Below are 72089 nucleotides of genomic sequence, written 5' to 3'. Positions count from 1 at the left end.
GTCGCTAAGCGGGACATGCTTCCCCCTAACCAGGAAGGAGCAAGAATAGGACCATGCATCGTCAGGTACATGGTTCAATTCCATTTTTCCAGTTATTAAATACGAAGCGGAGTATGAGGGCCTCTTAACTGGAACACGAGCATCACCCACACGTGGAGAAACACCTACTAGTGATGAGGGACTCACTACTAGGTGAAACCCCGTCACCAAGGGGTCTTCAGTGTGCGGATCAGACGATGGCGACATACATCTCCGAAGTGAGAAAGATAGAGCAACGCTCCATTGACTGGGAAGTCACACACTTTCCTTGCAAGGATTTCTTCCCTGGCTGATGGGCTGGCCTGTCTAGCCTCTTCTTGCGAACCTGTCCCGGTCGGAGTCTTTGAGAAAAGACTCACACGGTCACCCGCTGCGGTCTCGGGCTGAAGCGGAAGGGATGCTCCGCTTAGAAGCGGAACACCAGAGGCAACACCTTTGGAGGCAATGCCTCCCTTGGTGCCATCGATCTCGGGTGGTCATTATGTGGTCACCCTGCTCGATTTAGGTACAACCTGGATGGATCAGATCTCGGACTACCTTCAAAATCAAGCAACCCCTGACGACAATGTGTCAGCAGAAAATGTCACGCGGGCTAACCGTGAGAATCTTCCTTGGTAGAGGGACACCTCTATCACCAAGGGAGCAACGACCCTTTACTGAAGTACATCGCTCAGGACGGGGGGAGCATAGCGCTCCCTAACATCCTCGGAGGAAGACGTGGAGGCCGGACCTCCCATCGCCCTCCAGGATGCTCACGAGCAGGTGAAAAGGTGCGAGTCATGCCAGCACCACTACCGGAATACAAACCTACCAGCCCGGGCACTGCAAAACATACCACTCTCTCAGCTTTTCACTGTCTGGGGGCTGGACGTCATGTGACCATTCTCTAAAATCCCCAGGCAGCCATAAATTCCTGACCTCAGGCACGGTCGTGACCACCACACGCGAAACTGATCGCAGGTCACTGACGACCTCTAGTTTCTCAGCCTCACGCAGTCGGGTTGACCAGGGTTGTCAGTTGCAAATCATACAGCTCGCGGTGCACCAGCTTTATGTATGAGGCTGCTCGGAGACAAGCCTGTTTGACTATTTTGCAGGACCTTCCGAACGAGCGTGGACATGACTTGTAAGTTTGTCCAAATTAAAGTAATCAAGCTCTTTATGTTGCAGGACTCCATGGACAAACGAGTTTTCCCACCAAGTTCTGAGATTTGTTTAGCCCGCTTGCTCGTATTGATGGGACGAGATCCGAAGCTAACCTGCTTGCACGATGACATGGTAGGCACCCGAGGGTTAACGACTACATTGCCGGAAGTTCTAAATCGGGTCGAGCGCTGGTCGCCACTGAAAGGCTCGTCGTGCTAAGGGTCCCCCTCAGCACCAGGAATGTTGCTCGTGAGCGGCTTAATGCGATCCTCCCTAAGTGATACAAGCACTTCGAAGACTATTCATCATCAAAACACGGAGAAGATCCACATAAGGGCCAAATGCCTGTCATTACAAAGCCCGGGGGGTGGTTCCAGACAAGCCTACAACATTCCTCCTAGAACCCAAAATACCCCTGAGAGGGTCGAACCGGATGGTCCAAATACAGGAACAAACGGCATACAAAAATGAATCAGCTCGGGCGCCGAGTTCCTCCGCGGTCATCTAAGTACCTTCAAAATCGGCGCCGACTACCGGCAAGAGGTCCAGGTCGGGAAAGTGGTCACTGATGCAGGCAAGGGCCTTGAAAAGGTGGTCTCCGATGGTCTCGCGAATCCTCTGCTCAAGGCCACTTGCCTCCTTAGAGGCCACCAGAAACCACTCGGCATGACCGGTCACAGTGTTCCCTGTGGTCGGACGGACCTGGACGCTGGTGGACCGAAGCAACGAGTCGAAAGGGGTAAAAGCTCGGCTGAGTTGGTTGTATAATGCCACTCACCGCTCATCGCTCTCCTTGGTCAGCCACTCAAGTTGCTTTCGCACCACATAGAAATCTTCCAGGCAGCGGTGAAGGCGATCGTAGAACTCCTCCCTTTGCTGGGCGCTTTCCCTGGTCGCCCGTTCCAGATCCCTCTTCACCCTGAGTAACTCCTCCTGGTAGGCTAGTAAAAAAATAGAGCGTAAGCCACACCTGTGTCAGCCAATCGAACCCTACTGATGTACCCTAGGACCATCACGCGATGCAAGTGGTTGGTGCAACGCACCTTGAAGGTCGCTCGAAGTACTCGCCCGCTCGGCCACAGACCCTCGCACTTGTCTGGCCGCCACCTCCAAGGATTGTCGGTCGGAAGGGTGGTCAACGGATGTGGTCGGGGATTCGATGAGGGCTGGGGGGCCAATCAGCGTGGGCGGCAGGTCGGTTCGGGTGGAAGTCACGGAGAGTCTGGGAACTCTACGACCACAACGACAAAATCTTATCAGGAAACAAAGACGTGGGGGTTCCATTCAAAAAAATGTTACATAACAAAGGTTACAATCGAGTTTTTTACTCCTCGGTGGCCTCCACCTGAAAGATGGACGTCACGTAGTCCACCGCCCCTGGCACTCCCGCTGAAGTCTTTCCTCAGCTTCTGATCTGGCAACCGCGGCCCCTTCCCGTACCAAGTCCAGGTTGAAGATAGGGTCACAGTTATGGTAGCACCGGAAGATATACTCCGCAGTTGCCCTCACCACCTGCGAAACGTCCTCTGCCCCCCTCAACGCCAGGGTGGCAGGGAGCTCAGAGAAGTGCTCCATAAGGACCCAGAGGGCATAGGCCTAGGCTTGGGCAGTGCGGCCATCCTTCGGCTCGATCACCCCCAGCCCGAGGCTACCTAGTGGATCCACCAGCGCTCCGAAGGCTTCGCGGAAGAGCGCTCTTCCTCCTTGAGCTGGGAGCGCTCGGCGACCAGTGTGGCTTTCTCTTGGGAGAATCACCGCACCTCCTTCGCATCTCGGTCAGCTACTTCTCCAGCTCGGCGCATCTGCTAGTCGCTGTCTCCTTCTGTTCGACCAGCTTGCAGACGGCGGCCAGGAAATGGCCAACCACGAGAGCAAGTCAGGAGTCGGAACAGACTCCTCGACCAAACCCGTGGGGCCTGGAGCCGCCGTTGATATGCCGAGGGGCAAAGCCAACGCTGGCAGGGGCGTCGGGGCATTAGGCCAGGGCACCGTCAGGGGGGGTGGTCATGGTGGTCACTGAGGGCCTATGACAAACCAGCAAAGTTGTAGAATCAAGAAGAAAAGAGCAGTTCAAAGTATCTACAACTGCCTAGAAAAGCTTACCTCTGCGACGGAGGACGGAGCACCAGCTTAGACCTCACAAACTCGCCAGATCAACCGGTCGGAGAGGACAACCCTGTGAGTGGGCAACCGGTGCTCAGGGTCACGCAGGGCAACCCTGGTCGGGCCGCAGGATGCTAGGTCGGTTCTGGACCGGCCGCAGGGTGCCTGGTCAGCCTCCTGCTGACCGGCATCACTCACAGGGCCACCACCCTCGACCACCATCGGAACCTACGAAGGTTGGCCACCCCTGGCCCAGTTGGGTGCGAAACGCAACCAGGACGAGGGACATCCAGGGCGGGGGCAGATGCTTCCCGATCGATCTCCCGAAGGGCCTCATCGACATCGTCGATTATTGGCCTCATGGCATCGACCTCGGGAAGATGTTGAAGATAGCGCGAAAAATAAAACTCTGGCCAAGAAAAAAAAACTTGGAAAATGGAATTCAGGGAAAATATCAAACATACCAGCCTAACCCACGCCCTATCCATCGGAGGGAGCTCGCATAGAGGGATGCACGGAGGGCCTCCTTTCCTGGCAATCGTCGCCATCAGCGATCTGACCCGCAGATCGATGACCTCATCAGAAAGATCTGAAAACAATAATCGTAAAACACCACTCGATCAAGCCTCCCGAGGCAAGGAGACAGTTGTAACATTACCTGTGGAACTCTCCCAGGTATCATCGTCGCTCCCAGTATATAGGTAGGCCAGGTGCGCCCTTTGCCATAAGGGGCAGAGCTGGCGCTTGATGAAGTCGTGCACGACATCTGACCCCGATAGAACGGCTTTCGCTAGCCCCCTGACCAGGTCGGCGAGGGATAGTAGCTCGGCGGTCGGCGTGGGAGAGCTCCCCCAACTCTCTGCAAGACGTGCCGGCGCTTCGGGCACACAAAGGTTGTCGAGGGAGTCATCGGTCGTGAGGTAGAACCACTCCTCTCTCCAACCCGACCATGACGATTTTAGGTTCATCTCCAAGTAGGAGCTGGCGACACCGTCTCGGAGATGGTAACCACAGCTCCCGGTGGCCGGCCCTGGCTGCAGCCGGGCCACATAGAAAAATCTGAAGAGATCGAGACATGGCTCGACCCCTATGAAGCTCTTGCATATGTGAGCCAAGATGCTTAGCATGATGATGGAGTTGGGGTTTAGATGAAGATGGCAGATGTCATAGAAGGAGATGATGGTGCAGAAGAACTCGAAGAAAGAGGGGACGAGACCGACCAAGAAAAATGAAGCAAAGATTATGATCTCCCCTTAGCAGGGAGCAGGAACATCGGCCCCAGGGTGGTACCCGGAGGACAAACGGCGTGGAAGCAGATGATTCTCGTACATCTACTTCAGCTTCGCAGCAGTGCACTTGGACTTGGGGAAGTTGGCCTCCTTTCCGGTGCGCGGTGCCATGAGGATGCAGTGGTGGTTGTTTGAAAGGCTCTAGTGGGGGATGGAGGCGAGGGTCTCTAGCGCAAGAGCTCGGGTGGCAGAGAGATTTTTGGGGCTTTCCGTCCTCCCATTTATAGGATCGGCTCGGTTCCGCCGCCCCAGCTCCCGAGAATCCGTCTGGGGAACCAAAATTCCCTCGAAATCCAGCGCCCATTAAGGTTTCTCTCTCCCACTATCCTTTTTTCTATGGACGGTTAACCTCCCCTTGGTATGCGATTTTTTTGGGCGACCATGAGAATGGACCGTATCGCTGATCACCCCCCGGGTGAACTCATGTTCACCTAGGGCCCAAGTGGTTCGACTAAGTCCAGCCACGGTCATCTGACAGACTGTTCCGTCCACCGCATCCACAAAGGAGCTTGGGGGCTACTGTCGATGTAAAGAATAGTGGGGTCCCCTCGCGGGCGGACCCACGCTGGTGAGATATCAGCAGGTACCGCATGCCACGTTTTGTCCGGAACCGCGATCCTCCCACATGACCAGTTAGCAACTGCGTGACCAGCCAGCGACCACGCAACCAGGCTCTCCGACCGAGCTCCGCGACCAGTCCCCAGTCGCAGGAGCAAACCTCGCGACCAGTTTCCTCTGGTCATGGGGCAGGTATGTGTCTAATCAATCTAATCACAATAAATACTTTTTCACTTGAGTAGTTCCCTTCCCCAGGTCCCCTTTCCGGTCATCCACGATGTGGTCAGCGCAGAGCGGCCGTGACCCATCTCGTAGCATTGAACACTATGGGACGGCCTGACAGGCGTGGCAGGAGTTCTTTTGCAGGTGCGCAGGGACGCGTGGGGATGGGACAAGACAGTTCGGGCGTCCGGGATGACACAGGCGGTGGAGCGATGGGACGGGCTCTGTGGCGCCATAGAGCAAATGGGATACGTCCGCTCTTAGTAATGATGGGCCTAGGTAGAAAGCTCTAGCTAGGCTTGGGTCTATGTCTTGACTCACGTGTAAGTCCTCTCTCCCTCTGATATATAAAGGGAGGAGTACCAGGCTCTGAAGAGGGGATCGGAAGAAAGAGAGGTCTAGAGGCGAAGGAGGCCAAGAAGAAGGCTTGGCAAGAACATCATTTGTAACCGGCTTAGACCACAAGAAAAAGAATACACATGATGTAGGGCTATTACCCTGAGGGGGGCCTGAACTTGGATAAACCCCAGTGTTCTTGAGTTGCACATACACAGCCAGATTCAGCAGACGCATTCCGAACAAAGATCACGCACCCACTGTCCAACATACCCCGGAATCACTGTCCGGGATTACCCTCGACAGAGTGGAAGAAGAATAAACCTGGTGACAAGTGTAAGGGTCCAAACACGACTATAGCCGCGATCGATAGGAGCAAGTCACGCAACACTGGAGATAACAAAGGCCTGAGCCAAGGTGACGGGAAAGTGGTGTCCCGCACATCGGACCAACCGACACGAGTTTGACGAATGCCATGTTATTAAAAAGAAGGTCGATGATAACCTGAAGGCTACCATTGCTAGGTATCACAGCAAACAGGACAAGCTAGATGCTAAAGATGTTGAGCCTAAATTCCACGAGGTTGATCAGAGCTTGGTGCACATCTTCAGAGGATGCACCTCGTATGAGTCCAAAAGACAGTCAAAATGAAGATCAATCTAGCATCAACCGGGCCTCTTCGATACCTCAAGTGGTCGAAAGTCAAGATCACCTTCTACTAAGCTGACCATCCAGCCACAATTCCACACCTGAGTTAGTATCCAGTTGTGGTCCAACCGACTATCCTCAACATTAAAGTTTCTCAGACCTTCACTGATGGGGGTAGTTCTCTTAACCTCATCTTCACTAAGATCTTAGATAAGATGGGGATCGAAAGGGTAGAGCTCAAGAAAGGAGTTGAACCCTTCCATTGTATAACTCTAAACTCATCGACCATGCCCCTTGGCCAGATCGAGCTACCGGTCACAATTGGCGAGCCCGAGAACTTTCGCATAGAAAAGTTAACTTTCGATGTCACAGACTTTGGGACGGCTTACAATGTGATCCTAGGCCGCCCAATGCTTGGAAGGTTCATGGCTATAGTACACTACGCATACCAGATGATCAAGATCCTAAGCCCCAAAGGTGTCATAACCATTAAGGAAGACCAACGCGTAGCAGTCAAATGTGACAAGAAGAGATTGGATATGGTCAAACATTTCTGCTGAGCGGCAACCACTTCGAAAGGCGCAGAGTCCAAGCTCCAGAAGCATCAAGCAACCGCCAAGATCAAGGACTCCAAACTCGTGACCCTCACCAAGGCCTCCTAGTCCGACGACACCACCAAAGGAGACAACACCGATGGTGCTAAGGACAAGAAGACAGGTGGTGGTGTCAAGATTGTTCCCTTCGATCCGTCTGAACCAACCAAGACATTCAACATAAGGTTCGACCTTGATCACAAATAGGAACTCGAGCTCATCACTTTCTTTTGGGCAAACCAAGACGTGTTTGCATGACAATCGTCCGATATGCTCGGAGTCCCTAGGGAGGTGATTGATCATCGACTAGCTGTGAAACCTGACGCCAAACCTATGGTGTAGAAATAGCGAAGATTTGTGGAAGACAGAAAGCAAGCCATACAGGAGGAGGTCGGCAAACTCCTATAAGTGGGCTTCATTTGAGAAGTTCATCATCCTACATGGCTCGCAAACCTTATCCTTGTAAAGAAAGCGAACGACAAGTGGAGAATGTGCGTGATTTCAGCAACCTTAATGAAGCTTTTCCTAAGAATCTTTTACCTCTTCCTCGCATCGACCAGATTATTGACTCTACAGCGAGTTGTGAATTGCTATGTTTTCTAGATACCTATTCTATCAGCAAATTAGCATGAAGATAGAGGATGAAGAGAAAATTGTTTTTATTACTCCTTTTGGTGTATTTTGCTATATAAAGATGCCCTTTGGTTTAAAGAGTGTTGGTGCTACTTATCAACGGTGTATTTAGAATTGTTTACAGTCCCAAATCAGGTGCAACGTTGATGCTTCTATTGATGATATTGTAGTTAAGGCTAGAACCAAAGATGAATTGATTGTTGACCTCAAGGAAACATTCAACAACCTCAGAAAATACCGTATGATGCTTAACCCTGAGAAGTGCACGTTTGGTGTTTCGTCTAGCAAGCTTCTCGGCTTCCTAGTGTCAAGTCATGGCATTGAGGCTAATCAGGGAAAAATCGAGGCTCTCGACCAGATGCAGTCACCTTGAACACTAAAGGAAGTTCAAAAATTAGCAGGATGCATAGCATACCTTAGTCGATTCATCTTCAAGATGGGCGAGCGAGGGATGCCCTTATTCATGCTTTTAAAGAAGAAGACCGGTTTGAGTAGACGAAAGAGGTGGAGAAGGCATTTCAAGACTTAAAAAGCTATCCCACAAGTCGTAAGCATGATCTTGGTGGTTAAACAGGAATGCCCCAAGAAGAAGGCCAAGATCTAGAGGCCGATTTACTACGTGAGCGAAGTCCTACATGATGCTAAACTACGATACGCGCAAGTGCAGAAGTTGATGTACGCAGTCCTAATGACTTCTCGAGAGCTACAACACTATTTCCAAGCGCACAAGGTCACTTTCATGACAACGTCCCGTTGAAGGATGTTATACGCAATCGGGATGCTACTAGACAAATCGCCCAATGGGCAGTCAATCTCAATGAGTTCATGGTAAACTATGCACTGCGTACGAGCACCAAGTCAGGACTGTTAGCAAAATTCATTGTCGAATGGACAAATGTTGAGGAAATAAAGTCGAACATGGTCGAGAATCACTGGACGCTCTTCTTCGACGGATCGCTTGCGCTTCAAGGCTCGGGGGCTGGCATCGTACTCAAATCTCCAATGGATGAAAAACTCAGGTACATCACTCAATTAGAATTTAAAGCTTCCAACAGTGTTGCAGAGTACGAAGGACTGGTAAACAGGCTCCGTATAGCTATATCGCTTGGGATCAGATGACTACTCGGGAAAGGGGACTCACAGCTAGTAATAAACCAAGTGCAAAAGGAATACCATTTCTTAGACAACAACATGAAGGCATATCTGAAAGAGGTACGAAAGCTTGAGTAGTGGTTCGAAGGGTTGGAAGTCACGCCCATCCGAAGAAGTGGCAATTCCACTGTTGATGAACTCACTAGGCTCGCTTTGTCATGTTCTCCAACACCTGCAGGAGTCTTCATCGTGAAACTCCTTAAACCATCTGTCTCAATAGTTTTGAGCTCAGATGCTACCCAACTTGACCAGTAGTCTGGTCAGGTCAGTGAGGTAGGATCCACTGATACGATAGCTACACTACTCGAACGTGAACCGATTTGGATGACTCCATTCCGAGCCTATCTCGAAGGTCGAGAGATCCTTGACGATGATGCGTCTATAGAAAAAATTGCTCGTAAGTCCAGGCTATATACTTTGGTAGATGACAAGCTCTATTGAAAGGGGAGTAACAGAATCTTCATAAATTGCATCACTCAGGAAGAGGACAATAAGATATTGCTCGATATCCATGGAGGCATATGTGGTAATCATGCGTCTTATCGCACCTTGGTTGGAAGGGTTTTCTACCAAGGATTATTTTGGCCGACTGCCCTCCAAAAGTGCAAAAGCTACTAATTTTTTAGAAGGCAGACCACTCGACCAGCCCAAATTCTGCAAATAATTACTTTTTCTTGGCTTTTCTCTGTCTAGGGCTTGGATATCCTGGGACCGTTTCCAAGGGCCCAAGGTGGTTTCAATTTTCTATTATTGGCTATCGACACGTTCACTAAGTGGATTGAGGCCAAACCCGTGGAAAAGATAACCGTAGAAGCAATGAAGAAGTTCATAAGGAGCATAATTACTTAATACGATGTTTACATCAAATAATTACAGACAATGGTACCAGTTCAGAAGTAGGACCTTTACTATGTTCTGTGAACAATTTGGCATAAACACTTACTTTGCTTCAGTAGCTCACCCTCAAAGTAACGGTCGGGTTGAGCATGCCAATGGTATAGTCTTGTAGGGTATCAAAACCCGGGTTTTCGATAGGCTTAAACCTTACTCGAAATGCTGGGTGAAAGAGCTTCCCTCGGTGCTATGGTTCGTTCGTACCTCGACTAACAGGGCCACCGGTGAAACTCCTTTCTATTTAGTCTATGGAGCAGAGGTAGTACTTCCGACTGAATTGCAGTTAGGATCGACGCAAGTGGAAAGTTACACGAAAAAAGGCCAAGAGCAGTTATGAGTGGATGATATCAATCTACTCAAGGAGTATCGTGATCAAGCATCCATTAGAATGGCCAAGTATCAACAAGCATTACATAGATATCATAGTCAGAAAATCCAGCCCAGGAAACTAACTGTTGGGAATCTTGTTCTACGAAAGGTGCAAAAACATGCTAGGCACCATAAGTTATCACCTAAGTAGGAAGGACCCTACATAGTAGTCAAAGTTACTCAATTTAGATCAGTACAATTATCTACTCCAAATGGTTAGATACTCGAACGCTTGTGGAACATCGACCAACTCTGACAGTTTCATTCATAGTTAAGGTAACTCGAAGGTAGGTCGATTACATTTTGATCAGACTGACTATCCTATTACATATTTTCTCTTTCTTGCCTGTGTGGCTAGCACAAAGTTGATAGAAAGGATCCGCCTAGTTCTTGCAAATAGTGAAGATCCACCACTTTCAAGAGTTCAGAAGTATGTGGACCCCTACTTACCTTTGAAGGAGTTGAGGAACCTTTTCTGCTCCTCTTTGGGGTGGCAGCTGATCGCCCTGGGAACCGGCCACTGGCTAGCATAAGGGCTAGGGAGAGTGGCTGAGGTGAAGGCCCCGCTGGAGCTGCTAACCTACACCGTTGATGCCAAGTGGTCCTCTGCGGGGTGCGGAGATGATCTGTCGGTTATTGACGAAGAACACAATCGCTCTTTCTTCACCATCGGAGGCTTGGGGGCTCCATTGCAGAAGACCTTGTTGGTGACCTGGTCAATGATCTTATCAGCATCACCACCATTGTCATCTCCCTCCTGCGTGGCATCAAGATCCGATAGCACCAGGCATGATAACAAGGTCTCCTCGTTCGCACGACACGTCTAGCGAAAGTCGAGGCATCGTTGAGGTATTATGACTTGTCTAATCTCTGCAAAGAGGGGTGCGGTGTCATTATGACATGTTAAATCAAAGGTTGCGGTGAAAATGAGCAAAAGCGGGAGTGGGTTTTTAATACTCGCATACCCGATTGATCGGATTCATTCGATGACTACGATAAAATTGCAGCCATATGCTCGGGGGTTGACGCCTTCGAGCATGTGGTTGAGAAGGAGTCGATGCTTATGCTCTACTCTCTGCTCAATTCAGTCATCGAGTGGAGAGTCAGAGGCTATGTCATATATTTTTAAACTTATACTTCATTCTCTATTTAACTATCATGTTAGCTAGAGGGCAGGGAGTTATATTGTTTAATGCTAGTGCTATGCTCTACTTTCTACTCGAACTTAGCTATTGAGCAAAGAGTCAGAGGCCACGTCGGGTATCTTTTGATGCTATAGCTATACTCTCTGTGTTTATTATCACATCAAACAAAGAGTCGGGGCTACATCGTATACTTTCGAGAGTATGACTTTATTCTCCACTCGATTCAGTCATCGAGTAGAGAGTTGGGGGTTACATCATATATTTTCAATGGTACAGATATGTTCTTTCTTACTCCCCGATCAAGCATTTTCCTCCTCGACCTGAGAGTCGGGGGCTACATAGTACTACCATATTTTGTAAATACATATTTTTTTTGGAAAAGTTTATGTTGCTTTGTGTTGACTGCTTTGGATAGAGCCGACGAAGGCATGGTTGTGGAGAATCGTCCAAATAGTACTTGAGCTAATTATTAGGACGATTATTTTTTCATAATCATGCCCATAATGATTAATCAGAATACCACCCCAGTAGTCATGACATGTGTTTACTTCTAGGATCGGAACACACGCCTTTACAACAAGCACATCATTCACAAGACATGATAAAGAGAGAGTAATTAAATTGAGTTACAAGTTTTTAAGTAGATTTAACTTTACATCAAAATATATAACCCGAATATTTGCTAGAGTAGCTACGCAACAGATTAAGTTACATAACGATAAAAGATGGGTAACGCCATTTGAGCTAAGACGCTACCCCAAAATAACAACACATGAGTAGAATGTCATTACTCCTGCCTGTCGCCAACATCGACAGACGTAAAGTAGCCAAAAACTAAATCTTCCTCACCTGAAAAGCAAATAAAGCACGTGAGAACGAAGGTACTTGCAAGACTTAATCCATAATGAGCACTTATAAATAGCCCGACTACAAGGAGAATGCATATGGGTAATTAGCAAGGACTTGACCACAAAGGTTAAGTAACTTCATATGCAAAAATAATTTGGACTCAAGTGTAAGCATTTACACCTAACCAAATACCCTTGTATCTTGAAACCATCAATATAACAAAGTTGTAACTTGTACATATCAACTCTTCATCAACATCACCAGCTATGTTCCAACATTCCATCACAACATCCCAATAATGAAACTCTATGATTGATGTAATTGGATAGAAGCATGCTCATAACCGAGAGCGCAATAATTTGAATTAATCTTACACCCTAAGTGGGTACATCTTTACCCACACAACATGAGGACCATTTGGCTTGTGTCACCCGCTAAAGTGCATACAAGGGGTACCCATGTCAACCTTTTCCAATTGAGCCCCGACCGTTTGAACATGCACCTTTAGGTGCAGAGGTCCACGAGGGCTACTCCCGGAGCACCCTAGTTACGGCTAAAGGTATGGAGGTAGCTAGAACTACTCTCTGAGCAAACTAGATACCTCTACAAACCTATTATACCCACAAGACCTTTACGACGTTACCTCTATAAGCCTACTATGCCCACGACACACTAGACCAACAAGCCATAAGGTCACAACTACAAAAATTATTCATCTTATCTACCATTATATCGACATGTGGTAAGTACGGAAAGTGCTAAACCCAACTATAATAACGGACGGTGCTTAATCGATTCAAGCGAGCCTATAGCATCCGAGACTCCCTTCTTGAGTCATCCCTATTGCCCGCACGAATCTCATTTCATCCTCACTAACTTACACATCCCATCATCATCATTGCATTTTTCAAATAAGAGTAAGCCTTAAGCTCGTGAACAATAGTCGAACCACCGCTCGACTTCTACCGATGACCTAAGCCTTGCTAAGCATGACACATTCATTTTAAGTTAGACCATTGAGTGCTATACTCAGGATTACAATGGATCAAGAGATAACAATATCAAGTAAGGGTAATGCAACAATTAGGATCTACTCCCAAAAATCCAACCTCGACTAACTATCATGTGTGATATACATATAGCATACTTTATCAAATTAAAGACAACATATGATATAAAGTGATAGGTGCAACATGCTTAGATACTTGCCATGGTGCACAGTTGCTTCACACACAAAATCACAATTAGGTTTTACCTCAAGAATACCCCGTCGCTCTCTAGTTCATCGATCTCTAAAAGGAAGAACGATGCATCACAATCAATGTGACGAAATGCTATGAGAAATGCACCAAATGCCATGAAAAATTAATGGGGGATGTGGTACTGAGTAAAGATCAAAATGCAACAAGATTCACTTGGATTGAAGTGCATATGCTCATGGTATAAATGATTTATTTAAGATCTGTCCAAAAAGGACCTTAATTAAGCTAGCTATGAAGATTAAATAAGGTTCAACAATTTAAACAACACTTTCATACCAAAATATATTTTCCTAGATATCGCTTATCATAACATGAATTATCCAAGTGGTTTCAAAATTTAGGACATGATATTAATTAACTGTAATTTAATTAAACTAAAAAACATTTATTTAATTAATTAATTATCATAAAGTATTTTGGGAGTTCCAACATTTTTAACATGTAGTTCATACTCATACACAGCTAATGCAACCAGTTTTCATGATTTTTGGAGTTCGTATGAATTAATTACAAAATATACAAGCTATAAGCAAAGTAAACAAAAAGGAAAATCGTTTGATGAACAGTAACTTCAAAAGTTCCGATCCTCGGGTTGGAACATCAGATGTGGTCGGAACATCCAGTGTTTATGAAAACGGAGTTCTCGGGTTGCAGCTATATTCAATCGGAAGTTTCTGGTATAAAAGTTGGAACTTCCAATCGGGTCGGATATTCCAGACTTATACGAAAATGAGGCTCTCGGTTGGGTTAACTTGAGGTCAACCAAAAGTCCCGATCCAAAATTTGGAACTTCCGATGCTTCCAATTTGCCTAATTTCACGAAGAACCCAAGGTCAATTCGATTGCATGTCTCACTGACTCAAAGAAAAAGGTGGTTTTGCACTAGTACATGGGTTCTAATCTTCATCCAACAAAGAAATACACACGAATCCCTAGCTCTATCTCATCCATTCTCCTCCTACTATCTCCATTTCATCAAAAAACAAAAAGTATTTTGTAACCTCAAGAACACAACTGCAAATCCTATCCAAAGCCAAATGAATTTGTGCATTCCCACCATAGGAGCCTAAGGAACTTACCCAACGTTCCTTGTTGCGATTAGTGACCTTCGGTTGGGGAAGAAATAGAGGAAATGGCTTGGAGAAAAGAAACCAAGGTGCTGAAATTTTAGAAAAAGAGGGGTGACGAAAATTGATTGCAAAACCTCCAAATCTCCATGCATGCAAGAATTTCTTGGATAGATGGAGAGCTAGAGAGGTGGGGAACTCGGTGGTGTGACATGCAAACCTTGCTTTAGCTTCTAGAAGGCAAATTTTTGGGATGGAGAGGGAGAGCTTGGGAGAGAGGAGGAAGAAAGAGTTGCTACCTTGCTTTCTTGGGCAGCTCGGGTGGGAGGGGAGAGAGTGAGAGAGTGAGGGAGGGGTGGGCTGCTGGTGGAGCTGAGTGGGAGAGGGAGACAAGGGGTGGGGCTGGCTAGGGGGTCTCACTCGCTAGAGAGAAGCTAATTTCAGCTCTGAACTTTAACAAAACAAACATGAACAACAATTATAACTTCTAAGCGAGACTTAACTAAGCAAAAATTCTAACATCAGGTATTTTCAAAAATACAAAGTCATTATCAAACCACCATTTTAAGTAACAAGCAAATCCAAAATGCTTAACAATTAAACATGATGCTTACGTTGCTTATTATATATGATTATACTTAATGATATGATTAAGGAATTGAGACGTGACAAACCTCCCCTCCCCCTTAAAAGAATCTCATCCTGAGATTCAGGTGAGCTTAGAGGAGAGTATGGTGAATCAAGGAACTTCACGTTGTGGGAATAGAAACTAAGGCAACACTCACATATTGGAGAAAAACTCAAGATAGTCGGCCCAAAGATAATCTTCATGTTCCCACATCGCTTCATATTCGGTATGATTGCTCCATTGAACCCTGAGAAACTTAAATGAATTTTGTCATGACTTCTGTTCGGCTTCATCAAGAATGCGAATAGGATGCTCACAATAAGAAAGGTCGGGCTAAAGGTCTTGTTCACTCACTATCACAACTTTGGTTGGAACGCGGAGACACTTCTTCAATTGCGAGATATGGAAGACATTGTGCACGGTAGAGAGAGATGGAGGCAGCTCTAGTTGATAAGCCACCTCGCCATGTCGGACAATAATTTGGAAAGGACCGATATAACGTGGTGCCAACTTTCCTTTTATTTGGAAACGCTGCGTTCCTCTGAGGGGAGAGACCTTGAGATAGACGAAACCTCCAATTTTGAACACAAGCTCACATCAACGATGATCAGTATAGCTTTTTTGACGAGATTGAGCCGTAAGAAGGTTCTTGCGAATGGTCAAGACATGCTCTTCTGCTTCTTAACCAAACCCGGGCCTAGAAAGGCTCTTTCGCCGGACTCAGACCAATCCAGAGGTGTTCGACACCCCCTTCCATAAAGCACTTCGAACAGGGACATCTTGATGCTCGATTGGAAACTAGTATTGTAGGAGAATTCAGCAAATGGCAAGCAAATCTCCCATTGCTTTCCATACATGAGAGCACAAGCTCGCAACATATCTTCAAGTATTTGATTCACTCTCTCTGTTTGACTATTGGTTTGGGGATGGTAAATAGTGCTATGAAAAAACTCAATTCTCATAGCTCTATAAAGGCTTTTCCAGAAATGAGATACAAAGATGAAACCATGGTCGGAGACTATCTTCACAGGAACACCATGAAGACAAATAATTCGGGCAAGGTATAGCTCCGCATATTACTTGACAGAGTACGTGGTTTTAACAAGAAGGAAATAGGCTGATTTAGTCAACCGATCTACAATGACCCAAATCGAGTCATACCCTCGAGAGGTCTTAGGCAGCCCGGTAATAAAATCCATACCGATTTCCTCCCACTTCCAAGAGATAATAGATAAGGGTTCGAGCGTACCAATCGACTCGAGATGTTCGCTTTTGACTCTCCTGCAAACATCACACTCGGTGACATAATGAGCGATCTCACGCTTCATGGAGGTCCACCAAAATCTTCGCTTCAGGTCTTAGTACATTTTGTTACTCCTCGGGTGAATGGATAACAAAGAATCATGAGCTTCATCCAAAATTTTCTTTCTTAACTTAGGAACCTTAGGTACTACTAAACGTCTTCTGGACCATAAAGTGCTTTTATCATCCACGGAAAAGCATCTAGCTTGCCCTTTCTCAATCTTGTCACGGATTTTCTTCATGCCAGCGTCTTCCTTTTGTGCTTCTTTGATTTGGTCGATGAGTGGATTTTATATTCAGATTTGCAAGAAATCCTTCTAAGACCATCTTAAGTCATAGCCTCCAAAAATCATCACAAAGTGTGGTATTCCTGAGCTTGACCATAAGACAATTGCACGAGTCTTTCGGCTAAGAACATCGGTAACGACATTTGCTTTGTCGGGATGATCAATTCATAGTCTTTAATAAATTCAAGCTATCTGCTTCCAATTCTGGTTGGTTCAATATCCATGTTAGCTTCCTATACACAGTCATTAAATTACGGGTGCATATCATGTAGAAATGGGTCAATTGTTGAAAAACAGTGCAAATTCACTAGAAAACGTGCGTACAAGTTTAAAAAATTCCGAGAAAAAAAATCACAGTTGTAGGTGAGGGTAGTGATCTACATCCATGCAAAATCTCACGAAAAATTCCAACGCGGTTTGCAAGATAAAAAAAAAGACAAATTCACTTGTAATATCACGACAAAAAGTACTGTTCGCACTATTGCTCCCGAAAACTTGCCAGTTTTGTATCTCGATGTAGATTGCATCCTCACCTATAGCTTTGTTTTCTCTAAGAATTTTTTGTAAACATTCGTTCTCCAGTGAATTTGCACCGTTTTCAGTATTTAACCTATCTCTACCTGATATGCCCCCAAGAATTACATGCATATCCACAAATGGCAAGTGTTAACATGTAGCGGCCAACGCGAAACACGCGGAGCATGGAAACGACCTGGCGAAGGTCTCGGACGGCTGCTGGACCCTGCCACGGTTGGGCTTTTGGAAGGCCATCAATTCTTGGTCTGGCGATCGCCTCTTTAAGAACGTTGTCTGTTTAACAGGTGAAAATAAGATCTTATCCGTTAAATGAGTGAGATTTCTATACTTATGACACCGGACGAATCATTAAAAAGGTTTTATCCGTTGAATGAGTGAGATCTTTTAGTTATGCCAGTCCTGCCGATGCCAGCCACTCATTTCACACGAACACAACCGAAAAGAGAGGAGAGGAGAGGAGGGGAGGGGAGGGGAGAAGGTGAAATTGTGCGGTGAAGACTTGATGGAGGAAAGAGGTATATTTTTTTATTTGATTTTTTTACAAACCCAGTAAGATAGCCACTAGTGTTAGATTTTAACATAGGTTAGATGGTAGATCTAGAATTTTTTTACCACTAAACGTAGATTAGAATGTAGATCTAGTTTTAAATTATGATTAGATATAGTTTAGCGATTAAATCCTTTTTATACGTATTTTGTAGCAATCAGATGTAGTATTTAGATATATATTAGGTAATAGAGTATTATTTGTAATCTCTACCATAGAGTATTATTTGTAATCTCTACCGTAGAGTATTATTTGTTCGAGCAAGGAAGAGTATTGTGGTTTTTTTAGTAATCTCAATTATAGACGTGTAAATGGGGTGTGGAGGCGGTGGATCGATGGTGCCATCGGGAGGATGAGGATATACAATTGTCTCAATTCAATTTAAAGTCAGAAGTTGTGTGAGTATATAATCGATTGTGTGTTGTTTATATACAAGAGGTCATGATGGTAGTGGATGGATGTGGGAGTACTAAAAAGCCTATTGCCGATTGTACCAAAAAGTCTATTCGCTAGACTGCATCAGCCTATTAGGGGTATTACTAACAACTATATAGTTTTTGAAACCTACGCTACATTAAGGTGAAAACCAGCGTCAGCATATAGACGAAAGCATACCAGAGGCAGGGGTCAAGGTAGGGTTGTCGTCCTATCATGCAATTAATCATCGACTTGCAACTTTCCATCAAAATCATTCGCATTACAAACCCTATCACTACTACATTTGGGATATATTGCTTCTAGTCATACTGAATTGACAACACCCTCATAAATTGCAACAACGATAATACGATATACGTAGCATACAACACATGAATATCTTACGTAGAATACATTGGCGGTAACAAACTCAATGGTTTGCACTAGTTGAACCACCCTTCCCGTGAGAGGAAACAATAACTCCTTCCTGAACTTTTGCAGAATAAAATGACCACATCAAGCAGCAGCTTTCATAAGAAATCTCTACCAAACATCAATGACACAAGTTTTCCAGCTTTCACAGTGAATCCCATGCTCCAGCTCCCAGCCATGCCTATGCACTCAGTCCATGCACCAGCCCCTAGCCATCTTAAATAACCTCACCCTCAACTATAGATAGATCACTCATTTCTCAGCTCTCTCAACTGCAATATCTTCCTCAGTATCACCAAACCCACCTGAAATGATCAAATGGCCTAAGAGGGAGGGGGTGAATTGGGCAATTATAAACTTCTACCGAAATCTAGAATAAATAGCAACTTTAGCCTAGATGAAAAGAAATGCGACTATACGAACAAGCTAGGAGAGAACAACAAAACAAGCAAGCAAAGACACTAAGAAAATGCAGAATTTGAAAGTTTGCAAGAATATAAATGCTTAAATTAAATTACCGAATAGCAAAGAGATAGACAAGAGATTATCAGTTTTTTCCCGATGTATCGAGGAGTTGGCACGCCCCCTAGTCCTCGTTGGAGCATCAACTAAGGATATCGCTCACCCTTGAGTCACCAAGACTCAAATGCTTCTTCATGATTGTCATTTCTCCATCTTTGAATTGGCGGGCATCAAACCAAGTACATAACTCTTCCTGAAGCTTCCACAAGAACTTCAAGAGCTCACCGAGAATACCTTCAATCACCAAGATTGGCTAGATGTTGCAACCACCAAGAGTAACAAGCCAATAGCTTCACTTGACCAAGATCAAGCCTATACTACAGCTAGATGCACACTTACTACTCTTCAAGCACTAATGATGTCCTTAATATTCAATTAGGGACTTAGAAATCAATTCAAATGTTCTCTCTTACTTCTTGATGACACACACAGTGTATGAACTCTTCTGAGTCATAAGAGAGCCACATGAGGCCAAGTGAGGGGGTATTTATAGGCTAGAGATTCAAATTTAGCCGTTGTCTAATCATCCACTTTTATGTTAACACCGGATGATTCGGTGAAGTAAAATTTCTTTGAGCTCGTCCAATTTAAACTTTCTTGAGCTTTAGCTTCCCGACATGTCAACCATGGGCTTCTATGAGCTACCTAGTGCTAGAATTTCATAAGTGTGCATCAAACCAAGTCTAGACTCATTAGATCAAGCTACTACTCTTAGCCCCTCTTTATAGGACAGTAAAAAAACTAAGTAAAAATGACCCTAAGTGTCCTTCTTCTCCTTTGCGACACTTAGAACTAGAAAATCCTTAATCTTGATGCACAAGTCCTTTGATCGTCCACATAATCACCTTAGGGACCAAGAATGCTCAATTATTATTGTGAACTAAATTTTTTATTCTCTTCAAAATAAATTATTAGTCACAATGATACGGTTGTAATTAATCACCGAAATACTTACCACTTACCTAGAGGTCTAGATGCTACACCACCTAAGAAACATTGTGAGATTTTCATCCCTATGGGATCGAGCACTGATGTACTTCTGTGACAATCCTTGTAGACTTCGCAAGTCCATGCGTGCTAACTACTAGTACGATCTACCTCGACATGAACCATAGGAGTACCCACCAGTATAGTGATATAGATCACTTAGGTAACACTTTCCATACGATTTCATGCATTGTCTTACTAATATCTCGTCTTGTTTTATTTCTCTAGTCTGCTCTTCCTATCTGTGACTTCATAGGATGGCTATATATGAAGCAAACCGAGGACTAGAAGCAGTGGATTGACATGAGCATGTGGTGGTGGAGGCAAGCTTACGAACGCTGGGTGTACGAGCAACAGAAAAATGAACTACAGAGCATCAAAAAAAGGAGCATATGAGGAAGAAAGCGAAGGAGCACGTCGCGGCTGAGGCACGCGAAGTAGAGAGAAAGGAAGCGGGAGAAGGCCCGTCGCACTAAGGCAGATGACCCCGATGTCCTGCGAAATGGCAAATACCCTAGGTGCACTCAGTAGAGAACATCTATTGTAACCCAACCTATTTTTATTGTCTAAGACATTTTAGGTTTAGCAACGGTACATTATTAGATTAGTCTTTACACGTACCATACATACTAATATTTGTTGTCGTCATCTTTTTATGGTTAAAGTTCATTCGCGCAGCAACGATAAACCTCATGACCTATGTAATATTTATCAGCATATGTAACCTCTGTGCTGAGTTATATAATAATTGTTCTTTACAACTACTATTATTCAACAAATTAGATTTTATATCCTCCTAACTTTACTTCATAAAAAAATTAACCCACACACTTTTATATCAACCAAATAAAGAAATATCGACAAAATGACATTGAACCAAATTTAGATAAAATGAACCACTATGTGATGTTGTTTAAACAATTATTTGCACGACTGGCATTTTTCGTCAAATAATTGTGCAATATTTTTTAAATTGCCGTATACTAATGTTATATTAGAAAAAACAATTATACACCTACCTATTTTGTTGTATATTAACAAGTTCTCGTCCACTGAATGAGCGATATGTTCCTCTCTCCAGTTATTAAATGCACCAAACGCCAAGACTCACAAGTTTTCGCCTGTTCAACGGACGAGATCTTATTCTCATCTATTGAACGAGCGAGATCTTATTCTCATATATTAAATGAGTGATGATAGTCTACGCATATAATTTTTTTAAATGAGCATGTATTGTAGACAATAATTAAAAAAATATATGTATAAAAAAATTCGAGAGAGGGGGGAGACAGAGCGAGGGATTTGAGCTGGGCACGCGGCGCGAAGGCCGAGGGCTACGCGCAACGGCCCTCTTACTCGGCCGAGCCAGCCCAATTTGCCCCTCGTGCCTCCCCATTTCTTCCCTTTTTATGGCCCCCTCGCCTCCTTTCCTCGGACTACAAATGCGGCGCAACCGCGGCGGCCACCACCAGTACGGCGTCGCGCAGTAGACAGGACAGCGCCATAGCGGGGATGCTTTTGCTTTCGCCCTCGCATCGCGCACGGTAGACAGTCAAATCCGAGGCCCGAGGGGGAGGCCGTTGCAACGGCTAGTTGCGGCTGGCGGGTCCGATGGACCCGTACCGCGGCAGCGCCGCCGCCGGAGGAAGCAGAGGCGGCGACGCCCATGGACAAATGTGGGTAAGGGGGGGGGGGGAGCGGGGTTTTTGTCGTTGGTTGTTGCGCGTCTCTAGGGGGAGGGGAGGGAGGGGCTGGTCTCGTGTTTCTCGGAGGTTGGTTGGTTCCGGGGTCCGTGGATGGTTTCGGGCCTCGCGGATTAGGGGGTGTTTCGGTTGGAGCTTTGCACGGGCTTGGTGGTTGATTGAGATCTGCGCGTCGCGTGGTGATTCCGGTGGTTCGCGGCTGGTGCCGGCAATCTAACAGTGGAGTAATCTGGTTTCGGTGGCGATCTGGTGTGCCGGTTTAGTGGATTTGGGATGATCGGCGGGGTGGTTCTTCGCCCGGCGTGCTCTTTCCGTGCTCCTGCCTCGTTGGATTTGATTCCAGTTGCGTATAGGGGGTGCTCTTGTTCTATGATGATTGGCGATCTGGCGTGCCTGTTGAATCTGAATGCATTTTGGATTTTAGAGGGTGGCCACCGTATGCTTTCAGTCGTGTCTTAGATTGGAGGGGAAGATTTTGGGCTCGAAGGGATTGGTGAAAATTAACTTGTTATATAGCTCATGGGCCTTTGAGTGTGTGTTTAAGATTTTCAGTTGTTAAATCTCTCTAAAATGCCCGACTAAAATTTGATGGCAGCTTACGTACAACATAAAAGAGTAACACTATCTATGACTTACCTTCAGTCTGTGTGCGCAGAACTGCAAACTGTCTAAAATTTCCCAACTATTTAGTGTATTACTTCGGTGGAATTTATACCTGATCTCTTAATGCTTACTGCAGTCTGTGGGATTGGCAAGCAGGAGAGCATTGTGAATCTAATGATGCAGGTCATGGTACTCCACTCACACCCATAACCAATATATGTGTCACAAACTCTAGACTAACTTTTTGACTAACTATTTCATTATGTGCTTTTTACAGTAGATGCTACTAAATTCGTGTGGGATTGCCTCAATCAAGATGATGATGAGCTACTGGGATTGCTTGGGAATCAAACTCCGCTGAGAGACTGCTGTGATTTATTCGCTGATATTGGCGGTAGGAAGCTTTTTGTTCTGATAATGATCAATTCCTATCACTCTTGAATGCTTTTCTTAAAGCGTCTGTCACTTGAGTAGATATCACCTGCAAGGAGACTCTGGACCTGGAGGAATCTCGGGAACCAAAGCGGCGGCGCACATTGGAGTACCCTTTGGAGTCTAGTCAGTCAGAATTTGGAAATCATGAAACTAGTTCTACATTGGTCACATCTGAGGTTCTTCACTAGCACCTAGCCATGTTTTAAGTCACTCTCTTGTGCTACTCTTTACATATTGCAATTATGCTTCTTTTTTTGATCCATGTCTCAGGTAACGGAGATTTCATTGTTTTGCACTGATGAACCACAGAGCTTAAATTATGATATGCAGCAAAATGCAAATGACTTAGGTTTGTCTTTTCATCACATATGTTTGAGAACTGCTTACTGCTGTGCGTCTGCTGTTATCTAACTGAAAATTTCACATCAGATACAATGAATTCCTTGTCAAATGGAGCACCCTACCGACCAGAAGATAACCATTTGGAAAATTGCTCCGATAGAACTCCAATGTTCTTCAGGCCTGATCAAACGTTTGTTCCTCTCTGGTTCCATTGAAACTACTTTATTAATTTATCATTACTGGTCAATAATGACATCTTCATCTCGGATTTGTTGTAGGCCTTGTAGCCAGGAGAGTGTTACTTATATTGATGATCAAACTGGTGTTTCAGGTCAGTGCAAAGCACATCTCTGTAGCATTTAGTCAAATTTTTATTTGGTTTTGTACTTTTGTGTCACAGTTTCCAGTTTATGTATTGTACGGGTTTCCAAAAATATTTACCCCTAATTCCCTTGCATGGTATCTGTGAACAACATTTTGTTTCCTATTTTCCTTCTTTATAGTTGCATATCGGTGTATTTGCAGTTACTACAATTTGCTATAATGTTAGGCGGCCATGTAGTTTGAGTTCCTTGCTGAAACCAAGGTTTTGTATCTCGTCTGAGCAACTTATCTGTTCTTTCTATCTAGCCACAGGAACAAGTGAGATTGCACCTGTCACAGAAAGTCTCATAATGCAGGAGACTATGAAGCTTTCTACACTCAAAGTCTCTAAAGGTATTTCAATTTGACAATATCTTATTGTATATCAACATATCTTAATACGAACTTCCAGTTTTATCATTGTTGATCATTTTTCTCTGCTGCCGTACTAGGAGGGAGCTCACTGAGTAAGGTGAAGCAAAATTTAACTACATCTATAGCATACCCTTTTACTCTCATCAAACCATCTTGGGAGGAAGGAGATGTTACTCTGAACGATATAAACCAGCGAATTCGTGCTCCTCTGAAGAAGCCCCCAGAGATCCTAGGAACCTCAGCTTTCTCTGGCAAGCCAGTCATAGGCAAGACAAGAATCAGAACAGAAGGGGGAAAAGGCAGCATCACAATACTAAGAACAAAGGGCTGAGAATGCCATTGATTCTTATTCATTTGCCATTCTCTCGACTGAATCAGAACAGAAGGGGGGAAGACAACATCACAATGTGCCCAAAGAACAAAGGGCTGAGAGCCTGAGGCAACCATTGATTCTTATTTATCTGCCATTCTCTCGATTTTTTGCAGCACCTAGGTCAATTGTGCAGGCCTCTGTAGCTTTCTATTTTTTTGTCTCAATTTTGTGCCATGTCTTTGGTGTTTCTGAATTACTGTAGATGTGTGACTCTTTCTTCAAAGATTCAGCATTCATCTGGTGTATTTAGTGACATGTGGCTAATGATATATACGAAAAATCAAAGTTCAGAATTTGTTTTCTTCTATTGTATTTACTTTTCATTGATGCCATTCAGGTGGTCTACAGCCTTGATAGCTGGCACTTCGATCACGATTAACTCTTGAAAAATGTGTGTTTGGAAATAAAATGTTTCAATTATGGTCCTGGCCCGAGCTACTTGGCTCAGATTGCAACATTTCACATTATAGTAGTGCAGCCAACCCTGATAACTAAGTATTCTATGAGAGCAAGGCCTCTCCCTCCTTTCTACCGTGGCTTGTTCATTGCATATTAGATCCCTGGTATCAGAATATTTGATGAATGCAATGATCCAGGGAAGCGATGTCCAACTAATTGTTAACCAGATATCTCAACTTTTACCTAAAGTTTCAAAAAATTCGGTCGTGGAGCTTAGGAAGAGAAAACCTTGTAGGAAACTTCCACGGTCCCTTCTATAATTTGACCTTTCAGATGGATCTGCAAATTTTAATGAATTCCTTAACATGGGCCGTGTGAAACATTAGGAGAATGTAATCCGGTGTTACATACAACAAGCTAAGATACCTAAGGTTGTATAACTTTGACTATGAAACCCATGGTTTTGTATAATTTACTTTCCATTGTTTAATTTTAGTTTAGCTTTCCATTTTTTCTTGACTGAACTATACATAAAAAGTGCAACAACCTAGAGCTGGAACCGAAAAATGTAACAGAGTATAACAGAAAACAAATGCAACGCATGATGCACAATGCCATCTAAATTCTTTTCTAATAGTTGAAATTAGCAACTTTCGTATTTAAACTTCAGAGTTGAATATATGAATAATCAAATGAGAATTCTAAAGTTAATGTTGACAGTTTAAATCTTTCAGTCGAAATTTCGAAGGTAAAAGTGATATCTTGAGATAATAGTTTGAATGTTGTCTAGGGAATGCTCACATGACCATTGGATATATACTCAGGGGAAAAATAGCAATCACCAGAGTTGAATATAAAGATAATAGTTAGAAAAGCGGCGAAAGTAGGAGAAATAAAAGGGTGAGGTGGCGGACTAATAAAAATGGCAAGGTTGAAAAGAAAAACTCTATGAAAGCCTTTTTATCATAGTCACTGTTGATATTTTTAAAAGAAAACATTTTTTAATGTGTTTAAAAGAGGACGTTGTAGGTTGCCTTGCACCTGAATGGTACATGGTGTTCAAAAATGACTTTGAAGACAAATTACAGGCTGCAACTTGTAGTACAACCAAATACAGAATGAGCCCAATCCCAATGTTGAACCAGTCATTCAAGTCAATAATCCTCAGATCAATGGTGAGCATTTTCATGTTGGTTTCATGATGCATAAAGATGAATAGATTGTTGATCCTATTTCTAACCTTCTTTCCTCAAGGCTTTTCCTCACTAGCTCCTAAGATTCATGATGAGACTTTTCACTTGTGGGCAAAATTCTTCAATTTTGTGGGGATTTCCGAGGCAACAATTTGTATTCCTATTTCTTGGGTTTCTTTATTTACTAAGATGCTCATTTCACCTTATCATTTTGACTAGGCTTCTAACCTCCTAAACTCAAAAGCTTGGAATATTATTTTTTCTGATTCAGGTGACTCTTCCTCCATGATGTTTTTCCTTCCTCCTAAATGCCCAGAAAAGGTCTCAGTCTCCTACATACATGATCTTTCTAAGTCTAAAACCAAAGATGGGGACTCTTTGGAGAAGCTTTCTCATTCACTTTTCACTCCAATGCAACAGACAAAAAAGTCTAAGTCAGGCCTTAGCTCCCCCCCCCCCCCTCTGGTGGAGATAGAGGTTAGGAGAAGTCTAAGAAATAAAGAAAAACTTGAAGGTTTCAAAGCCAGTGCTTGTAAGGACAAGAAATGTTTTGCTTGCTCAACCAAGCCGCCTACTCTCTCTAATAGGGTGATCAAAAGTCTGGGACAATCTTTCTGTCAAATGCAACCAGAAACCCTGTCTGACACAAATTTAGCGGCAAAAAGGATTTCAAAGGGAGTTATCGGCCTTGAGTTGGCCCAAGGACAAATGCAGGTAGCTAAGCCCAAGATTCCATAAAAGCCCAAGCATGATGAAAAGCCTAAGAAGAAAGCCAGGAAGTAGTTTCTCCAGGAATTACATGGGCACCTACCGGTTGCCTATTACTTTTGTTGGACCTTTTCATTTTGTTTCTTTCACTGATGGAGAAATGCATAATGTTCTATGGGTACTTTGGAAGCACCCCTATTTCTCTGTTACTTTTGATAATGATCCCTTAAGTATAAGCTGGAATGTTAATCTAAGTACTTTTGGCATGGTTTTCTGGTGCCTCCTCTTCTATCCCCATATACTATAATTGGGTAGATTACTTTTTTCTCATGTCTTATGGATACACAACACAGCTCTCATTTTAGAGATTGAAAAATTCTATGCTGGAACATTAGAGGCATAAATGCTAACAGAAAGAAACTGGTTGTGATATTATTTTTTTGCAAGAAACCAAGCGAGCTTCTTTTGACTTAAAATTATGTCAGAAATTTCTACCCCTTTCAGTTTGATTCATTTGAATATCTTCCTTCCAATGGGGCTTCTGGGGTCTTCTTACTGCTAGGAAGAATCACAAGTTCTCTGGTTAACTTATCTTTCTTAATGATTTTGCTATTTCAGTAGAGTTTACGTCAGCTTTATCTGGTGATATATGGGTTCTAAAAAATATATACGACCCTTGCTCTATTGATAGAAAATGGGATTTCGTTGATTGGTTCCAAGGGATTGAGATGACACAGAATATTGACTGGATAGTTATGGGAGATTTCAACCTTCTTCGTTCTCCTTCTGATAGAAACAGACCTGGTGTAGATATTTCTAAAATTTAATATTTAATGATGCCATTAGTCACTTAGGCCTTATTGAGATACCCCTGAAAGGTAGATCTTTCACTTGGTCAAATAAACAACAAAATCCTCTACTAGAGAGGCTGGACTATTTTTTTTCACTTCACATATGTGGACAATTAATTTCCCTGGTACTTTGGTCACCCCCTTATCAAGAGATACCTTTGATCATGTTCCTTGCAGCATTTCTATTACAACAGCAATTCCAAAGGCTAATGTTTTTCATTTTGAAAACTACTAATGGAGCTAGATGATTTCACACAGGTAGTGCAGCATGCCTGGTCGGTCCCAACTAATAAAACAAACAAGGCAATGAATATTGTAGCAAAGCTCAAAAACCCGAGGAGAGTTCTTCGAGCTTGGCAAGGCAACTTCTTAAGTTTGTCTAAAATCATAGCAAATACCAAGCTCATTATTTTGTTCCTTGACACTATTGAAGAAGCGAGACATCAGCCTTGATGAATGGGATTCCAGGTTCCTACTTCAGAATCACCTTGAATATCTTCTTCATAAACAAAGAACTTACTAGAAACAAAGAGGGAATATTAAATGGGTAAAATTAGGTGTTGGCAGCACGCACTTCTTTCGTGCCAATGCCGCTTTAAAATTTAGGCAAAATTTAATCACAACCGGCGATGAGTAGTATAAACTACCATATATGACTACTCTATATGTATACGAATCACCTAAGATTTTCTAGATTATTAGGGCATACGATTGTATCTGGGAAAGGAGCCCCTGGATGTATAAAAACTACCCACGGATTCTAAGATATCCCTTAAATAAGAAAGTTTATTCCTAAGTTTAAGAATGGCATAATCTTACTAGAAAAGGAGCCTGGATGCTATACGACAACCCCCATATATATGCGGAGCCAGGGGACCCTACGGAGGAAGGGTAATGCACAAGTCTATAGAAGTCCAACAAACAAGCCCCAAGCCTATAGGAGCCTCAAGCCCTTGAGCCTTCTGCACTTGCAGTGTACATCGACATCTCACCAAGACTATACACAAGGAGCACTCGACTAAGTTCAGATCCATCTAGGGTAGCCAAGATCACTGTTGTAAACAGTCTCGAAGATCAAAACAAGACAAACATGACACAAGACTATTATCCTAAGGGAGACCTGAACTTGCATAAATCTCTGTGTGTGACATGTGATTCAGCTACATGGATTATCTCCTATGATTTCTATAAGTTCATAAGATTGATGGTTTGCCAATCATCGACAACAACTATCTAGGATCAATCAGGGCAACCTCTTGCTTCTCATGAGGAGAAAGCCTCCCTTTTTTTTAAATACCTATAAGCAAAGGTTAGGAACCTCTACCTTTTACCATATGCACTTTGATCTTGAAATGCTGATTAACCCAGTCTCTGATCTTGACTGGCTCCACTCAGACTTTTCTAAAGATGAGGTTGACAAAGTTCTTGCCCAAATGAAAACCCTCAAGTCACCTGGTCTTGATGGTTTCAATACTAACTTTCTAAAGAAGTGTTGGCCTATAATTGCACAATACTTCTATGATCTATGCCAAACTTTTCATGAGGGCAATGTCTGCACGCAGAGCATAAATGGTTCCTATATCACCCTTGTTCCCAAAAAAGGATACTCTAGCTCTGGTAGGTGACTTTAGACCAATTTCCTTGCTCAATTGTACCATCAAGATTATCACCAAAGTTCTTGCAAACATACTACAATTGGTCATCATGAAACTTGTTCAGCAGACCCGATATAGCATTATTAAAGTTAGAATAATTTAAGATTGCCTTGCTTGGTCCTTTGAATATTTACATATATGTCATCAAACAAAAAAAGAATACATCATTATCAAACTAGATTTTGAAAAGGCCTTTGACATGATTGAGCACAAATCAATTCTAAGTATTCTGAGATACAAAGGCTTAAGTTCTAAATGGTTGCATTGGATAAATGATATCGTGAGTTCTGGCACCTTTTCTATCCTGCTCTGGAGTTCCTAGGAAAGTTTTCCACTATCATAGAGGTGTGAGACAAGGAGACCATCTATCTCCTCTTTTATTTATTTTGGCAGCAGATCTTCTTCAATCCATTATAAATAAAGAAAAGGATTTGGGACTCTTGTTCTTATCTATTCTAGGAGTTGACAATAATTTCCCCATTATTCACTATACAGATGACACTTTGATTATTCTAGAAGCTTGCCCTAGACAACTATTTGTACTTAAAGCTCTCTTAAACACCTTTGCTGACTCTACAAGTCTTAGAGTCAACTATAATAAGTCCTTCATTTATCCCATTAATGTGAATGAATCAAAGATGGAACTCATGTCCAGAACTTTCAACTGTCAAATAGGTTCTTTGCTTTTAACCTAACTTGGGCTACCTCTGGGCCTCTCTAAACCAAAAGTGATAGACTTCTTCCCTCTGGTACAGAGATTGGAACATCGACTAATGCACTGCTCTTTGTTTCTCTCCCGAGGGGGTAACTTGAAATGGTCAGCTCCTGTCTATCCTCTCTCCCTACCTTTTACATGTGTACTCTCATGCTACTTGCTACTGTGATTATTCAAATTGATAATTACTGATGCCATTAGAAAACAGTCTGTAGACCCAAGAATGAAGGTGGTCTTAGGGTGCTTCAACTCAATGTGCAAAATGACTCTCTCTTTCTCAAGCATCTGGATAAGTTTTATAATAAGAAACCAATCCCTTGGGTTAATCTTCTATAGGAAAAGTGCTATGCTAATGATCAGTTACCAGGCATGAGACTGAGAGGTTCCTTTTGACAGTGCATAATTCTTAAACTTCTAGACACTTTAAAGGTATAGCAAAAGCTAAGCTTGGCAGTGGAAGGACTATTAACTTCTGGAAAGATATGTGGGATGATGTGATCTTAGTCTAGGGTTTACCTAAATTATGTTCCTTTGCAAAGACTCTAACTCATACACTTGTTTCAGCTTGGAGAGATCATCAGTTATGGGATCTTATGAACTTACCTCTCTCCACGCAAGCTTTCATTCAATTTCAGGTCCACTAAGATAGTGTGAGAAACCGTTCAAATTGTATTTGGATTAATCATTAGGACGATTATTTACATAATCATGACCATAATAATTAACCAGAATTCAATCCTGATAATCCTAGAATGTATTTTATGCCTAAGATCATAATACACGCCTTTATAACAAGCTTTATCACATCAAGACATAGTAAAGAGCGAGTAATGTAAATGTGTTTTAAGTCCTTAAGTTATTATAGTTTTCGATCATTTACAGAAAATGAATGCTAGCAGAACAAAAGAACAATTTCATCTCCTAGCCGGCTAGAGTTACTATGCAACGGGAAAAATATTAATAACAAAAAATAGGTGGAGCCATTGCCCACCCCAAAACAACATCACACGAGTAGCTCATACTACTCTTGTCTGTTACCAACATCGGCGGGCATGAAGTAATTATATACTACTTCTTCCTCACCTGCAAAACTCATCAAAATCAACGTGAGTGCGAATGTACTTGCAAGACTTAATCCAATGGGTACATATAATAACCCAACTCTAAGGTTTATGCATTCGAGGATACGTAGCAAGGAATAGGCTAAAAGGGGTAAATAAATTTATATGCAAAAGCCTTTTTTGTTGACTCAAGATTATGAGCATCTACAACCTAACAACTTGTACCTCATAACATAAGATCATAACAATAAACATATCCATCACCTAATCATACTTTTTCCAACACAACCAACACTAATCACTTCCCAACAAAATCACCTACAACCAAATATCATAAACTCTACAATTGATGCCGATGGACATAAGCATGCTCATAACTAATAGCACAACAATCGAATTGATCTTACACCCTGCAGAGGGTACATATTTACCCACACAACTCAAGTCCCGTCCTCTTAGCTCCCGAGATAACTTTGCTCATACCTGAAACTACCCACTTGCATATGCCCCTATGGCACCAGGGTTACCGCGGGTATGTCCCAGACACCTCTAGCTCCCCACCACCTTGTTTATTCTCATTATTTTTCTATTACGCGTCATAGGGCCACAAGTCATGTGTTAACACGGCGTATGATAATCGGCTTGTTCGTATATTTATTGAATATGTGAAAGTACAAAATGTGCTTAAGCCAATGGCGAACAATGATCGTTGCATAATCGATGCAAACGGTCTATGACATTCGGGTTCCTCTCCTGACCTACCCCTAGTACCGCCCACATCTCGTCTCATCCTCACAACTCATACATCCCAACATCATTTTTATTGTGAAACAGTAATTAAGTCTTATAGCCCAGAATGATGGTTGAACCACCGCTTGACTTCTACTGATGACATATACATTGCTAAACATCTCGTATAACATTTAGTTTAGACATCAACATTGTTATACCCAGGTGACAAAGATATGGATCATCAAAGGTCCAAGGTAGAAACAATGCATCAACATAGGTTCTACCCATAATTTCCGACATTGACTCACTAACATGCACAACATACCTAAATTGATAATTTATCAAATTAGATATCACACGATCCAAAGCATAATGTGAAATATACTTAGATGCTTGTCTTGTTGCTCTGGTGCTTCGCCCACGTACAAATTCAATTCGATGTCGGCCTCTATTGCTTGAACCGTCGATGCATCACTCACTAGACAATTCAAGAATGTATCGAATAAACAAGCGAACGTCGAAAATGTATGCTTATGATGCATGATAGTGAACGACATGAAAGGCGCTATGTTTCGGAAGCATTTGCAAAAGAACACTAATCAATTGGGTAAGAAAAGGTTTGAACCTCGTATAACTTAAGGTTATAGGGTACTGAGTAGCTAGCAGTCAGACCGTGGGGGTCAGCCAAAGAAGAAAATAGTATTGAATAGGTCTGGCGATCAGACCGACCCTATGACAGTCTGACTTCTAACTATGGAGTTTGAGTAAAGGTTTGACCGGCCAAGTCCTGGTGGTCAGATCGGTCTTAGCGACAGTCAGACCGCTGGCCTGGTCGACACCATCTTGGTGAGGTCACCGGAGAAGGCTCCGATGATGTCTTCGACCATGAATGCTACCAAACACTCTACAAAACTAGGGATGTGTTTCTTAGGTGATATAGGCAATATGCATGGGGCCAAACTCAAGGACCGGTTAGAGCTTGAGAACAATGGGAAAAAGGTAAGGGAAGTCTCACTTTAGCGTGGGGAAGCTTTCTATTGGTTTATCCAACTCCAAGGAAGCTTCGATTTGTAGATCGGGCTCAAGGTAGAAGAACTCGCGTGGAAGGGTCTCCGATGAAGAATATGATAGGAATGAGCTCGAGGAAGCCTTTGGGGATCTTAGGGAAGTCTTCTTCGTCAATCTCCAACTGTCAAGGTTGTCGAGGTGATTCTCTCCCTCTCCCTCTCGGTTTGGGTGAAGGGGAGTGAGTGAGGAGTGAAATGAGCAAGAGAGACGAGCGAGCATTAGTTGGTGGCTTTAAATGATGCTCTGAGTTTTGACGGTTAGACCACGGGAGTTTCCGGTCAAACCGCGGGAAGTATCTTTTCCGCGTTTCATCCTTTTCTTTTTCTTCTCCTTCTCAAATGACTTAAGGGTTCTTCTAACTACCTCTAAACGGACTTTTTAATATTAGTTTTTTGTACGAAAATTACAAAAATAATACAGAAAATAAAAAAATCCAAAAATATTAAAAATGTTCGCTCACCTTTTTTCGCCATACAGTTTGGCAAAAATATGTTTTCGCCCTACCATAGGGCAAAAACCCTATTCTTGCCAAACCGTTTGACGACTAGGTAATATTTTTGAAATTTTTTCATTTTCTGTATTATTTTTGTAATGTTTGTAAAAAAACTAATATTAGAAAATTCCCTCTAAACCATTTTCACTATAAATATAAATATACGTATATGGTGGAAATGCACATTGATTAATAGCGTATCATTTTTAAATGGGTTTAACCTTTAAATTAAAATCAACCACATAAAACATGATATGATGATGATTATGCATGCTCAATGACTAGATTAGCATTTTAGAGTGTGATAGATAGACTGACGAGATTAAACCTTTCTGAAAAATCTGATTGCTAGACTTATATCTCAGGCACATCTTACTCTTCCAAACGAGCATACAAAGCACTAATTAGGCACACTTAGATTCTCCCTGCTTTTAGATGGTTGTAGAGATCATCATGTCAGAAAAAACACAATATTTTCTTCTAGCTATTTCTAAAGGATAGATTAAACACTAGAAATCATGTCAGAAAAAACACAATGTTTTCTTCTAGCTATTTCTAAAGGATAGATTAAACACTAGAAACTTGTTGCGAAGGAAAAAAAATGATCTTACAAGATTATAATTGTGAACTATGCATCCTCCAACGAGAAGAAACCAGCCTCCATCTCTTTCTATGATGCAATTTTGCAGTGGCATGCTGGGACCTAATTGGAGTTTCAGTTCTTCATCGCATGCATAAAAAAGAATTTTGGGTCACATATGACAGCAACTCAATGTGCCTTTCTTTGTGTAGATTATTATATAGATGTGCTGGAGCATATGGACAGTTCAAAATGACTGACTTTTCATTAATTTGGAATTTGGATCCCTCAGTTCAGCGATGCAAGTTGAGATTTACTCATGAATTCACCTTGATGGTGCATAGAGAAAAGAAGACATATTTCCCCCTACATTATTCAATGGCTAGAATTGAGATTGTAACCTCTTGGCTTTACTCTATTTTCTTCCCTCCTTAGCCTCTCTTCATGTACTCTTGTTCTTTTTTCATAATCTAATATAATCTGAAGGGACTCGATCCCTCCTGTTTACTAAAAAGAAACTTGTAGTACAACTGACGTTGCAAGTATGGTTATGTTTTTTTAAGTTACCAAGGGGATTGTTTGGAAAGTAAATCTGAAAACTTTAATCTCTCCTACTTAAAAAGTCAGTAGTTTTCCTTCCTCCCGCATCAAACTTTTTCTTCCACTCCACTAAATTCTTCCGCCCCCTCACATGCGCGCCTCCATGTGGGCCCACGCTCATCCTGTCTATCCTCCTCTAATGATCTAGCGATCCACACGCCTATAACCTGGCCTTGCCCCATGCTCCTCATTGACCTCAGCTCCACCCGCCCTCTCTCTCGTCTCCTCCCTTCCCCTAGAGCTAAAATTCCAAACCCCACGTCAATAGGGATGAGATCCCGTCGCCCGAGCCCATGCTTCCCTACCGCCTGAGCACATGTCGTGCGCTCGCTCACTGGCGAGGAGGCTCACCGCTCGCTGATCCTCGATCTCTCTCGCCCGCTAACGGGGATGAGATCCTGTTGGCTGAGACCGTGCTTCCCCGCTACCGGGGCACGCGTCGTGCTCTCTCTCTCGCTAGCGGAGGAGGCTGTCACCCGCTCGCTAGAAGAGGACATGAGGCCCACACCGTAAACCCGTCATTGTTGGGGGAGCCCCACACTACAGCATGGACCTGCGGTGCTCTCACTCACCTAAGCCTGTGCTTCCCTGCCACCGAAGCACGTGTGGTGCGCTTGCTCTCCGGTGAAGGAGGCTCGCCGCCCGCTGATCCTTGATCTCTCTCGCCTGCCGACGGGGATGAGATCCCATTGGCCAAGCCCGTCCACTTCATCCACTCTGCACTCCCTCTCCTCTGTCGTCGCCTGTCCACTTTACCCATCTTTCTCCGCCGTCGCGGTCTCCTCCCGATCCAAAGAGCCTTCGATTTCTATGGCCAACCGCTGGGTCCAACTTGAGGTGAGCTTTTACGGCCTCTCTCTCTCTCTCTCTCTCTCTCTCTCTCTCTCTCTCTCTCTCTCTCTCTCTCTCTCTCTCTCTCTCTCTTATACATATTTTGCTTACGGGATATTGCGGCCATGTAGGTGTACCTGCTGTTCGCGACGATGGGCGTGGTCGTCAGCACCTGCAGAATGCAGCTCTACCAGAACATCATCGGTAACCCGGAAGTCAGGTCCGGATCTAGACTATAACCTCTTTGTCATCTATGCAAGAGTTGTGCCATCCGTACTAAAGCAAAGTAGATCTGCTGGTTTTGGGTGTGTTCATGAGGTGGTCTATGTGTAGTTCGAGTTTGATATCCTTTGTTTCTTCGTTGTTTTGACCTTCGAGTAGGCGTTGACTAGCAGTATCAATCAGCAAAATAGGTGAAACTTTGTGGTCGTGGCTTTTCGGGGTTGGGATTAGTTCGTTTTAGTTAGCAAGGTTGATAGCTACTTGACCTTTGGTAGGAGTAATTTCAGTTAAGAGAAATGGTGGAAAGTCAAAAGGGATAGTAATACCTGTAGTTCGGTATTACTATTTGTAATCTTATCTGTTTCCTAGGCAATTCATGTTTACCACTACAGATAATATTATTAATTTCAATAATAGCTATTCTAAATCTCTAACAGACTGATTGTTTCCTGTTTATGCCATGCAACATGCTTCTCGTCTCTTTGGCAGTTTCAGTTTTTGCCTGTTTGGTGCATAAGCAACTTTATTTTATTTTGCTATGTATATGGTCAATATCTCATGCAGCTTATTTTTTTGTTTCTTATTACCCGATAATAACTTGAGTTTTGTTACTTCATCAGGTATAAGTGTCAGGATCATATGAACCCTGTTGAGTTTTTGGCTGATCTCATTTCTGTTGATTATAGCTCAGCTGAAAAGTGTACAGTCATCTCAGAAAAGGATTGAGAACTTCATTGAGGCATTTGCTAATAAATCTCTGGTTACTGAATGCAACAACTCATTTACAAAATTGGAGGGAACTGAATTTTCTGCCAAACTTGTTCAGAAGTGCACTGTTAAGCAAAGACGTGGTTGGTGGAGTCAATTTTGTTTGTTGTTTAAGCAAGCATGGATGCAGGTTCATCTCATTAAATCTATCTTATTTCATTATGTTTCCAAGCTTCACCTTCTACACTGATTTTTATAATGTTGCTTTGAAACAAGTGGATAGTTCTGTCGTCTTTTTTTTTGTGTGTGTTTAAGTGTGAAGTTTGTCAGATACTTATAAGGCTACTTGCTGAAAATATTATTACTTTTCCAGCAGTTTCTTATAGCCTAATTAATTCAGGTTTACATAGTACCAGATGCAGGACATTCAGATTTAGCATATTACCTAAGTTGACCACAAGGCCATATTTGATCTTGACAAGGTCTGTATGACTGTACCTCATACTCTAATAGATGTAACATCCACCTAACACAAAATTATGAAAAATCTGATCTTTATTGAATATACAGTTTAATGTTCATATGAACTACAAAATGTAAATAAGAAAGAAAATTCATAGTACGGAATTTTTTAAGATTAGAAGTGTACTAATGTTCAATACTTTTACTTAAGCCGAAGATCGACTATCTCTTGCCATAGGTTGCTTCTAATAATAAGTAGAACCTATTGTGTTCAGGCTTTTCGTGATGGACCAACAAATAAAGTGAGAGCACGGATGCCTGTTGCTCCAATGTGAGGGACTTCGACCTGGCCACCAATGGCGAGGGGGAGGTGCCGAATGCGGATGCCGCGGTCGACATGACCTAGCATATTCTGCTTATAGATGCTGGTGGATGATATCGGTGATGTTACAATCGCAAACGATGGAGCAACTATACTGAAGATGTTGGAAGTCAAGCACCCATCTGTAAAGGTGGTGCCTGTTAACAAATGTCAAAATTTACCATTTTTTTGTCTTGATTGCTTTTTTGTGCTTATGTATTTCTTTTGTGCCCATCAATTACTGGGCTCATGTTGAGTTGGCTGAGCTCAAGACTGGGAGGTAGGAGATGGAACAACATCTGTTGTCATCATCGCTGCAGAGTTACTCAAGGTAGTGAATGCGTTGTGCTTTCTCGCCAATGAATTTCCTACTAGTTGGCTAACACATTTACAACGTTTTGTTTCTTTTTGTCAGAGAAGCAATAATCTTGTGAAAAATAAAATACATCTCACCTCTATTATTAGTGGCTACAGGGTGAGTTCTATAGTTTTTATTGTAGCTGTAGTAGCACATTAATTAGTAGTACATTGAAGCTTTGCCAAAACGACTGTCATTCTCATGAAAAGTGGAAAAATTTCTTATCCTTCAAGGATATTATGGAGACCAGAAAGACTTTTAGTAAAATTTTCAAATTGGGGGGTGTGTGCTGCGGATAGGTAAAGAAAGTTTATTTACTTTTGTGTCCTGTATAGCTGTATCAAATTCATACTTTGTGCCTACTTTATCATAACTTGCAGGTGTATATGAGTCGTTTGATACAATCTACATATACCTGGAGAGTGATCAGTCATCTAGGTGTGATGCTGATAAGAACTTTTGGATACGCTATAAGATGGCTATAGTTAACTAGAAGAATTCAACAAATACTGTGTGCAAGGAATCTTCAATCTGCACAAAAATGTGGAACAATTCAGCTCTCCAGTTTATGAAGGTTTTATACATGCTGGATATTGATGCCGGCTTTCTTGTCTGAGAAACTATTGTTTTTGTTTGTGAAATCTGCCAATTTTTTTGTCTTGATTGTTTTTTTTTTTTTTTGCTTATGTATTTCTTTGATGTTGAGGTGAGGTTTGATTCACTTTTTTTTTATGGCCTGTTTATTTGTTCTTGTAATGTATCGGTGTGGAGGGAAGTTTGATGAGACTGTTGATAAGTAGAATTTGTTGATTTGCTACATCATATGCCAACGAAAAGAATTGTAATTTTTATTATAATTGAGCATAAAAACTGTACACCAATCAGATTACAGTTTAAGATACCGATTTTGTCAATGTTAAAGAGTCATATAAACTCATATAATTTTTTTAAGCATGTGAATATTCTGCATGAACGAATTGCAATGTCTGATGAAATTCCTGTACAGTTGCACCGATCTATGTTGAAGCGGACATTTCTTGGCCTTTTTGTTTAATGTTTTAATGATAGTTTGTTTTGGATGCAACCGAAGACTTTACTTTTATAGTGGCCTAACTATGGATCATAACATGCCTCGTTAACTATAGCATTGATGTCTGCATTTATCTGTGTACTTTTTTTCTCACTTAGTGACAACTAAGTAGAATGTTACAAAACATCATTACTGGTTTATTTCTAATTATTTACTCAATAGAAAAAATTCCAAGGATTTGATTTTTATATGGTAGACATAATAAAGTCTTCTGAATATCACTGCTGATTGCAAAGTTGGGCAAACAAGTGCAACATTTGATTTCTATATGGTTTAGATCTCTAATCGTAGACATATTAGATAATTATTAGATAACTATAGTCACTATTAAGATAATAATAATAATATATATTATAGTATGAAAATATTTAACTCTTGTTGCAACCCACAGATAGTAACTAGTTCGGTGAAAAAAATTGAAAGTTGTTAATCTTCAATCGAGTGAAAATAAGGATATGTTTCACTTGATAACATCAAGTATTGGATGAAGATCTAATAGCTGGAAAAAAAAAACTGATTCATAAATAAACAATATTTTTTTATAGTAGAGACATATACAATTTTTTTATGCATATCAGATAAAAATCTCTGATTAAATACAGATCAAAAGACGATTGAAGGATAGAATGTATAACAACAAAGCTACTATTTCAGTCGATAGAAATATAGTAAATCCAAAAAAATTAGAGTTACTAGAGGCTGGAGCACATCCGCGCCGCACATCAAGAAAACCCTAGCCCCCCTCCGCTCTTCTTCCACCCCTGCCTCGCGCCGGCTTGCAAGAGCGCACGCATCCTCCTGCCTGCGCGCACGCCGCCGCCGCCGCCGTCGAGCATCCAGCACCGAGTAGCCATGGCGAATCGTAAGTGACGGGCGGCTCTATCCTCTCGCCTGCTCTTTTGCTTCGCATCCTGTCCCGTGATCTATCCTAACCCTGGGCTGTCGGTTCGGTTGTATGGTTTGCTGCAGCAGCGGCGCCGGGAGGAATGAGGTCGTTCCTGCAGGCCGTGTCGACGGTCACCGAGGAGGCGCCGACGCCGCTCCGCATCGTCCAGATGGAAGGCCTGGTGATTGCTTCCGAACCCCCTCCGTCTACTGTTTGCTCGTTCGATTTGGTAGTTGGAGAGAAGAGGGAAAGCTCAGGGCGTTTGGATGGATCTGTTTGTGTGACGAAGAGAGTGCTACTTAGGGGATGTAAATCAGGGGGAAATCACGCTCTTTTTTTGTTGTAAATGTGGTGCTACGTTTGTTTATGAATGCTATTCTCGAAGGTCGTATGGAAATGAAACCCAGAAGATTGTTGTTGTTCTCAAGGTCTGCATGTATTGATGGGTGATTACTAGATTGCCTTGTTTATTTTGTGGTGAATTTTATTTTATGAAGGTAGTAAAAACAAGTTGTAGACATACAGTGAAATTCTTGTTTGATTTGTAGTGCGCTAGGGGAGTACTGTAATTGTAGAACCATAACCCATCATGGCCTTGCTGTTTGTTTTGCATACTCTTTCACACAATCGATGCAACTTAGTTGACACTACTTCAAGATTTTATTCATCTTGATGCATATTTTCGAATCAGTAGCATTATGACTTTCTGAAAATCAATATGTTTCGGCACTACTATTTGCACATATAAAAAGGTAAATTGCTGCTACATTATCTGATATGAATATGGTGACAGAACACACTGATCTGATGAACGTCATTATCTGGGTGCCCAGTATGATGGGCAAAGATATTTCCAAGGTTATTCAAACTGATGAACCAAACATATTGATCCGGTGAAAAGAAAGTGTATTCTGGGTTGACAGTGGACACCAAATAAATCTTTCACCCGGTTTTTGTGAGTTACATCAGTTAGAGTATCCTAGATGAATTCTGCACCTCAGTGGATTTGAAAGCTTCCCATGGCTACAAGCATTTTCCTTTCTAATCCTAATTTCAGAAACAACAGCTTTGCTAGGGTAATTTGTACTTACAATCATTCATTTTTGCTCTATTGTGCAGGCCGTCCTGAAGATCATTAAGCACTGTGAGGAGTTTGCGCCTGCTCTGGTTACAGGTCAACTGCTTGGTTTGGACGTTGGAAGTGTTCTGGAAGTGACCAACTGTTTTCCTTTCCCTGTGAGTCTTTAACATTCTTAGCAGTTGCTTCTGTGTTCAGGTTTTGCTAGGACACAAGCACCTCCAGGTTACTTGTGGTTTATGCATTTAGGCTAATGGATACCTGACTATTTTACTGCAGATCAGAGAAGATGACGACGAAGCAGATGCAGATGGCGCGAATTACCAGCTTGAGATGATGAGATGCTTGAGGGAAGTTAATGTTGACAACAACACTATTGGATGGTATGTTAAGCTATTTCATTTTCATCTAATACCATATTGATATCTAATTCATTAAGAAATAGTCAGTGTGTATTGAGATCTCTGACATGTCACATGTGCATTGAGAAAAAAATGCATCCTCTGCAAAAAATTATGTATTATGTTCGATGTGGGTGCAGCATCCAAGCTGCTGCAAATGCTTATATTTTGGTGATCGGTATTGGTTGCTTGATCTGCCAATTGGCATTGATGGTTTGTGTATTCAGTGGTCAGTGCACATGCACTATATTTTACCCTATTGATATATGAGCCAATAATGCCTGCCCTGTGTTTACGAATATGGATGCTTGATCACAATTGCTTGTTATACAAGTGTGGTGTTGTTACTGCTTGTCCAATATTTTAGGAGCTTTGCTATTATGTTTTGTATTACTAATGTGGTGGCTTCTAGTGCCATTCATGTTTCACTTTCGTAATCTTGTTCTATATTTATGTTTTGACCTTATTTGCATTTAATTGTGTTTGCCAATGCTTGCAGGTATCAATCCTGCTTGCTTGGATCTTTTCAAACTGTGGAACTGATTGAAACATTTATGAACTATCAGGTATGGGGCAGATAAATTAGCTTTGTTAGTCATCCAACCTTTTCACTAATATTGGATTATCCTCTCCCTGCTTGAAAAAAATTCTATTTTCACCCCTCCTTTTCATTAACATTTTTTCTTAACCAGTTTCATCATGCCCGCATTAGTCGTCTAATCTGTGACTGAAGTGTAAATTAGCAACCTGTAACATAGTCCTATGGTCCAGAAAAGAAAGCTATAGTTCGAGTCCACTGACAAGTGACAACATATCTACACTTACAAGTCAGAAGCCCCTATGTTGTTTTAATCTACCATAGAGGACCACTTTAGTGATTTAAAATATGATGTATGTGCAAGAAGCAATTTTATAGGTAGTTTTATCTTAAGGAGTTTATTGGGACCTGGGAATTCCTTAGGAAGCTCTTCTTTCTTGTTTTATAAGCTGCTCTCTGTTCGTGGGGGTTGATTCTATGGTTTTTTCTTTCTGTCATGGCCGGTGGAGGCGGGCTCATGTACTGACGTATCTGCTACGCTGCATGAAATTTCTAAGACAGATCTGTGCATTTGCCCCTCCCAGTTTTGATGGGGTTTGAGGTATCAGGCTCTAGGTTTAAACCAGTTTTAGGTTCCATGTTCAGCGGGTTTCAGGTAGGTATCAACTATCAAATTTGAATATATTTCAGGTATTGGAATTCGTGTTCTAAATAATTTTCAAGAATAAGAATCAATGCAATATAAGAGAGGGAAAGAGTTGAAAGCAGTTGTAAGAAGGGATAAGGTTGAAGTTGCGAAAGAGTTGTAAGCAGTTGTAAGAAGGGATAAGGTTGAAGTCGTGTGAAAACTCTACGACTAAAAGTGGATGGGGGTGTGTATAAGACATTGCCGTGCTATCCTGTTAAAATAGGATTCAATGGGAACATCTTCAAGAGTAAATCTATATTTGTCTAATTGAAATCATTCTTTATGGTTGATTGCAATATAGCTGACGTAGATGAAGATGTCTGATCCTACTCACTGTGATCCAACCATAGCTAACATTACGTAATTGAATAATTGTATCTGTATTCTGCTGCTTCTCTTGATAATAGCCAGGTTGCACATGCATCTTGTTCAATTTTAGCTTTGATTGATTTTTTTCATTGTTCAGTTTTGACTCAGAAGGTTTTCCACTATCTGATTATCAGATGTCATCCTAACATCATCATGGTTCTTGTTATATCTTCGCCTATTTTGTATGCTGCACATAACATTTGCATGTTGCAGGAGAATATCAGGAGATGCGTGTGCATCGTTTATGACCCATCTAGGTCAAGGCAAGGAGTTCTAGCTCTCAAAGCCCTGAAACTCACTGACTCATTTATGGATCTTTACCGGAACAATGGTTTAACTGGAGAGAAGTACAGCTTTTCTATAGCTCAATCATTGTAATTGTTTATGCAAACATGGTGTATACCAATGACTTTTTACTTTTACAGGTTAAGAGAAAAGAAATTGTCATGGGTTGATATTTTTGAAGAGATACCGGTATGCACTCATATATATTTTTATTTTGGTTGTAAGGACTAATTTGATCTCCTCATGTGTTCTGTCTTATTTGTATCACAGATTAAAGTTTCCAACTCAGCGCTTGTCAGTGCCTTCATGAAGGAGCTGGAGCCTGAGTCACCTGTTTCACAGGTTCAGATTTTTACCTCAAAAAACTCTTGTATAGCGTTTTTGTGCCCCCATTTTTTTAACAGCTATTTGAGTTGCATTTATGTCTTCCTTTTGTGTTTCAGTGTGACTTTGACAGACTTAAATTGTCAACTGCTCCATTTATGGAAAGGAACCTGGAATTTCTGATTGGGTGCATGGATGATCTTTCATCAGATCAGAACAAGGTTTTGTTTTGTTTTTTCAAAAAATAACTTCTCCAGAATTTATGTGAGGTTGACTTGATAACCTATTTCTTTGATTGGTTGCCTTCCTTTCAATTCAGTTCCAATATTATTACCGCAATCTCTCAAGACAACAGTCACAGCAGCAGGCATGGCTTCAAAAGAGAAGGTGGGAAACTACATACTTCGTAGTTATTATATACTTCGTTAGCTCATGTCTTTCTTTCATATCCTTCATGGTTCTACCGTTCTACCTTAGCAGTCATTTAAAGGAATGCGCTTTTTCACTCAGAAACCAGTAGAGCTAGTGTATGTCTATTGTTCATTCTCCTTGCTATTTGTGCTGGTACAGGCAAGAGAACATGGCGAGAAAAGCTGCTGGCGAGGAGCCATTGCCAGAAGAAGATCCGTCCAATCCTATCTTTAAGCCAATTCCTGAGCCATCACGATTGGAGGGTTATCTTGTAACCAATCAGATCTCCAGTTACTGCAACCATATTAATGGGTATAGATTCTGCAACATATTTATACCTATCTCTAGTGAGTTTCAACACTTGCATGATTCTATTTTGGGGAAACGACCATTAGATGTAGGAGTTTTCTGGTTGATTAAGATTACACAACCCAATCTTTCTTCCAGGTGCAGTCATGTTAGCCGTGTTAAGTTTTTGAGGTGTTTGATCCTCATGATAGGATTATCTTCCAATCAGTTGAACTTATAACAGAACTTGATTGGCTTATCGTCAATTACAAATGCCACCTGCTTTTCCTGCCCAAGTGGTCCCCACTAGTTGCAATCAGTGTTTCATCACAAAATAGTTTGACCATTTCGTCCACAATTGATGGAATGAGCTAAACATACTATGCTTGGTAGTACGGAGAGATGTGGGTTGGTTGACCCAAAAGCCAAAACCCACTCCACTGAATGGGTGGTCTACACATGGTTGTAAATTGGAAAAAAAAAACTAGAATGAGTCAATGGGTTCCTCTACTTGTCGTTTAAAACATATTTTCCTTCTTGTGCTTGTTGGTTCCTCTACTTGTTTAAAACATTGTTTCTTTCTTGTGCTTCATAGTGTACTAGGGTTTAGGGTACACTCATATTGATGTAATTTGCATCACAAATCGCAGGGTTGCTGGTCAGAATTTCGACAGGCTATACTTGATGAAGGCGTTTCATGAGGATTAGATGATTGGGTTAAGAGTGGAAGCTGTTGTTAGTTAACACTGTTTTAAAGTCTCAATTTTGCGATGTACCTTGTATGAGTGTGCCGATCGGCTACTTTTGCATTCTTCTAAGAACACCAGATAGTTACATTGCAGTGGAATGTGCACCATAACATTATACCATTTGTATCCGCACTGATTTTATATTGCTAGTTCGTATTATTGCATCTGAACGTGATAACATGTTATGCCAGTCTTCTCCATAGTAATTCTGGAATGGGGAGTCTCATATATCGTAGTTTGGTTCCGGCGTGCTTTGCACTGTGACCCTTCGCCGTAACTATTATTTACTTACATTCACTCTGGGAGATGATGACCAGAAGAAGCATATGCATTGGTTTGCTTGGTGAAAAATGTGCATTCCTAAGAAAAAAAGTGGTTTGGGTTTCAGGACCTCCATTGTTTTAATCTGCCAATGCTTGCTCGTCAATGCTGGCGGCTACTTTCTGAACCGAATTCTCTATGTGCTCTAGTTCTTAAGCCTAAGCACTAACCGTCAGGTGACTTATTGTCCATTCCTTTGATGAAGGGAGCTTCATATACATGGCAAAGTATTTGGGAGAGAGTCCAAACTTTTACGAAGGGTTGCATTTGGAGAGTAGGAGATGACACACAAATTAATATTTGGAATGATTCATGGATCCCAGACAGTCCATCTCGAAAAGTTGTAATAAGGAGGGGGTCAGTGGTTCTTACAAACGTATCAGAATTAATTGATCTATAATCGAGATAATGGGATGAGGACCTGGTTCGTTGGATTATTTTTGCCAATAGATGCAAATCGTATCCTCAATATACCATTGGCAATGGGAATGATGAAAGATTTTGTTTCTTGGAATTTTACAAAGAATGGCTTATTCTCAGTGCAATCGGCTTATCATACCGAATGGGACCATCAACATGGTAGAGAATTGGTGAGAACTAATATCATAGGATCATCCAACAATAATCCAGTATGGAAGAATTTGTGGGCTCTTAAAGTACCTGCAAAGGTGAAAATCCATTACTGGAAGGTCTTTCTCGGGGCTATCCGATGCTATGAGGTCCTTGCGAATAGGCACATGAGGCAGTTGAGTCAATGTCCTCTGTGCCAAATTCAGTGTGAAAACATCCGAAATGTTTTTTTGGCTGCGAACGTGTGAAGGTGTAGCATCTAGGCTACAAGATAAGTGATAAGTATTTCGGTGATTAATGACAACTATATTATTATGATTAACAAGTTTATTTTAAATAAAAATTAAAAGATTAGTTCATAATATTGTTGGGTGATCTTAGTCCCTTATTTGAATGGTTGAGCGATCAAAAGATGTTAACGTCAAGTTTAATGACCTTCTAATTTTAAGTATCACATGAAGATGAAGGATACTTAAAGTAGTATAGGCTCTCTTTTGTTCTTTAACCGTACTATAAAGAGGGACTAAAAATAGTAGTTTAACATAATTAAGTCTAGATTTGGTTGAATACACACTTGTAAAATTCTAGCACTAAGTAGCTCAGAGAAGTTTATGGATGAGTTGAAAAGAAGATAGAACTTAAAGAAGTTTGAATTGGACAAGTTCTGAGAAAACTCTATACACCGGATGGTCCGACGCTAAGGAGCTTGTACACGTTGGAATATTTTTTCAGAAGTGGGCCTTAATGCTTGTACGTGCCGAATGATCCGATGAGGTTAAGTTGGCTACGCCGGAGTAATTTTCAGAAGAAGGATTTCAAGTTGTACATACCGGATGGTCCGGCGTACACATCGAAGACATCACCGGAGCAAATTCCAGAGGGATTTCCTTCAGTTCAGTGGAAGATGATCTTACACACGTCGGATGGTCCGGCATATGTGTCGGAGGATTTAGTGGCTGTAACGGCTATCCTGGGTGGACGATTCACATCGGATGGTCCAGTGTATGGAGCCTATGCACGACGGATCATCTGGTGTTCACAAAAAATATGGGTGGCTATGCAACAACTAGTTTTAGACCTCTATCCTATAAATATCCCCTCATTTTGTCTCGGTGGTATCTCCTGCGAGCCAAAAGAGCTGAAACACTTAGTGTGTGATCAAGAGACAAGAGAATGAACTAAAGTGATTTGTAAAATTCTTAATTTAAGATTAAGAACATCATTAGTGTAAGGAGAATAGCAAATATGTATCTACCTGTAGTCTAGGCTTGATTTGGGTCAAGTGAAGCTATTGAATTGTTACTCTTGGTGTTTGGCAATACCTAATCAGTCTTGATGATTAGAGATGTCTTGATGAGCTTTTGGAGTTCTTGTGGGAGCCTCAAGAGGAAGCTTTGTACTTGGTTTGAACCCTACCAATCCGAAGATGGAGAAGTGGTTATCTCTAGGGAGCACTTGAGTCTTGGTGACTCAAGGGAGAGTGATATCTTTAGTTGATATTTCAATAAGGATTATAGGGGAGTGTCAACTCCTCAGTACCTTGGAAAAAAATTTGATGTCTTCTTACCTATCTCTTTATTTTCCCGCATTTACTTTGAATATTTACTTTATTGTAAGCTAATGTTCCATAATTCTCTTCTTATTATAGCTTGCATGTTTTATTGTTTAGCATTCTATCTATTTTGATCGTTGTAGTTACTTTACTATTTATCTAGGATAATGTTGTTTACTTGTTTTAGAGTTCAGTTGAAATAGTTTTAGTTAGGACCCAATTCACCCTCCCTCTTAGACCATTCAATCCTTTCAAAAGCAAATATGGGATCACCTAAGGCTAATAAATGTGATTGATAACGCTGCAACTATTGATAGGGCTGGGTTGGCGGAATCCGAGGATATTTTGCGATCCCGGCCCTTTCTGCTCCATTGCTATCTCAGGTCGGTTTAAAAGAACTGATTGCTACGGTGTGTTGCTACGTGTGGTGGGAATGTCATCAAGTCACATATGGCAAGCAGATCTCACGACCCATCATATTATCCTTAGCGATAGCAACACTCGCAGATAATTATGGGAAAGCGTTGAAAAATAATTGAGAAATTGTGAGGCATGGTTGTACTAGATCAAAGGAAGGGTGCATCAAGCTTAACATTGATGCTTTTTTTTTGTCTTGAACAATGCATAGGGACGATGGGAGCAGTGTTGCGGGACGAGCATGACATGTTCTTAGGGGTAAATAACAGTAAGATATTATATGTCGATGCGGCTGTAACAGCTGAAGCTCGTGCCCTTTGTGATGGACTCCTTCTCGCAGGCCCGGTGGGGTGTAACAAGGTGATTATCAATTCAGATTGTATGGAGGTGGTGTAGACTATGTTAGATGCTGCGAATTTGGTGAGGCAAAAGATAGCGATTTATGAGGAATGCTTATTTATAGCTTCCAGATTCGATCATGTAATAGTCGAACATTATCTTATAGAAAACAATTATATTGCTCGTAACTTAACTTGTTGAGTGGAGGGTTCCCAATATTATATTTGGATTGAGGAACATCCATCTTTTATTTTATCAGAATTGATGAATGATATAATGTTTATTTGCTATCAATAAAAGTGTCTCGATGGCTTCCGTTAAAAAAATCGAGCCGCGTTGCACGAGTATGGGCAGGCAGGTAGAGAACAAACCTGGAGTAAATTCCAGAGCAGCACATTTTTTTAACCTGAATAAATGTTAGAACTCTACACTTGGAAGCAATTCCAGAAGAACTCTACTCTCTTACACAAATATTCACCTCCAAAGCTGTCTCGCACGTATACTATTTCACATGGTAAAATTCTTTTGGAAAACTGTCGTCAGGGGGGCAGCGGCGGCGGCCTTAATAACTTGGGCACCCGGCCTCTTCCTCGAGTTGGGCGGTGGGCACCGAGGCATGGTGGCAGGGTTCCGTGGGTTCCCTGTTCCGCTGCGCAGCAGGACACGGTCTCTGACTGACTGACTGACTGACGGAGATGCATGCATGCGTTTCACTCACGTTCAGATGCGTTGCAGTCTGAGCGGCCTTGGGTCGGCCTCGCAGCCTCACAGGCGCGGATAGAGAGCAGCTCCAGGTTTATACCACCAGACGTACGTGCAGCTCGAATTACAGTGTGCAGATGGCACTCTGATCGGCAAATGGCTTTGTTTACGCACAGTTGGTTGGGCTTTGGCTCGGAGCAGGTACAGAGTAGGTGTGCTGCTTGAATTAGTAGTTTACTCCTCAGTTACTTCAGTTTTACATCTTCGAGTGCAGGTTCAGTGATCTTTATTGGTTCAGTTACGAATAAGATCCTGTGGAGCTTGCTCTCAAGTTGGTGCTACCTCAAGTGTCAAGGCCCTGATTTTTTAAGCAAAGTGGAGCTGAAACTGAAACCTGAAAGTCCTGACTTACTCGGTACATCTCTCTCTTGAGTTTTTGAGTGCCAAGTTAAATCACTGTTACTTCTCTTTGGCTGAATCATAAAAGGTTGAGTCATTGTTCGCGTGGTGCAAAACGCTTTTACTTGGGACCCGTCGTGGAGCCAAGAACGGCCGGGGGACCTCGGTCGGTACAGTTGGTCACGAGAACGATCGTTTCCAAATGAAGCAGACAACCATTGACACAGTCCCCTTATCATTACCAGTACTATTTTCCACTTACTGCTACAGTCGCATGTGAAGTCTGATCCCCAGAAACAACCTGCACATGTAAATTCCACTGGTAACTTGTTCAATTCAGTTTAACCCCTCTCTTGCTCCACATTACTATTCACCATGTCGGATTGAGGGGCTGACAAAGATCATGTAGTCACCTTTGCTGATTAGTTGAGCTTAGCAATCTCCAAAATTTCCAAAGTGCGAGAATCAAACACCTGCACAACGACGCAAGCAAGATTCCCTCACTTTCCCTCCAATGACATCAACACAAAAACAAGCGACAGCGCACTCCCACCGCCCTCCTACGACCTCGCGGGCAATGGCATCGCCCGCCGCCACCAAGAACAACACCCTCCTCGTCCTCGCCATTGCCGTGGCGCTCTCTTTCTCACTCGCTGCTTCGGCTCCTGCGCCTCCGGACACACGAGAAACAGCACCTGTGTCGTCGTCCACGGTGCGCGCGGGCTACTACCTCGCCGCGGGTGCCCGCCTCCGCCCGCTCGCCGAGCTCGACGCCTCGCTCTACACGCACCTCTACTATTCAGTGCTTGCCGTGCACCCCACCCTCCGCACGCTCGTGCTCCCCACGGACCCGGACCAGGCGCGCCTCCTCTCCACCTTCTCCCGGGAGCTCAAGGCCAAGAACCGCGCGCTCAGGACCCTACTCCGTCGGCACTGCCGGCATTGCGGGTGGAGCAGCGACCGAGACCAACCCCGCGTTCGCCCCGATGGCCGCGGACCCGGCGTCCCGCGCGGCGTTCATCGCCGCGGCCGTCAAGCTGGCCCGCGAGAACGAGTTCGACGGGCTCGACGTCACGTGGCGGTTCCTGGCGTCGGCGGTGGAGATGGCCAACTTCCGGTTCCTCGTCTCCGAGTGGCGCGCCGCAGCTCCACCCGGGTTCCTGCTCACGGCCACGGTCTACTTCTCCAACCACGTCTTCGACGCGCCGTCCGCTGGCGTGGACTAACCGTCGGAGGCCGTGGCGAGGGGCCTCGACTGGGTCAACGTGGTGGCGTTCGGGCTCCGGCCGCCGGGGGCCTCCAACGCCACGGCCTTCGACGCGCCGCTCTACGACAGGGCGTCCCACTTCTCGGCCAGCTACGGCGTCGTGTCGTGGATCGACGCGGGCGTGCCCGCGAGCAAGGTGGTCATGGGCCTCCCGCTGTACGGCCGCTCGTGGTTCCTGCGCAACAAGGCAAACAGCGGCGTGGGCGCGCCGCGGGGCCGAAGCAGCGCGGGAGCAACGCCACCGGCGTCATGTCCTACGCCGAGGTCCAGAGACTCGCCGCGGCCGGCGCGGGCCGGCGCGCGGTGACCACGACGTACGACAACGCGTCCGTGTCGTCCTACCTGTCTGTGGGTGACGTCTGGATCGCCTTCGACGGCGCGGCCGTCGTGGCCGAGAAGCTTGCATTCGACGCGTGCCGCGGGTTCCTTGGCTACTTCCTGTGGCCGGTGAACTACGACGATGCCAACCTCACGGTGTCTACAAGAGGTTAGTCAGTGAGTGACAGTGTGACACTGTTCCATTCCATGTCCGTGCTGATACAGTGATACTTACATGTGCCGAGTTACTGTAGCAACCACAACTGTAGTAGTGCTGTTTACAGAGGTTGACTGTAGGTTCGGATGAAGGAGAAAAGTAGTAGAAAGTAGAAAATAGGATAGCTGTTGGAGATTAAAAAAAATAAAAGATACTGTAATAGTGTTAGGGGATGCTATAATAATATTATAAAGGATGAAATTTTAAAGTATCTACTGAAGATGATCTTACACCCTGTTGCAGCATCGAAGGTTTGGATGCAGAGCGAAATTTCGTTGAATTTGAAGAATGGCACCGGTGTCAGACAGAGGCAGGGACCGGTTCAGCTGCCGCCGGCTCTCCGGTCACCTGCGCTAACGCCAGGACCGGTGCCGGCGCCGACGTCTGGGTCCGTCTCATGGTTGCCTTGGAGGAAGCAAATTGTGTTCCTGCATTTGGGATTGCTAATTCTTGTGTGGTGTTAGTGTAGGGCTACTCCTGGAATTGTAGCGATTCTGACACTGGAGGTGATCAGCATTGCAGAAATTGTGCTGTATTTCATCGCGTTCTAATTTTGTAGGTGCAGCGTAGCAGCAATTCCAACCTTTTAAATACTGTTATTGTTTGAAAACGAATGCATCAACAATGGTGTAAATCGGTGTAATTTTACTGAATTATAGAAGTGTTCTACCCATTCGATTCGATGCTCTTCGAGATATCCTAAGCAGGTTACCAAAACACACAGGAGAAATGTTTCCAAACTGAAGCAAAGAAAGCCTATTAATGTTCTGGAATTGAATTAAAAAATGCCAATGTTAAGCCACAACATGCATTTAGCCTTCTAGGCCAGTGTTCAGCCACAGTATGTTTAGGAACCCCTATGCATTTAACCTCCATCAGAATGACATGGGCTAATTCCAGAGAGGAAATAAAGGCCTGGAACCCAGCGTGCAGAATAAACAGGCCTAGAGTTATGGGCTGCCGTGAATCCTCTCCCCGAGATGAGTAAATGGCGAGCTTTTTATATTTTTTTATTTTTTCAGTTAAAAAATTAAATAAATAAACTTTTGATAAAATAAATTACAAAATTAGACGCTTACCGTCCTCTCAGTGAACAGTAAGAACCCTGTGGGCGTTAACGGCATGAACAGTAATTCGCGATGAACAGTTATCTGAAATTTAATTTTCTCTTATATCTTCTCTATTCAAAACAATGATGTTCTGTTGCTCCAAAAATTCTAAAATTTTTTGTACGTGTTTCATAATTCATGTGCAACTCATTTTAATTGAATTTATCAAAAAATTTGTGTAGAATTTAAACTAAAATTCTCCAAAAAAGGCTACTTTTATAACTTCTAGCAATTGTTAGAGCTCAAATAAATTTTTAAAAATCTGGTAAAATTCACTAATATTCTTCTTGGATGATTTGATAATTTCTAAAATTGTTTTCAGCCCTATATTATATGGTAAAAAAGTGGATTCCTTTCTAATGCACCATTTATATGTATTTTTATAATTTCATGTGATGTTCTTCTTTTAACTTAATTTGAATTAAAACATATATAAACCTACTACTAAAAATAATTTTATAAATTATCTCGTCACATAAGAAGAATATTAGTGAATTTTACCAGATTTTTAAAAATTTATTTGAGCTCTAACAATTGCTAGAAGTTATAAAAGTAGCCTTTTTTGGAGAATTTTAGTTTAAATTCTACACAGTATTTTTTGTTAAATTTAATTAAAATGGGTTGCACATGAATTATGGAACACATACAAAAAATTTTAGAATTTTTGGAGCAACAGAACATCATTGTTTTGAATAGAGAAGATATGAGAGAAAATTGAATTTCACAGAACAGTTCATCGCGAATTACTGTTTATGCCGTGCTCTAGTTTTACAATTTATTTTATTAGGAGTCTATTTATTTAATTTTTAACCGAAAAAATATATAAATAAAAAAAACTCAGTAAATGGCTGCTCAGTGAACACTGAAGACCAGTGTGGCCCAGATGGAAGTGGTAGGAGAGTAGGCCTCCATTCGAGCCCAAACACAACAAATTCAGGCCTGTCCACCTTTTCTTTTTCTTCTTTGCCCAACATACCATGTCATCGAAAGCCTATGCTTGATCTAAAAAGGAAGAAAACCTACGCTGTATACGCTCCTTTTCTGTATGATCTTGGTACTTCGTTGCGACTATTTTGTTAGAATATACTGCCTGCAGTCACAAAATAAGTTACGTTTCAGCATTTACGTAGCCAAGCTATTTTGAATTTGATCTAGAGTAATTTCGTATGTAGTTCTTGGCTTATGCCCCAATAGAAATCAACAGCCAAATTACAGTCCTTTCAGGAAACTGTCTTGCTTCTGGTGCATACCGGGTCAGCTGAGTGAACTTAGTGATATACTCACTCACAGTCATTCCTTCTTGCTTGAGTGCTAGAAATTCCTTTTTTTTGATCTTGATAGCTCCTTGTAGTATATGGTGGGCATAGAAGGCATTCCTGAGCTTCTACTAGTTGATGCTATCAAGTTCTTCATGTGAAAAGATATAGACATTCCACCAGTCTACGACAGGTCCCATCAGCTGGTGTGAAGCAAATAGGACATTCTCCCTGTTGTTACACTAAGTGACCAGAAGCTTCTTCTCGATAAACTTGAGCTAGTCATCGGCGTCCATAGGTTCAGCAACATAAGAAAAAGTAGGTGGCTTAGTCCTATGGAACTCTCTGAGCTTGTCTCGGGGTTGCTGTGACAGTGCACGAGCAGCGACAAAGGGATTTTGTTACATTTGGGCCATTGTCTAGGCCACTCTTTGTAGAATCTAGGTTTGCACTGCCAAAAGTTGCTCAAAGGAAGGCTGCAGCGAAGGAGGTGGATTGACATTAGTGTTGGCATTGGCACGAGCAGCATAGTTTGCAATCCTTTGGCTCACCATCTGACGTAGATGAGAGAAGATGAGGAAACGAGGAGATAGGTGGAACAACAGTAACAAGAACGAGCAAGGATACGCAGAGATAGATTCCCAAACTAACTAATATAATAATATTATTAAAGGATGCATTCGTGGATGAGCTCTTCACAATACATCACACACTCAAACAAAGATCCAAATCATTACATAGCACACTACCAAACACAACCAACTCACTAACTAGCACACAATTATAATGACTTGTAACAACTAAAGGATGACCTCCTAAACGAACATACTACTCTGCAAATGCCTCAGGGTGCTAATGCTGGGAAGCGATATGCCAGGTGGTGGGGCAAAGAACACGGAGTCTGCACCTCAGACTCAGAGTCAGAAGAAGAAAATTCTCAAATCTCCGGGTTGTGGCGCTTCTTGTTGATAGCTCACTCTGTGTCTGAGCTAGCTTGCCTCTGACATACTACAACTCCTCCATGGTACGGTCCAGCACACGACTCAGCTCTAAGGTTAGGACAGTATGCTCTCCAAGCCTGGTAGTGCCTTCTGCAATGACGGGAAAAACGGTGATGACGGTGAATCCACTGATATACTGAGGGTAGTAGATGAACTGGGTGAAGATCAGGTCGTCGCGGTGGCAGTGGCAGAGGACCAGAAGGGCTTGGCGTGCGGCATCGTAGATTCTAGCCTTAAAGGTAGCTCTTGGTGAGATAGCGTGGTGGATGCTCGTCACCTCGTAGGCTCCACGCTCTAGTAGCAAATTGCAGATCCTTACTTCGACTTTTCACTCAGGAGGAGCGTTGGCGTACTTGGTCTTTAATCCTACATACTCACGTGCCTTCTCGCCTCCCAGACTGTGAAGTATCTTCCAAAGCTTGGCGGGGAACCATCCTGCATGCCGTCCATCGGAGTGGTAGACGTGGATCCAATGCTGAACAGTCAAATAGGGTGATGACTAGCAGTGCTCTTACGTGCAGTTTGTCGGGTATGGGCCATCTACAAAATTTTAAATGGGACAGGAAGAAGTTAGTAACAGGGTTTAAATAGAATTAGCCAAGGAAAGCACAAAAAAGCCAAGGTAGAGTTTTCAAAAATAGTTTTCTTTGATCAAAATAATCCTTAAGACCCAACCATTTTAAATAGGCTCACATCCTACAGTTGACACGGCTCTGACACCACCTCTGTCACACCTGATTTTATAAAGTAACAAAATCAGATGTAAACTACATGTATGCCAGGATTAAGTTTCATACATATAGCGACTTTATCAGTGTATCACATACAGTGCCATTATTATAATGTTTAATTTAAATAAATAGAAATGACCTCAATGGTATTAAGTAAAACACACTAGTAAAACATAGCGAAGCTCCCATCTTCCACAAACAATCAACCGGGGGTCCACCAGCCTAGCAGTCTTCATATTCGTTTGAGAAGTAGTTTGGTTCTCCTTCATTGTCTGAGCAACGTTTCGATGTACATTTGTATAGCAATAGCTAGAGTGAATACATACCGTACTCCGCAAGTGTGAGAAATAAATGACATGCAAGCTTAAATAAAAGAACAGGCTATAACATGTACAATTTGTATAAATACCAACTATGCTAACGTAGGAGTTATAAAAACATTCTATTTAATTATGTGAATCATCATTAAACTTTCAACTTCTAGAAACATCTCTACAAGTTTCCCCAACTACCTGAAATCCGCATCAGGTTCCCAAACCAACCGACTTGATACCAATCGCATGTAACCAATAACCACCCACCATTGTACATCACAGGTAACAAACCCACCAACCAAACAAAACCGAACTAAACCAAACTAATCATATGAAGGGAACACACCGCTCTTAACCGTGAGCATAACTGATATACCAGTTTACACTCTGCATATGTCATCCAATTTTACCCATGAGTCATGATTCATGTATGCACGTGGTATCATAGCACTTACACACTTCCCAGGTGTGCGGCTAGGTTTCACTACAAGATCGTTACAAAGCATTCTTCTAATAATAATAAGCTCACTGAGGTTTCACCACCGTCAAAGTGTCATCGCACCACCCAGAAGCCCACCCCCTCTTGCATCTTGTAGCTACAGAAAGAATCACTCTTTCCTTCCTACACCACCATTGTCTTATACTATATTGAGGATCTGCTAATTAATTAGTCAGACCATACATATATATGCCTCGTGGTTGAACTGTTAATCAGGGTTACCCATTCCATGAACCGGTCCTTAGGATACCGAGCAGACACTAACACCAACCATTGTGCTTCCATGCACTTGTGCATTCCCGTACCATCATCATCTAATCCTTCTGCTCGACATCTGTTCCCAGTTGCTACAACAATTACCATAATTCCCGACCCACTGTTGCATAGACCATTAATCATGTTTAGCCAACAACCCAACCATACCCTTGTGCAAAGCTAAGCATAAGCTACCCAACATAACCACTATTGACCACTAGGGCGATAAGGACAATATGGAGCAGGGTACTATAAGTAAATGGGATTCAGAAAGCATGCATATTTGAAATAAAGAACGCATTTGAAAAGCTGGGATCAGAATATTCAAGGACACTTGCCTCTACCAACTTGCTGCTTTGACTCTTCAAACACTTGGTCCTGAAAATTCTTGAATTGCTCCTCGTCTACTCACAATACACAATAGAAAATATACAACAAAACCAACTAAGAACAGTATACCAAACAATAGCTAACATCTATGAAAAAGGTACTAGAAGATAGTTTACGGTTAAACTGAATCGGAGCAAGAACGAGAAAGTTACACTAAAAACAAGTTTGGGTTAAACCTGAAAAAGAAAAAGACCTATTTTGAATAAAACAAAAAGGGGTAGGGACCTATTTGTAAAAATAGAGGGACCTTTTTGAAAATATAGAAAAGTTTAGGGACTAAGCTATAAAAAGATAGGGGATTTAGGTATATAAAAAAAGTTCAGGGGCTTAAGTGCAAAATAGCCAATTTTCCCAAATTAAAAATAAATCTCATTGATGGGAAAGGGCTTGCTGACGTGGCTGCTTACTAGGGCGATGATGTGGCGGTCAGGTGATGGCTTACTAGGATTATGTAGACACGTGGTGGCTCTGGATTTGCTGGCGAAAGGGTATTTCTCCACTCTAATCTAGCCGAGAGTTAAGGGAGGGTTTAGTCAGTTGACTGCTAGAACCGAGATGACGTAGGGGCTCAGGCACGGTGGCGCGCGGTCGAGATCTCGTTGAACTTGAGCTCCAGCTCCCCGGCGACGATGGTGAACGGCAAAAGGACATTAGGAGCGGACCATGATCTCACCTGGGAGTTCTTGATGGCCAGAGAGGCGGTGGGTTAGCCTAGCGATGGCGAACAGAACAGCGGTGGCGGCTCACAGGCGGAGGTGGAGAGGGTGTTCCGATTGTCAGGAGGCAAGGGCAAGGGCAAGGGCACGGGAATGTTCAACGATTATCGACGAAGCTCAGGGGTGGACTAGCGACGGCAAAGCGCGGCGGATTTGGTACGATGGCAACTAGGGTTTGCGTTAGGGTGCAAAAAAAATAGGGTGTCTCGACCTCTATTTATAAGGGTGGCTCGGCTTGGGGATCACACTAGTGCGACGACATCTCGTGCTCAACACAGACTCTGACGGTGGCGCGATTTGAGTCCAAGCCGGACTCCCGGTGGTGCTCCAAGCTCAGGCCAGGGATGGACCTAACAGGTGGGGCCCGGACATCCACGGCGCAAAGGGGTGACATGCGCGCGCTAGGCTGTCTTGCGGCCTAGGTGGAGAAGCGAGCGACAAGCGGCTAGGTCGAGGGACGGCCTGTGAGGGAGGGGAGACCGGCTTAGCCCAAGAAGAGGAAGGAGATGTGGGCCACAGTGACGAGGAAGAAAAAGGAAAAGGAAAGGAGATTTGGCCCAGGAAGGAAAAATAGAAAATTTCTTTTATAGAAGCATTTTCAAACTTTTTCTAGAATTTAAACAGTGCGCCTCTTGATTTTTCTAAAAAAAATAATTTCCACACAATGAAACACTAATGCTACTACTCCAGTATGGATGCAACGAATTAAAATAAATAATAACCTAAATTAATTATTTAATTTAGAAATTAGGCCTTTCTCTTAGGGTTTTCAATGAAACTAAAATAACACCCCTAATTCTAACAAGAAAATAATTTTATTACTATTTTAAAAATTGGAAATTTATGGTACACTCTCCCATGTTTTTTCTCCCTCTCTGCACGTTTAACCTCATTCATGATATGATTTCCTGCGTCGATCATTAATGTGGGTTGTGTCGACGACCACTCCGTGGGCAAATTTACGATCACCTAGGGCCCAGGTGGTTGGACCGGACCTGTCCATGACCACGTGGCGTGCAGCGACTACGGACCTCCGTAGCGAACCACTCAATCCACCATATCCGCGAGAGGGCTTAGGAGCTATTGTGGGTGTAATAGTAAGGGGATGCCCACGTGGCAGGTCCTGCACCGCAAGTATTATCAAGACTACGGTCACACCATATGACCAGGGCGAAGCTCGCACGACTAGCCCCTAGTTGGGCAGCGAGGTCCTGCGGCCAACCCTCACTGGTCGCATAGTGGGTACTCATTTACTCGAGCAAGTCTTATTTAATACTGCTTACTTAAGTGTTTTTCCCTTCCCCAGACACTTGCTTTTGGCGTGGCATGGTCATGGGGCGGTGTGGGGTAGCAGTGACCAGTCTCATAGTATTTAATGTTGTGGGATGGTCTGACGGGTGAGCGTGACAGTGTTTGATGATGGTATATGATGCATAGGATGACTAGAGCAGGTCAGGCATACCTATCCGACGTCATAATGGGTTAGGGGTAGTTGGCTCTATCGTTGGTATGTCTGCTACAGAGTTTGGCACGGTCTGTTTGTTTATGCATCTTTTCACCTGGTATATGAAGGAGTCAAGACTGTGTTTGTATAGGTAAAGAGGATATTCTGTAACAAATTCATCCAATTCATAAGATAATATATAGGACGTAGGGCTATTATCCCACGGAATATCTGAACCTATATAAATATTGATGTTCTCGAGTCTAGGTTGATATGCACATATAGTAAACATGGATCAACGTGCCCGTCATTCGATATACTCTGGATTATTATCAGGGATTATCCCCCGATAGGCTATGAGCGATGTGCGGGGGCAATGGTTTTCTTGTGTGAATCTTCTTTGAGTTTTTTCGAGCAATTTTGTAGGACAACTATTTTCTAGCGATGCTAGTGGGAGGGGAGGGAAGGGGTGATGCACGACCACATTCGTGCTTTATATTATTAGAGATAAAACTATTCCCATCTATGCAAAATAGCCGGCTAAATTTTTCTAATTTCTTGCATATGCATATTTATACACTATAAATTATGTCCTTCCATACAGAGGTTGACTCATCTTTTACGTGCATGCAACAGCACTATGGCATTCAATGTAGTATTTTCTTGGTGGTCTATATACAATAATTATTGATTCCACAAAACAGGAGATAAGTAACTAAGCTTTGTAAATGTTGGGGTCCAGCTATCGATTTCAGCTGTAGAATCAAAGCGTGTGGATGGTAAAGATTGTCCAAATTTGTCACAACTCGTCTACTCCATCCGTTCAAAAATAGTATATGTATTTTTTTTTAAAAGTCAAACTTAGCATATTTTAACTTTAATTAAATTATAAGAATGTCTAGTGTATAAAAATTATATAACTATGTTCACAATTCAAAATTATTTCATATTTATAGGTTTTGTAGCTATAAATGATATATTTTATGAGAAAATCTTGATTAAAATCTTACTTCAAAGACAAAGCTAAAAAAATATGCATACTATTTATAAACGGATGGATTATTTTATAAGAGTACATATAGATTAAGAACGCAATCAGGTGATTCTTTAATCACTGCTTAACAAATCATCGCATCATCACGGTGTGTGCGTAAAATGTTCTTGACGACTTCTGAAAAAAAAAATTAATAGGCCAACTGTCCGTATACAAAATATTAGCCCATGTGTGGATCTCGTCCTCCATTTTCCGGTTCAGTACGGCTCTTAAGTCAACTTAAAAGATTATCTCTCTCGTACTGATCGATTTCACATGCATCTATAAGATCATCACCAAGGACGACATCGATTTCCACAGCCTCGAAGACTTTTGGTTTCAAGTGAACATGGCTCAAGTAGCGGTTCTTGATCAGTTTGCCGACGGCTTGCCGGCGGCGAAAGCATTTCTCCCGCTGCTCTTCGCTCTCCTACTCTTCGTGATGCTGCGCTACTTCACTGGTGCAGCAGCCAAAGGAATAAAGAGTAAGCTGCCTCCCTTCCCTCCGGCGCTGCCGCTGATCGGGCACCTCCACCTCGTCGGCGCGCTGCCGCACGTCTCGCTGCGGCGCCTCGCCGTTCGTCACGGCAGGGAGGACCTAATGATGCTCTGCCTCGGCGCTGTCCCGACGCTGGTGGCCTCGTCCCCGCGCGTCGCACAGGCTGTGCTGCGCACGCACGACCAGTCGTTCGCCTCGTGGCCACAGTCCATATTCGGCGACGTCCTCGCGTACGGGCCGTCGGACGTCGGGTTCGCGCCCTACGGCGAGCGGTGGCGGCAGGCCAAGAAGCTGGTCGCTATGCACCTGCTCAGCGGCAAGAAGGTGTAGTCCTACCGTGCTGCCCGCGAGGAGGTATTTTTAATCACGGCGGCCATGATCAATCTAAGCATATTAATAAAAAAAGATAAAGATTAAGACCACTTATTACTATGAATATCTAAAGTCTAAATTAAGACAAAAAGTTAAAATCAAATACGATTAATAAATAATAAATTCAGAATATAAAAATTACTCCCTCTTCACCGGTCAGCTATGTGCTCAGCGTTCGGAGGTGGGCTTAACGGGCACCTATCTGGTTGGTGTCGCCGATGCTTCGTGCCTGCTTAGCTTCTCCTCCCCCTACTGGCACCCCTCGGTCTGGGTTGGCACCATTTTTTCCCTCTTACGTCGGGCCAATTGCAACAACCTGGGGACTTCTTTGAGGTGGGGGAGGGGTGTGATATTGCGGGGATGAGACCTCGGCGTTTGCTTCAGGCCAGCCATGGCCTCGATGAGGGTTGCATGGCCTGTACCACATTTTGTGCAGGTTTCTAGGGTGGGGAGCTATGAGCGAATGCTCTACCCGGCTTACTAGTGTCAATACCGTTGACGCTCTCAGGCACCATTCCCTCCCTAGAGACGACATTATCATATTTCCTCCACCCTAGATGCTTCTCCGGGTGTCCGGATGGGTGATGGTGGTATTGATATCGTTACCTTTTGAAGGCGTCGCTTCGAGAAGCCATTGCAATCTTCATTTGATCCATCGGCTTCTTCTGTAGATTTACCCCTATATCCTTGCTTCATGTTGGCTCTTCATTCTAGATTGACGCTTTACGGCAGCGATTTGATCCAATATGTGTTCCTCTAAAGCGATGCGCTGCTGACTTGTGTATCAGAGAGGTGCAGCATGGGAACAGGGCTCCGCCGACCGAGTTTTGAGGGTGACAGTTGGTTGGTTGGTTAGCGCATGAGTTGAGTTGGGTTGCTCTTATCTGGTTGTACCAGTTGGTGTGAGCGTCATCTTTCAAGTTGAGGTTGTGTCGTCGTTTTGGGGTTTAGGTGTCGGTTTCTCTCTCTGAAACTGTACGTTTGTTAAGGTTTTTGAGCCCAATTTTTCTTATAAATTGGATCAATTCTCTTCTTTTTATATAGGCTGGAACTCTAGCTCGTCATGATCTTTCAAAAAAATATTATGAAAAATTAATAGTACGATTTCCATACGGTTTGAGAAGCAAAATATCTAAATAAATAGTCCAAATAAAATAAATAAATAATAATGAAAATTAGGATTAGAATAGAAAAAAAGATCCATATCAAATATAGTCTTATAAAAAATTATTATAAAAATTAAATATATAAATAAAGAGTCCATGCAAAATATAATTAAGCAATAGCTAAAATTCATAATAAAAATAATGATTTTTTTTCAAAATTCTTATTAAGATAATATATTAAGATACACCGTGTAGTTTAAAGTCATCTTATCAAGCCAGCAACAGGCAAGGCACAGTACAGAGGTAAGACAAACCTATTTTGATTTTGGTTGGGTTACCTGCACTTGACGTATAATTTTGATAGTTGATTAAAACGTATACAAATCGAACTAATACATTTATACGATTCGGTTTAAATTTGGAGGATACATAATTTTCTCTTCCGCTAACATATTTTTTATCTCTTCTTCTAATTTTATACGTTTTTTAATTAAATGACACTAACCTTGTAAAAACTCAAAAAAACTAATTTTTTTTATCAAAGGTTACCGTAATATATTACGGTGATACTAGCTATGCTATTAGTGTGAACCAGCCTACTCTAGCTAGTTAACATTGATTCACTAGCTGATCGCTCGTAGTTTACATTTTTTACTTTTGAGTCCCATGCGTGTCCATGCAGGTGGGCATTCTGATCACCAAGATCCGCGCCGCGGCGGCAACACGCGCGGTGGTGGACATGAGCGAGCTCCTGAGCACGTTCACGAACGACATGGTGTGCCGCGCCGTGGCGGGGCGGTCCTTCAGAGTGGAGGGTCGAGACAGGGAGTTCCGGGAGCTTATCAACGCCGGCATGGCCCTTTTGGGGGTTTCAACTTGGAGAACTTCTACCCTGGCCTGGCCAAGGTGGCAGGCGGCGTGCCTGATGTGGCCGGCGCGTCGCAAGGCCGAGAGGTTAAGGGACCGGTGGGACGAACTCCTTGACACGCTGATCGACGAGCACATGAGCGAGGTATCCGGTGGTGTGGCGACGACCAGAAGGCGGGAGAGTGAGTTTATACATGTGTTGATATATGTGTGTGTGTGTGTGGAGTTTGTACTCTTCATGAGATTAAGGAGCAAATGAAAATTGGTGAACTCACAGCAAGATAGCCTTGATGCTGTCTCTGGTGAGGCCATACTCCGCTTGTACAGATATCAACACATTAATCTCATGAATCCAAGGGTGTCCTAGGTACTACCGTCATATATTCCCACACTTCTCATGTTATGTTGTAGCTTGGCCATAACATCTTGGTTCAGCATGAGCTCAGCCATGGCGAATTCTAGGACCAGGTAACAGATATCCGTGCCTGCTGCAAACATTCCCACACGTTTTGTCTCATTAAACTTAAAAATGTCATATATTCCCACACTTCTCACCTCATGTTGTAGTGCATCCGGGCTGGTTGGCAAGGACGGCGCTAGCGCTCGAGCCAGTCCGTGTTCGAGCCCGAACGCTCGCACGGACATGCATGGAGCGGACACGCACAGAGCGGTCTCGTTCGACCCTGCCTCCAAAGAAGAATGTGAAAATAGGTTCCACTGTTTAAAAAATATTGTAGCTTGGCCTGAACATCTTGGTTCAGCATGAGCTCATCCATGGCGAATTCTAGGACCAGGTAAAGATGTCTAAATAGGCCGTGCCTACTGGACCGACCCGAGACACAACACTATAGGTGTGGCCCAGGCACGGCACGGCTCGAGCTGAGATAGGCCGGGCCGACACGGCATGAGGACACAGGTCATGCCTAGGCCGAGCGTGCGGCACGGCACGGCCCGGCCGAGTCGGGTTGGCACTAGCACGGCCCAGCCCAAGTCGGCACGGGCACGGCACGGCTAGGTACGATCCGACCCGGTACACATGGGTCCGACTATTTTCTATTTTCTATATATTTTTTAATTTTGTAGCTATTTTCTATATTTTTAATCTTATTTTCATCTATTTTCTATATATTTTTTAGTTTTGTAGCTATTTTTTATTTTTATTGGGCCGCCCGTGTGCCGTTGGGCCGCCTATAGCGTCGTGCCCGCCGTGCCTATCATGCCCACCAAGCCGGCCATGCTGCTGGGCCGCAGTCGTGCCCACTGGGCTGGTCGTGCCGCCGGGCCGTGCCGGTGGATCAAGGGGGAGGCATGCGGACCAGCACGGCATGGCCTGTTACAGTAGCTGGACAGTTCAGGCCGGGCCATGCTGAGCCGAGCGCGTGTCGGGCCAGCTCGAGTGGCCCATTTGGTCATCTCTGGGAGCAGGTACCCCATGTCCGTGCATGCCGCAAATGGATTCATTAACGGACTTTTCTATGTGTCACTTTCTCTACCAAGTCGTCGCTTTTAGAATATATATATATATATATATATATATATATATATATATATATATATATATATATATATATATTATGCGACCAGAAAGGAAATTGAAAGCTTAATTTAATCCATAAATAACTCAGGAGGGTAAACTGATAAACTAATATATTCATATTATCAAAGTATAATCTAGTCATTTGTATAAAAGCATTATATACACCTAGATCTATTATACTTAAAATTAGGAACCGTGGAAAATAAAGTACAAGTAACGTGATTTTTGCGTACTGGTCCTGTGCTATGAATGCTACTGAAGATGTTGGTTGCACCGTGTTGACGGTACGATCAATTTTGCTGATGACACGTCGAATTTGTTGACGATGACAGCAGGCAGCACCTAAGCGACCAGTAAGATGAGCCGTGGCGAAGAATTTTAGCGCGGAGCACTTTCTAAAAACCTTATTTGTTCTCTCCCGATATAGGATCTCAAGAGCAAGGGTTTCGAAGACCTGCTCTCTTGATTGTCAGTACATGCCGACGCCATGATGAAGTAGACTACAATGCCAACACAAAAAAAAGAGAAAGAGGTAAAACCCTTACTCTTATACACTCACATAATAAGAGGTTTCTCAGTTTAAAGGCTACTATCAATTAGCAGTCTATTTATTTTCCATCTAATGAGGTAAGGTCCTTGCATACATATAGGGAGAAAATCCACACCTCTACCTCCATTAGCAATATAGTATTAATAGAGGGTGGACCTCATCATAGGCCGCTTCTCCATAATATGGACATTTGAGATTTATTAAGAATTATTATACGGGCTCTGTTCCTATAATTATAACAATCCTCCACCAGATCTTATAGTTCCATAGAGAATTGTCAATTTTCCACCGTTGTTTGACATACCATATTTTCTGTGGAGACTGTTAAGTTAAGCATCCACCTATAACATCAAGCTACACTCATTCACAACTTGAACAATAGACTACGCCTTCAATTGCAAGTTTTGTGCAAACAAATTTCACTTAAAATAATAACTGATACTTGCTGTCGGTAGGCTACTCTGCGGGTGGAGCATATAAGTCGTACTTCATGGGCTCTTCATGAGTTTATTAGAAATCACCTAAGTCTCATAGACTGCGACCAACAATCAGGCTCATATAGGCGTGTTCTTTCAAATATGCCCTATAGGTTAGAATCTTCGCTACTTAAAGCTAAAAGAACATATTAAGACAATAGCCAACCTACCTTACAGATATATGAGAGTATTGCATCTTCACTCGAGTGGATCAAAAACAAAGGTACTCTCCTCAAGTTAGACCAATAGCTTGTTCTTTCCAGGTCCTAATTGACAGGATCTCCGATCATATATGTTGGGTTACCACTCGAGTGAATGGATATGTCAGGTTCTCAAACCCATCTCCTTTGATGCATTTCCTATCACATTTCATAGTAGTCCCTTTGTAAATGGATATGTCAGGTTCTTAGCTATTTGGATATAATCTAAGGTTATCACTCCAGAATTTCTCAATTTCATGATAGACTTTAATCTTCTCTTTACATGCCTTGTGGACTTGTCATTATCCTTAGAACTGTTTACTTTGATAATAATCGTCCAATTATAATTGTTCGTAAGGATACCCGGTACTGCTTTCTCAACCACATGCAAGTCCATCAACAACTCAGGCAGCCATTCTGCCTCAACAGTTGCTGTATCTAACACAGTGAGTTCTACTTCCATAGTTAACCTCATCAAGATGGTCTGTTTGCAAGACCTCCATGAGACAGCAACACCACCTAGAGTGAGTACATATCCACTTGTGGTATAAATCTCATCGGGATCAAATATCCAGTTTGAATCACTATACCCCTCAAGTATCGATAGGTACCCAAAATAGTGAAGACCATAACTTATAGTACCAAGCAAATATCGTATGACTCGCTCAAGCGCACATCGCCTGGGTTAGAAGTAAACCGGCTCAATTTGCTTACAACAAATAAGATGTCAGACCTTGTAGCACCAGCTAAGTACATGAGTAATTCAATAATCTAAAAATATCTCAGTTGATCCCTGCCACTTTTTTTATTCTTTTGAAGTATCATACTAGGATCATAAGGTGTTAGATAAGGCTTATTATCCTAATAGCCAAAGCGTCTCAAGACCTTTTCAACATAAGAGATTGTGTAAGAGTAATCTCATTCTTTCCTTTGATTAACTTGATGTTTAAGATTACATCAGCCTCACCCAGATCTTTCATATCAAAGCTTTGAGATAAGAAAGACTTGACCTCATTAATCACGTCAAGGTTTGTCCCAAATATTAGTATGTCATCAACATACAAGCACATTATAACTCTCTCACCCCTACCATGGCGATAGTACACACATTTACCTTCTCATTGACCGAAAAGCTTGCAGATGTTAAAGTTCTATTGAACTTCTCATGACATTGCTTAGGAGCTTATTTAAGACCATACAAGGACTTCAACAACTTACACACAATGCCTTTTTGACCTTTTACTACAAACTCATCAGACTATTCCATATAAATTTCCTCGTCCAACTCTCTATTAAGGAAAGTTATCTTAACGTCTATCTGATGAACGATAAGGCCATGTGAAGCAGCTAAGGAAAGTAGCACTCGGATAGTAGTCAATCTCGCAACAGGTGAATAAGTGTCAAAGAAGTCTTCTGCTTCCTTTTGGGTATAACCCTTGGTCATAAGCTGAGCCTTGTACTTTTAATAGTACTGTCGGGCCTAAGCTTCTTCTTGAACACCCATTTGCAACCCACATGTTTGCAACCATAGGGTCGTTCTGTGATCACCCAAGTCTCATTTGTGAGGATAGAATCCATTTCGCTCTGAATAGCCTCCTTCCAGTAGTCTGTATCTGGAGATACAAATGCTTCTGAAATAGACTTGGAAGTGTCATCAACAAGGTACACAGTAAAATTATCACCAAAAGACTTTACAGTCCTTTGTCTCTTACTCCTCCTAGTAGCATCGCTGTCATCCTTCTCAGGATCTTACTCATGTATTTGTTCAATAATCTCAAGAGGTGGAGTGGGTTCAAAAATCATCTCAGAAGATAGTCTAGACATACTATGTAAATCTTTCATAGGAAATATGTGCTCAAAAAATATTGCATCACGAGACTCCATCATTGTATCGATATGCACATTAGGTACCTTAGATTTAACCACTAAAAAAATATAAGCAATGCTCCGATAAGCATATCCCAGAAAGACAAAATCCACTTTTTATGTCTGAATTTGCGCATTTTAGTTATTGGTACATTAACATTCACCAAACATCTCCAAGTGCGCAAATAATAAAGTGATGGCTTTCTCCCTTCTTATTCTTCATATGGGGTTTTCTCCTTATCCTTGAAAGAAACTCTATTCAGGACATGACACGAAGTTTACAGAGTCTCCCCTCACCATGATCCGACCTAATTCTTTTGATATTTCTCTCTAGTTGATTCTCAACTTCTGCTTTATAGATTTTAAAGTGATCTAGAGCCTCATTTTTTGTTTGCAACAAGTATACATAGCAAAATCTAGTCGCATCATCAATTAACGTCATGAAGTACTTCTTTTCACCCTTTGTCAACACACCATTCATTTGATACAGATCTAAATGTATGACTTCCTAGAGGTGCCAAATTTCTCTCCTTGGCTACCTTGTGAGGCTTACGAGGTTGTTTTGGTTGTACGCAACTATGGCACTTAGAACTTTTGACTATGGAAAAATTCGGAATTAAACTCATGCTGAAAAGTTGAGCCATAGAACCAAAATTTAAATGACATAACCACGAATGTCAAACACTAGCATCATCATTAACATTGCTACAAATATGGTTCATAGACTTATTGATGAAATCAAAAAGAGAAAAATGGAACAAACCTCCGCACTCATAGCATTTACTAATAAATTGTCCATACTTTAACGCTACTACTTTATTAGACTCGAACACCACCTTAAACCCATCTCTACAGAGAATGGAGTCACTAACTAGATTCTTGTTCATTGTAGGGATATGCTGCACGTTCATCAGCTGCACGATCTTTCCCGAAGTAAACTTCAGATCTACCGTACCAACACCACGAACGGAAGCATATGACTCATTCCCCATTAGGACGAAGGAATCCTGGGTGACCTGATAAGAAGATTACATTGAGATATCAGCACACACATGAATATTGACCCCTGTATCAATCCACCAATTAGTAGACTGAAATACTAAAAACACTGAAGATAAATTTCCATACCTTGCAGCTCTGTTTCCAGCTTCGCCAATGGTCACCACATTAGCCGTCTTTGAGTTCTGCTTTTGTGGAGTCTTTCTTCTTCTACGGTCTAGATAATCCTTGGCAAAGTGCTCAATCTCACCGCACACAAAGCAAGATAATTTTTTTGTGTTCTTCTTCTTCTTCTTGAAGGTGGTAGTTTTGTTTGGCTTATTATCTTTCCCTTTGTTCTGGTTGTGGAAGAGCTTTTGCACCATATTAGCGTTAGTCTGTCCCTCACCTACTTTTAGACTCACATTCTTAGCATGAGCTTTCTCCTCAACATCAAGAGACGCAATCAAACTCTTAACAATAATCTCTTATCTCTTATGCTTTAGAGCAGTGGCAAAGTTTCTCCACAAATGAGATAACTTGACAACAATGCCTCCAGCCACAAACTTGCCGAATGTATTGATCTTTTGAGGAGTTCAAGTTCCTCGACGATGCACTGAACCTTATGAGCCTACTCAACTACAGAGTGATTTTTAACCATCTTGTAATCATAATACTGCTCCATGGTATACAGTTCATTTACTGCATCTGATGCACCGAATTTAGCATTCAGTGTATCCCACAACTCCTTCGTACTATGTATGTGCATGTATACATCACAAAGACGGTCATCAAGAACGCTAAGAATGCATCCTATAAATAGTGTATTGGTATCCGTGAACGCTTTTTCCTGCTTAGTAGTAAAGACTCCTTCTAGCTTGCCATTAGCCACCCGGTAGACATTCATAGCCGTCAGCCATAGAGTGACATTGACTTGTCATCTCTTAAAGTGCACATTAGAAAACTTATTTGGCATTAGTGCATCGACAAATCCAGCCGTTGATAAACCTAAGTGACTAAAATAAGGTGTTTGGTTTGTTGAAATATATGACACTTTTAGGTTTAATTTAATCCATAAATAACTCATTAGCGTAATCTAATAAACTAACATGTTCATATTACCATAGTATAATCTAGTCATGTGTATAAAAATACTACATACGTCTAGATCTACTATACTCGAAATTAGAAACCATAGGAAATAAAGTACGAGTAACATGGTTTTTATGTACTTGTCATGCGCTGTGAAGATTGCTGAAAATACTGGTTGCATCGTGTTGATGGCATAATCGATCCTAATGATGATGCACCGAATTTGTTGACGATGACAGTGGGCGATGCCCAAGTGACCAGGAAGATGAGTTGTGGTGAAAAACTTGAATAGTCGCATGGAGCGCTTCCAAAAACCTTATTCGTCCTCCCAGTGTAGGATCTCAAGAGCGAAAGTTTTGAAAACCCGCTCTCTCGATTGCTAGTGCACGCTGACGCCGGAATGAAATAGACTATAGCGGCAACGCAACAGAAAAAGAAAAGAGACAAAACCCTAACTCTTATACAGATTCACATAATAAGAGTGTTCCTAATTTAAAGGCTACTCTCAATTAGCGGTCTATTTATTTTTCACCCAATAAAATATGAAATATAGGTCCTTGCATATATATATATAGACACACACACGAATAAAAGGTAAATTATATCATAGATCAGCTCCCTATAATATAAGCTTTTGAAATTTATTAAGAATTATTATATAGACTCCGCCCTTATAATTCTAACCGGAAGCAGCACACCCAAGGGCCAAAGAGCCATCTATGAACGCAACCTCACCTGAATGTCCTACCTGAAAGCTGTTATCAAAGAAACACTCCGTCTACACCCACCGTCACCACTACTCCCGCATCTCTCCCAAGATGATTGTGATGTCGATGGCCACACAGTTCCTGCTGGCGCGACCGTGTTCGCTAATATTTGGGCAATCGGCCGAGACCCCAGGATCTGGGATGCTGCAGGGCAATTTATGCCGGATAGGTTCATTCACAAAAGGAGACACTGGGGGTGTCGACTTCAGAGGGAAAGACTTTCAGTTGTTGCCTTTTGGGTCGGGACGAAGGATGTGCCCAGGAATGAACTTTGCATTGGCCTCCGTTGAGACCACGTTAGCAAACCTTATGTACCACTTCGACTGGGAGCTGCCCAATGTACCACTTCGACTGGGAGCTGCCCAATGGAGGGAATAACATTGATATGACCGAGGTGTTCGGGTTGACGCTTGACGGTGTGTCAGAAAGAGAAGCTCCTCCTCGCCCCAATGTCACGTGGCATTGATCAGAAGAAACCAGATTTTTAATTATGCACTAGAAAAGGGGCGTGTCTTTGCCGCGCATGTTGACCCTCGTCTGTTGTGTCATCTTCTTCATGTGGCACATGAGAAGGCTAATGAAATGAAGATAATCACATGCAGCTAGGAGAAAACAAACAAACTATATGTATTTGCTTTGTAATGGAATACAAGCCTGGTAGATAATCTTAAACAACTTAAATTTGAACTGTGCACATGATTATACAGTAAACCAAATTTACAAAAACTACAAAAATCCAAGGGAGGCCCTGAGCCGTATAACGGCCTGATAACCTCTGTGTACGGTAGCGCAGATGATCTTCTGAGAGTATTGTTACTGCTGCTTCAACTCAAAATGACAGGTTCCTCTTTACCTAGGAAAAAAGAAAAAATATAAAATGCAGGTTATCCTGCAGTAAAAAGAGGGATGTTTTTTCACTATTTCTGGTTGATAAGGATAGGGTATTTCTATATGTGATAGATAATGTAATAGCTCTTGGGTAGGATGAGTAGGGTGATTATACACCTAAACCTTTATGAGCTAACAATTCAAGCGAACACTCTTGAAGAGTTTTGACATAAACACCACGAACAAAGTGATTGGATAGCACCAGGTAATTCAGAATAGAGTGATTTATTTAAACTTATATTGCAATGCAACTATTTTTTTTCTTATGCGACACACCTATATATGAAAGATAAATGTCAGAAAGACTAAATACAAGCATGACGATCCTGCAAGAGAAGGAATACAATGTTAGTTAACTGAGTATCAACAAGATATTAAAAAAAGAGAATTTTATACAATGTATACAAGCAAACTTGAATATAGTCATTAGCAGAATAGAGAGCAGAGAATCGATAGTAGTAACTGATTCCATAAACCTTCTAGGATCATAAAATCTTTATGTGAATATATGCATGCTTGGCCTTCAATACAAAACTTTTAGGAGTGCAATTTGTTGAACTGCTCGGTTATACAAGTAGTGGAATACGTGGTAGTTAAATATATCGATGTGAGAAATCTTAAACATTGTCGTGTAACCTGGATTCAAACATATTGGTCCATGGGTTATTATCAGAATATACCAACTCATGGTCAAACTAACATAGACCTACATTCACATTTTGTATTCAGGGTCAAACCAACTTCTGCCAAGTTGGCTTTCTTCGTTTCGAAGTAACTTGAAACAAAGTTCATGTAGCTACAATCTGAAGCATCTTCCAAATAAGTTGGTGTGGTATGTGGCCAGGGTGTGCATGTCCTTTCACTATTTCAGAGCAAAAGCTCCGATCTCTCTCATTTCAACAGACTCAGATCCACTGTAAATTAACATTCTGTTTTGAATGAAAACTTTTAGACCAGAAAAACTTTTTTCTGATGCACTGCTTAGATAGAAAGCAACTGATGTACCAAAGTTAAGCCAACTCGACAAAAGGGTTTGGAATTCAGAGATACGTGTACTAAATATAAGCATAAAGTCTTCATAACAGCAACACAACAGTAGGTTTACCAATTGAAGGCACCAAACATAGCAGTAGATAGCATAGTGAAGGACGAAAGAATTTACCCATGCCGAGGGCCGAGAGCTCCACATCCTCGTTCTGTTGCATGTACATCTGCAATCATCACAGCAGATGAATCTCAAGTAATTGGCCAAACAAAATATCATGAGCTAAATAGATATCGGCTATATTTTCCAAGAAAAAAGGAAGTTGAAATTGGATTTCTAGGGTTCTAGACAAAAACCCATAGCAGACCTAGTACCAATCGGTCAAAAAGACGAAGCCACGTCCGCGCCATTGGCTTAGTAACTCGCAAAAGCCCCATTACAAATCAAAGAGCAAAAGCAGCAGCCAGAATAATAATTATTATTATTACAAAAAGAATCCTCACCTTGGTGAGGTTCACGTAGAAGAATAGAGGCTTCTTGGTGTTGGAGACCTGGATTCGGTTCTTCTTGTGCGGCTCCGTAATCACCAGGTTGTTCACCCCTTCCATCACCTTCTTCATCTCCACCGCCGCCTCCTGCTACCCGGGGAACAGATCGGGACGACGGATTGGAGATGGAAGTACTTCCTTGACGAGGATCTAGTCCCAGATCACCGTGTCCAGCACCAGCTCCTCCGTCATCGCCTCCGAGAATGGGGGCGCTACCTGCGCGGCGGCCGGCTTCCCCTTCTCAAG

The 72089-nt window shown here is 42.4% G+C and overlaps 2 protein-coding genes and 2 pseudogenes across 10 annotated transcripts; all 4 read left to right on the top strand.

Annotated features, from left to right (window-relative positions):
- Positions 1-21357: 21357 nt before the first annotated feature.
- LOC133887651 (protein XRI1-like) lies at positions 21358-24451 on the top strand. 8 transcript variants are annotated; one of them, XM_062327605.1, is made up of 9 exons: positions 21358-21640; positions 22407-22459; positions 22551-22664; positions 22745-22881; positions 22976-23054; positions 23135-23237; positions 23326-23378; positions 23684-23764; positions 23863-24451. In XM_062327605.1, the coding sequence occupies exons 1-9, from the start codon at positions 21576-21578 to the stop codon at positions 24114-24116; spliced, it is 939 nt and encodes a 312-aa protein (XP_062183589.1). In that variant the 5' UTR covers positions 21358-21575; the 3' UTR covers positions 24117-24451. The 8 variants fall into 8 exon arrangements, with proteins under 8 accessions (XP_062183589.1, XP_062183587.1, XP_062183586.1 ...); XM_062327603.1 differs by having other exon boundaries at positions 21359-21640; positions 22548-22664; XM_062327602.1 differs by having other exon boundaries at positions 21360-21640; positions 23678-23764.
- A 14494-nt stretch (positions 24452-38945) lies between these two features.
- On the top strand, positions 38946-44426 carry LOC133888684 (eukaryotic translation initiation factor 3 subunit H-like). Of its 2 annotated transcripts, none has more exons than XM_062329015.1 (12): positions 38946-39107; positions 39215-39312; positions 40251-40367; positions 40489-40592; positions 41110-41176; positions 42419-42552; positions 42631-42679; positions 42761-42832; positions 42934-43035; positions 43134-43201; positions 43385-43537; positions 44164-44426. In XM_062329015.1, exons 1-12 carry the CDS (start codon positions 39098-39100, stop codon positions 44219-44221), a joined length of 1032 nt encoding a protein of 343 aa, XP_062184999.1. In that variant the 5' UTR covers positions 38946-39097; the 3' UTR covers positions 44222-44426. The 2 variants fall into 2 exon arrangements, with proteins under 2 accessions (XP_062184999.1, XP_062185000.1); XM_062329016.1 differs by having other exon boundaries at positions 38957-39107; positions 39218-39312.
- A 4575-nt stretch (positions 44427-49001) lies between these two features.
- Positions 49002-50905, top strand: LOC133889738 (class V chitinase-like; annotated as a pseudogene).
- An 8556-nt stretch (positions 50906-59461) lies between these two features.
- Positions 59462-62073, top strand: LOC133889426 (indole-2-monooxygenase-like; annotated as a pseudogene).
- The last annotated feature ends 10016 nt before the right edge of the window (positions 62074-72089 follow it).

This window comes from Phragmites australis, chromosome 13 (genome assembly GCF_958298935.1).
Source record: "Phragmites australis chromosome 13, lpPhrAust1.1, whole genome shotgun sequence".
NCBI classification, from domain to species: domain Eukaryota; kingdom Viridiplantae; phylum Streptophyta; class Magnoliopsida; order Poales; family Poaceae; genus Phragmites; species Phragmites australis.
Note: the sequence above shows the minus strand (reverse complement) of the source record. Positions and strands in the feature narration are given on the sequence as shown.

Excerpts from the sequence above, each read along its gene's own strand:
- LOC133887651 (XM_062327601.1), top strand. The coding sequence starts at position 21,576 with ATGGACCCGTACCGCGGCAGCGCCGCCGCCGGAGGAAGCAGAGGCGGC. Across the intron at positions 22,882-22,975 it reads CTACATTGGTCACATCTGAG|GTAACGGAGATTTCATTGTT; the intron begins GTTCTTCACTAG and ends TCCATGTCTCAG. Across the intron at positions 23,238-23,325 it reads TTCTTCAGGCCTGATCAAAC|GCCTTGTAGCCAGGAGAGTG; the intron begins GTTTGTTCCTCT and ends GATTTGTTGTAG.
- LOC133888684 (XM_062329015.1), top strand. Across the intron at positions 39,313-40,250 it reads TCGTCCAGATGGAAGGCCTG|GCCGTCCTGAAGATCATTAA; the intron begins GTGATTGCTTCC and ends TCTATTGTGCAG. Across the intron at positions 41,177-42,418 it reads AAACATTTATGAACTATCAG|GAGAATATCAGGAGATGCGT; the intron begins GTATGGGGCAGA and ends TGCATGTTGCAG.